General features: G+C 44.2%; 5 protein-coding genes across 5 annotated transcripts; 3 read left to right on the plus strand and 2 right to left on the minus strand.

The window, feature by feature from the left end:
- Nucleotides 1-3,564: 3,564 nt before the first annotated feature.
- Nucleotides 3,565-4,557, plus strand: S100A8 (S100 calcium binding protein A8). Its single transcript, XM_056123640.1, has 3 exons — nt 3,565-3,642; nt 4,081-4,242; nt 4,369-4,557. Exons 2-3 carry the CDS (start codon nt 4,102-4,104, stop codon nt 4,495-4,497), a joined length of 270 nt encoding a protein of 89 aa, XP_055979615.1. The 5' UTR covers nt 3,565-3,642; nt 4,081-4,101; the 3' UTR covers nt 4,498-4,557.
- Nucleotides 4,558-24,636: 20,079 nt separating this feature from the next.
- On the plus strand, nt 24,637-25,388 carry S100A12 (S100 calcium binding protein A12). Its single transcript, XM_056122788.1, has 2 exons — nt 24,637-24,774; nt 25,248-25,388. The coding sequence occupies exons 1-2, from the start codon at nt 24,637-24,639 to the stop codon at nt 25,386-25,388; spliced, it is 279 nt and encodes a 92-aa protein (XP_055978763.1).
- A 4,221-nt stretch (nt 25,389-29,609) lies between these two features.
- Nucleotides 29,610-30,310, minus strand: LOC130031856 (osteoclast-stimulating factor 1-like). The gene has a single exon (XM_056123385.1). The coding sequence runs from the start codon at nt 30,218-30,220 to the stop codon at nt 29,705-29,707; it is 516 nt and encodes a 171-aa protein (XP_055979360.1). The 5' UTR covers nt 30,221-30,310; the 3' UTR covers nt 29,610-29,704.
- Nucleotides 30,311-34,835: 4,525 nt separating this feature from the next.
- S100A9 (S100 calcium binding protein A9) lies at nt 34,836-36,571 on the minus strand. The gene is made up of 3 exons (XM_056123638.1): nt 36,515-36,571; nt 35,998-36,164; nt 34,836-35,123 (listed from the first exon to the last, which is right to left on the minus strand). Exons 1-3 carry the CDS (start codon nt 36,564-36,566, stop codon nt 34,902-34,904), a joined length of 441 nt encoding a protein of 146 aa, XP_055979613.1. The 5' UTR covers nt 36,567-36,571; the 3' UTR covers nt 34,836-34,901.
- Nucleotides 36,572-48,916: 12,345 nt separating this feature from the next.
- Nucleotides 48,917-57,989, plus strand: PGLYRP4 (peptidoglycan recognition protein 4). The gene is made up of 8 exons (XM_056123680.1): nt 48,917-48,965; nt 49,879-49,967; nt 50,716-50,930; nt 52,376-52,494; nt 53,746-53,898; nt 54,072-54,270; nt 56,552-56,670; nt 57,811-57,989. Exons 1-8 carry the CDS (start codon nt 48,917-48,919, stop codon nt 57,987-57,989), a joined length of 1,122 nt encoding a protein of 373 aa, XP_055979655.1.
- Nucleotides 57,990-69,225: the final 11,236 nt, after the last annotated feature.

Below are 69,225 nucleotides of genomic sequence, written 5' to 3' on the forward strand. Positions count from 1 at the left end.
CATAGAATGTAAAATTGATCTCTTAAGCTTTTTTAATTAAAGTATATAGTTCATTTGTGTTAAGTGCTTTGCAAAGTTATGTAACCAATCTATAAATTTTTCATCCTGAAATTTGAAATTATACCCACTGAGCAGAATTCCTGATTCCCTCTTTACTTCGTTCCTGGAAACCATTATTCTAAATTCCGTGTCTATGTCTATCAGGACTTATCAAGTACCTGCTCTAAGTAACTCATGCAAATGTAGTTGTGCAGTGTTTGTCTTGTGGTGACAGTGACATAATGTCCTCAAGTTTCATCTACATTGCAGCATGTGTCAGAATTTCCTTCCGTTAAAAGGGCTGAATCATATTCTCCATGGTATGTTTGTATCTCATTTATTTATTCAGTCTTTAGTGGATAGATACTTGGGCTATATCTATATTTTGGCAGTTGTGAATAATAATGCTGTGGATATTGGTGTACTAGCATCTCTCTGATTCCCTGCTTTCTATTTTATAGGATATATGCTGAAAAAAGACTTGTTGGATAATATGGTGATTTTATTTTAATATTTTAAGGAAATACCATTTTGTTTTTAATAGTTGCTGCATTGTTTACATTACCACTAGCAGTGTATAAAGATTTCATTCTTACCCACATTCTTCTCAACATTTTTTATATTCTATTTTTATATTAGCTGTTCCAGTGGGTGTGAGGTGATATCTCCCTAATGATTAGTGATGTGAAACTTCTGTACATTTACTTAGTTGACTATTTGTATATCTTAGGAGATAAGTATGCAATACCTTTGCTCACTTTTCCAATTTTTTTGTTGTTGTTAAGTTGTGGTTCTTTGATACTCTAGATATTAAACCCTTATCAAATAAAATTCGACTTATCAAATAAAATAGTATATATATGTATTTATATATATTTATTAAGTTGTTTTGGGGTAGACTCTAATTTCAATATTCAGATCATAACTGAGGAACAGAGAGGGCTTGAATCCAAGGTCACGTGACCTGAGTGGGATGTGGAGAGATGGCGACTAGCTACTTCCTTCCCATCTACATCCTCTAGGTGGCGATAATGACATATGAATATCTGAATGATGGTGGGAAGCAAGACATCTTCCTGGAAGAGTCATATTCCTGCCAGAACTTGTCTACACTATGCCGTGGAACCTGATGCTCTGGCACAAGGGCTGGACTCTTACACATCCCTCCTGGGAGACTCTAGGTGAACTGTTTCACCTCTGTATCTCTCTTCAAGCTCTATAGACTGGGGAATTTCAGGCTCACCTTCCTGATAGTCACATTCTGAGCGTCTAATAGATTGTAAGGTGAGAAGTGCTCTTTAGCTGGAATGCACACCAAAAAATCATTAGTATTAGAAACTAGTTCATCTGAGTAGCATGGTGGTGGTGAGGACAGGATGGAATTTCTCCTAATCCAAATCAAGACAACAATGAGATACCATCTCATCCTATTGAAAATGGCAAATATATTAAAAATAGTAGGGGCAATCTGTGTTGGCAGGGGTGTGGTGAAAAAGAAAAGTGTTACCCACTGCCAGTGGAATATTGTGTGGTAAAACCCCTATGGAAAACAGTGTGGAGAGTTTTCAGTAAACTTAGAATTGAACTGCTGTATGATACAGCAATTCCTCTTTTGGGAATTAGGACAACAAACTCTCTCTCAGAGGACATATCATACCATTACTCATCCCTGCACTCAGTACAATAGCAAAGCTATGGAATCAAGTTAAGTGTCAACAACAGATGAATGCATTTTGATGATGTGAGATATATATCTCACATATATGATATATATTTCACATATATATCACACATATATATAAAAAGGTAAAGGTAAAGGCCCTCCCGTTGATCGTCGATTTGCTCGAGCGGACCCAGTAACGTCTCCATTGGAGACTTTGTTGTTACTGTGTCTGGCATATCCAGCTGGGGCTGGAGCGATAGCACAGCGGGTAGGGCGTTCGCCTTACAAGCGGCCAACATGGCCGACCCGAATTCGATTCCTCCGCCCCTCTCGGAGAGCCCGGCAAGCTACCGAGAGTATTCGATATGCCAGACACATATATATAATGGTATATATATATATATATATATATATATATATATTTAATGGAATACTATGCAGCTGAAAGGATGAAATCATGCAATTTGCTGTAATATGGTTGAAACTGGAAGGTATCATGTTGAGTAAAGTAAGCTGGAAGAATAAAGGAAACTCAGGATGATCTCACTTATCTGTGGAATGCAGACTATTGGATGAGGAAATATAAGAGGAATGCTTAGATCATCCTTGACCCCAGTGTTTGGAGAAGAGACAGAGAAGGAAAGAAATCAAGGGTGGGGAGAAGAAAACAAGAATTAATGGATTAGCAGGCATCAGAACTGCAGTTATATCAGTGATATAAGTGAGGGACATAGCCATATACCCAAAACACAGATTCAACAGAACTAAAAAAACATGAGATCTAAGCATCAACCACTGAAATTTTGTAATGTTCCTGTCAAGTTGACACAAGGGGGGTGGAGTGGGGTTTGGGATGGGGAGGGAACATGGGAATACGGGTGGAGGAAAATTGACACAGATGGAGGGACTAGTGTTGGATTATTGTATGCCTAAAACCTAACTACCAGTAACTGTAAATCATGGCTCTTTAATTTGAAAGTATGTTTTTTTAAAGAAGGCAGGAATTTTTTCTGAAAATTCAGGGAAATTGGATAGCTTCCCTTATCCTCTGGGTCCTGACATACTTCTGGATTCTTCAGAAAATAGCTTCCTCCACATCCTTCCTACACCTCCAGAGATCTGGGTCTTCCTCTTGAACCCAAACTTTGGGAGTCTAACAATATAATCATCCTTGAGAGAGTTGAGGAACTCCTCTTGTGTTTAGACAAGCTCAGGGCCTCATTAACGCACAGTGAACCTCAGTCAGCCCCATCATCTCCTGGGGTATATAACAGACTCACCTCCACAGAGCAGAAGAGTTGTACAAGGGTTCAAACATTGGGAGAGATTCATTGATTAGCCCCATAGTTTCTGCAGAAGAGTCCAACTACCACACAAAGTATCAACAGTAATAGGACCCTCCACTTTCAGTAGAATCCTGTAACCCAGACAAATATCTTAAACTTTTAGGAGCCTTTGAGAGTCTGAGAATAATGCGGGAAAAGGATTAATAATTCCATGTCCATTTCATGTCAGAGATGCACAGACAGATCATAGCACATAGAAGTAGCAATAGCAATGGTGAGGAGGCCTCAGGAGGACTCAGGAATGAGTTTCCTGGTCAGGTAAACCTAAACAAGTGGTTGCCAGGAGTCCCCCCCAGAGGGGCCCTCACCACACCTCTCTTCTTGGTTTTTCCCTCTGGTCTCTATTGCCTGGAAAATATCTTCCTCATTTTTACATTTCCTTCCTCACTGCCACCCTATCAGAAATTTTCATTCTGTGCAGAGATTGCTCCATGCTCCTGGTTGGGAAACTAGAGGCTGTAGCAACCCTGAAAGAGAGTGGCTGTCTCTAGATGGCCAGAGGCACCAAGTAACTAGCCAAGCCCAGTTCCTATAAAAGAGAGCTGCCTCTCAGCCTGGCATCCGTTGTCAACTCCTCTGCTTCAAGGAGAACTGGTAAGTGGCATTTGCCTGGGTCTGATGTTCCCCTTGGGTTTCCTCTGCGGAGGGCTGGTGAGTAGAGTAGCCTTGTCCAGGAAAGAAATTGTTGAGGGAAATCTAGACAAAGGTCCAGAAGCCCCACAAAATGAAAGCAAGAATAGGATAAGAAAGGATCTCTAGTAAGATTGGGAGTGATGGAACATTTATTTCCCAATCTAGACCTTTCTTGGGAAGAAGGTGGGGGAACAAGCAATGACTGCAGATGCTATGAGCCACCCATTTAGCCATATACTGATTCTTTCCAATCACAGACAGCAAGTTACTGGGTTTAGTTATTTGCACAGTAGAAGTTAGAATTTAGAGTACGAACCTTATAATGCCCCACCAATCCTTATTGTGTTGTGGGCTGAGGTCCTCTCTCCAACTCCAAGTCCCACTTGCTTTTTCTTCCAGGTGGAGAAACCACTGAGAACCATGTTGACAGATCTGGAGAACTCCTTGAACACCTTGATTGATGTCTTCCACAAGTATTCCCTGCAAAAAGGGAATAACCATGCTGTTGACAAGAATGACTTCAAGAAGTTGATAGATACTGAGTGTCCTAAGTATACCAAGGTGAGGAGGGCTGGATGTGGCTGGGATTCTCTGCCTGCCTATTATGGTGACCTAGACCACTAATGAGTGCTCTCCTGTTTAAACAGTCATGACTTAGTCTGACTTATTTCTCCTTCATCTTGACAGAGCAAGGACTCCAATACCTGGTTTAAAGAATTGGATATCAATAGTGATGGCGCAGTTAACTTTGAGGAGTACCTCATACTGCTCATAAAGATCGGCGTGATTGCCCACGAACAATCCCACAGCGAGTAGCAGAGCAACTGTGCCTTAGGGATGGACTCCCAGACATGCCTCTGTGAAATAAAAAAGTAATTGATACCTCAAGTCTCTCTTGATCTCCTTTTTTCTTGTGAAATGAGGTTCCTGGGAAGTAGAGGGTGAGGAAACCAATGGGAAGAAAAAGAAATCTCTATTGTTCTTTATCCCCCTTTCTTGGGAACCAGCAATGCTTACTGCTTGTTTTTCTTTCCAAGTTCTCCAACTACTCCTGAATCTTTTTTGGTTCCAAAATTACGACATTAAGAATACTAAAATGTCCACGACACCACAGCTGATCATTTTCCTGCTTCTTGAATGGATGATATGGGGAATAGTGATGTGAGGAACAATATATTCTAAGCTAAATTTTAATTTTCAGCTAATTGGGTTAGGTATGATTTGGGGGATTAGGGTTCATGTGGGAGAGAGAGAAAAGAGAGTATGAGTGGGTCACAATTCTGACAGACAACCTTCGCTGGTTCCACACTTACTTTGTCTTAGAGATTTTGGGAGTTTTTCCTTTCCCCACTCCTAAGCTTGCAAATCAATTAAAATAGAGGCATGGGAAGATATTTCAATATGTAAATAAAACTCAATGCAAAGTAAGGAACATGGAATATGCCCTGTCGGGAATACTCAGCAAATAGGGATCAGCAAATTTTTCAAAAATAGCCTCAATATCATTACTCTGTAGGTTTGCCAAGTGTCTTGTAAAATGGGAATTCCAAAAGACAAAGGAGAACTTCTCACCAGAACCCACCCCCAAACAAAGATTTCTTTCTGTACCCCAGGAGATCTTCCATTTCCCCTAGTTGAGTGACAAGGCATGAAGAAGTAGGCAAGAAGCTGGCACTTAAATCTTTCAGTCATAGCCCTAACTTGGTTGATTATGTGTCTTCAAACTGTAATTAGTATAGAATACATTGCTTTAAATGTAGAGAAAAGCATACTCCTCCTGAATTTTCACCAGACCAACAAAAGTCATCAAGATTTAAATACCCCTATAAGCTTAAGAATACTTGTCCTTAGTTGTAGAATTTTATAATGAAAGGTGAAAGTGTTCTGTTATTGCCACCACTCTCTGTAGTGGTTGGACTCTGTAGAGATTGTATTCTAAGAGACAAATACCTCTCTGTTCTGTGGTTCATATCCCTACATAACTCTTTCACGTTGTGAGTCTTGGGGTACGTTGTTTCCTAGGGGATGGAGGTATGTATTGGGTTCTTTTTATATGCATGAAATCCTGAGACTTTGCATAGCACAGCAGGAATTCTTCACCTTCTCTAGGATGATTATACACCCTCACCCCAGGGCTTGGACTAAAGAGGAACTCAGCCCTATTAGGGAAGTGTTGCGGAGGAGGAAGTTATCTGAAGAAGACAGACATGCTTCATACCTAAGAAGAGAAGGAGCATTGCCCTAGGGAATAAGAAAGAAAATATCCTCCTTGTTCCCACCAACATATCACTCAGATTAATAAACTTCCTGTGATAATAATTGTTCACTTGATATCACTGGGAATTAGATCTATTATATTTGATTTTTTAAATCATATTTGAAAAGCAAACAGGAAAGGATAAGAGCAGGGTGTGTGCCCTGGGAAAAGATCAAGACTGGCAAAGTCTGTGATGAGCTCCTTCACGAACTCTTACAGGGCATGTACATTAAAGTTCAGACAGCCTCACTAAAACAGGTGTCAAGGAGCACCTAAGTCCCTCTTCATCTTCACCACACTGAGACTGGTTCTTACCACCTGAGTTTTTAGGGAGCCATGTTTTTCAGGTTAAGGTGAGGTTATGCTCTTTGCAGGGGAAAAGGTCAGCCTCATTCTCCATCTGGGCTCCAGATTTTTTTGTGTTTTATCATTCACAGGGAAAACAGTTAAACGATTTTATTTAGAAAGCATGGAAGAAAGAGAAGAACCTCATAGAGGAAAGAAAATAAGCACCCCCCCAGAAGTTAGGTTTTGTGGGTGACTCCAGATGGAGAGTTCAAGGATGTGCTTTTACAAAAGTGAGTGTGTAGGATTTATTTTTTCAAGTTTAGACTGAAGGTAGCTTTCTAGGGAGTTGCCATGAAGAAGACTTTTGATCTTGAGATTTCTTTGCTCATTTCAGTCTTTCCAGGGCACCATTCCTACCCAAGGGTCTGGTTTTACAGCCTGAGCTGACTGGTAGCAGGAAGCTACTTGCTTCAGTATCTATCCGGTCTCTAATTACTTCTTGATTTGTTTTGGGCTTTTTTTTTTATCACTTAAAACATTCCATTTTTATTTGCTTTTTGTTTCTAATGACTCTCTTACCTTCATTAGCATGGGGTCCCTTGACTGACTGCCTAGCACATGTCTAGAATCCTTATTCATCAATTGACAGTTTAATAACCAGTCAATATAATTATCATGTTAGTAAAAATGACTGATAGCCAGTAACTAGAACTGAAAGTAGAGAAGGGATGAAGGAGAATTGTCGTCAAATATCAAGATAGGGTTCCTCAGAGTAAGTGGGAAGGAACTTGGGGACAAAGTTATTGTCGTCTCAGTCCTCCTGAAGGATAACTTTAAGCAATCTTTCAAAATAAGTGCTTTGACATAAGTCAGGAATGTGGGATGCACTCTGTATTGAAGAAATAAGGCTTGTATAATTCTGAGAGACACAGGTGGTTTATGCTATATTTTAAAGGTGAACTTCTGTCCAAATATGGCCCAGGTCAAAAATTAAAGACTTGAGGGTTCATTGAGCTGCCTCCAAGCCTCATTCACCATTTATGAATATAATAAAAGGAACAAAAAAGCAGAGACCAGGAGCTGGAAAGATAGCTCAGCGGGAAGGGGGTTTGCCTTGCACGTGGCTGACCTGGGTTCAATTTCCAGCATCCCATGTGGTCCCCTGAGCACCGCCAGGAGTAATTCCTGAGTGCAGAGCCAGGAGTAACTCCTGTGCATTGCCAGGTGTGATCCAAAATGGAAAAAAAAGCAGAGAGCAGCCAGAATCTCCTTCCAATTAGCTGCATTGATGGCAGTACAGTGTTCATGTATGTATGTGTGTGTGTGGGTGAGGGTGGGGAGATCCATACACTTCAATGCCTTCATTTCTTGGAAATGTTCTCTTGGACTTATTGTTAAAGAATCCTTACTGTTTTCTTTAGTTGACCATCCAGTAAGTCTACTTTCTCTGAGCTTGCAAGAAGGGAAGGACCATAGGGAAGGTGGCAAGATAGCCCAGTGGAATTAATCCTAAGAGAGTGAGGTTTACAACCCTATTGGTTGTGAAGTTGCATTGACTGACCCTAAAAATTGACATATGATTACCGAGCTCATGGTTGGGCTGATAAGGTGGCCCAGAAATATAGAGACTCAGTTCTTTAGAACTCCATGCACAATGCAAGCCATAAGTTATAATTTACCAAGATTGCACCATTTACAGAAACCACAAGACTGAGTCAGAGGGGTTATAGCCCAGAGCAAGGTGATTTGGTTTTTGCTTCCTCAGTTGAGTAGGAAATTGAGAAATAAGTAGTTTAGCAGGAAACCTCATGCAACACTTGAACCCACAAAGGAGACCTGGTTTACAAATTGAGCCAGATCCGACAACTGAGATTTCCGGGACTCAAAAGGATGAGCTGTCTAAAGTCCTGTTTCTATACTCAGGTCCTCCACCAATATTCCCAACATTAGTGGAATTCATCTCAGTGGTACAAAAGTTCTAACATTCATGGAGAAGATCTTGGATTGGGAAGTTAGTGTCTAACAAGTGAATAAAAGACTTACTCCAACAGAAGAATTTCCCTCAGATCTCTTCTTGGGATCCTGAACCATTGCAGTTGGGTTCAGATGAACAGTTTGTCTCCTGGCCTCCTGACTGGGAGGACTCAGTAAAATTTAAATCGACTGCAGAGGGGAGAGAAAGATACCAACACTTTTGGTTCTTTTCTGGGTGTTAGTGTAAAAGAGGAAAATGAAAAACTATGGTTGCTTAAATCTTTGTTCTTATGCTAAACTTTGTTGGAATTGAAGCACATCCTTGCTGTTTGGTCATCTGACACCTTTGAGAAATGTAACATGGTTGACAGTTTATTTGACTAACAAGTCACAATAAATAATGAAAGAGAAAATAAGTATCTGCTTAGTAGGGTAATAATTATTTTATAGCCTGATAGAAATGTTAAACTCTTAACTATTCATCCTGTTAACCATTCAAAGAGTGATAGCTTAAGATTTGTACTTATGTATTTCTTTTCTGATTGTCTTTATATGCATTTGAATATTCTTCGAACTAACTTTTTAAAAACCTGACTGGTTTCTTAATTTGCTGAAAATTTTATTTTTAAGCATGAGATATTGAGGCCAGTTATCTCATTTACTTCTTGTAACAACATAGTAAAAGAGATGTTTGCTATTTATATTTTGCTTGTGAGGAGACTCAGAAACCTGACAAAGTTTACTAATCTGGCAAGAGGTAGAGCTAGTATTGGATTCCTACATGTCCCCAGACATAAAAGTTGGTCAAATCATAAAGACATCCTCTTCTAAGTGACTTTCATGCATTGGTTGTTGAGAATAAGCCTTGCCTTTCTGTGCTTCTTGTCTTTACCCAGAGAGTGTCTCTGTCACCCAGGTATAGGGAACAAGATAGTAGATTCCAGAAGAATTTCCCTCCTGTCCTTTTCCATTGTCCAGGATTTTAACAGATCTGCCCTAGCCTTGAGTTCCTGTATGTTTTTTCCCTAGGGTGAGCAATCCTTTAGACAATGATAATAGACATAGAATTTGCATTTTGATTTCTTTAAGCTCTTTAAAGTTGTTCCAGCAACAACTCTTCCTTCTTCCTGGGTTGGGGATCATTCCTTCCAGTATGAGGCACTAAGAAATTTCCCAAGTGAGTAATTCTCTGGTTTGTAAAATCACTGTCTGAATAGATTATTAAAGTCAGAGCATAGATTATATATATATATATGTATGTATATAATCACCATGAGATACAGTTACAAAGCTTTCATGTTTGAGTTTCAGTCATACAGTGATCAAACACCCATCCCTCCACCTACATTTTCCACCACCAGTGTCCTCAGTATCCCTACCCCATACCCATCCCACCACTTCCCCTTCTTCTATGACAATTTCCCTCTTATTCTCTCTCAACTTTTGGGATTATAGTTTGCAGTACATACTGAGAGGCCATCATGTTTGGTCTTTTATCTACTTTCATCATACATCTTCCATCCCGAGAGATCCCTTCAACCATCATTGACTTGGTGATCCCTTCTCTATTCCAACTGCCTTCTTCCCCAGTTCATGAAGCAGGCTACCAACCATGAAGAAATCTTCCTTGCCCTTGTCTCTACTGTCCTTGGGTGTTTGCCTCATATTGTGTTATTTTATATTCCATAAATGAGTGCAGTCATTCTATGTCTGTCCCTCTCTTTCTGACTCATTTAACTTAGTGTGATACTCTCCATGACCACCCACTTATAAGCAAATTTCATGACTTCATATTTCCCAAGAGCTGCATAGTATTCCATTGTGTAGATGTACCAAAGTTTCTTTAACCAGTCATCTGTTCTCGGGCACTCGGGTTGTTTCCAGATTCTGGTTACTGTGAACAGTGCTGCAATGAACATACAGGTGTAGATATCATTTCTACTGTGCTTTTTTGCACCCTCAGGATATATTCCCAGAAGTTGTATTGATGGAGTAATATGGAAGCTCAATTTCTAGTTTTTTAAGAGATGCCCATATTGTTTTCCCAAAAGGCTGAACCAGTCAGCATTCCCACCAACAATGAAAGAGAGTCCCTTTCTCCCCACATCTGTGCTATCTCTGGTTGTTTTTGTTCTTTTTGATGTGTGCCAGTCTCTGTGGTGTGATATATCTTATTGTTGTTTTGATTTGCATCTCCCTGATGATTAGTGATGTAGAGAATTTTTTCATGTGCCTTATGGCCATTTGTATTTCCTTTTTTTTTATTTTGAGAAAGTTTCTGTTCATTTATTCTTCCCATTTTTTGATGGGATTGGAGTTTTTTTTCTTGTACAATTCTACTAATGTCTTGTATAAAGGTAAATAGCACAGCGGTAGGGCGTTCGCCTTACAAGCGGCCAACATGGCCGACCCGAGTTCGATTCCTCCGCCCCTCTCGGAGAACCCGGCAAGCTACCGAGAGTATTCGATATGCCAGAGACAGTAACAACAAAGTCTCCAATGGAGACGTTACTGGGCCCGCTCGAGCAAATGTCTTGTATATCCTGGATATTAACCCCTTATCTGATGGGTATTGGGTAAATAATTTTTCCCATTCTGTGGGCTCTCTCTGTATTTTGGTCACTGTTTCTTTTGAGGTGCAGAAGCTTCTTAGTTTAATGTAGTCCCATTTGTTTATATTTCCTCTTGCTTGGGCATAGATCTTCAGCATAGATTTTCAAACAATCTGCAGACACAGACACTCAGCCTTTTCCTTGGGTTAAGAGCATCATCCCTTTTCTCCTGAATGAGACTTATTTCTTACAGAAAATATGGAACTACCCCATAGTCAAAGCTCATGGAAGGGCTGATCATTGACCTGGTCTATGAAGAGATCCATCCAGGTCAGTTTGTTCAGTATCTTGTTTTGTAATGACACATTTGGTACTATGGATCTGCCCCTGTACCTTTTAGATCTAATTATTAAACCTAAACAAGATACACTGAATCTCTTTTCTGCTTTGTACCTCCATGAATAAAAAACAATGAAGATTTCACTATCATACCTAACAGACAAATTTTCACATTCATTTTTAATTATGGAACAAAACAGGAATGTACATTACCATTTCCCTTTACAACCTGTATTAAAGGCCTCCTCCAGTGTAATTAGACTGTAGCACTGCAGCACTGTCTTCCTGTAGTTCATTGATTTGCTAGAGCAAGCACCAGTATGAGATTTGTTGTTACTGTTTTTGGCATATCTAATATGCCATGGGGAGCTTGCCAGGCTCTGCTGTGTGGGCAAGATACTCTCAGTAGCTTGCTGGCCTCTCCAAGAAGGACATAAGAATTGAACCCGGGTTGGCCATGTGCAAGGCAAACACCTTACCCACTGTGCTATCGCTCCAGCCCATGTTTTCACTAAGGGAACAAAATTCACAGATTTCTTCTGCCAGGGCCTTGCCCCAGCGCTCCCCACCAACCTCTCCTCATTCTCCCTCCCCAAATTGCTCTGAAATCACTGGGCAATAATATTCAGATATTCATGATGTTTTGTGTTTACTCGTTCTTTTTTTGGGACCCCACTCCACTCTGTGCTCAGGGATCACTCCACACTGGGCTCAGGGAACCCTCTGAAGTACTATGGATGGAACCTGGGCCAGCAACTTCCCTGCTGAACCATCTCTCTGAGCCCCAATGTGTGTTTATATCTCACTGAGATGTTTGTTTATATCTCACTGAACTTCCAGTTCTTGAGTAGCTTCACCTATTCATATTCACAGTTACAGGAGTGAGGTAGAAACTAAGTGAACCACCGGACCAGAGTGGGGTCAAGAGTGGCCCAGAAGAGGGCTCAGCGATTGTTGATGACTGGGAAAATATGTGTTAGCAAAATTCTTCTCTGTCTGTGTGTATGTGTTCAGATGCATTGGATCTTTCCACTTATTCCTTGAGAGTTGTGCTCAGCAACTCTTAAAACAGTGCTCAAGTTTGGCAGTGCAGTGAATTCAACAGGGTTCTACATGGATCGGACACATGAATGGAAAGTTCCATCACTACTGTGCAGCTGAGTAGTCTTTTAGTAGTTTAATACTAGATGGACTATACACTAAGAATTAAATTCTTCAAACTTTGAATTAGTGGGCAGGAACAACTGTACTGCAGGTGTGCAGGAGAAAGTCTCCTCTTCAGACGTGTTAAATTAGACAATTAGACAATTTGCTCGAAGTGGGAGACTTAGACCATGTGGAGTAGTCAGGTACATTGTAGGACACTTACTGTTTATACATTTCATTGTTTTCTTTGTTTCTTCACCTGAATAGTTGCTTCTCTTGCAACTATTTTGCAATGTGTCTCTACCAGTTCAGATGTAGTTCCTACCCTGCTGTTCCAACTGCCCTTTCTAGAAGACATACTTTTCTGTAGGTATCTCTTAGAATGTTCTTTTCCACAGTCTGAATCTGGAACTCCAGACTTGGAACAAAAAAAAAAGATACTCGAGCATTCGGAAATAGAATATTCTGAGTTCCCTAATTTGAAAAGAGATTCAAAAACTATGAAATTTACTGCCTGAAGTAAGCACTTCAACAATTATTCTGATACACTTCCCCTTTCTGTTACCTGCTCACAGAAATAAAATTTCTGCTTACATAAATGAAATTTTAAAAAATTAGAAAAGTTTTTTTTGCCTTCTTTTTTTCCTCTAGAATAGTGACTTTGCCAATCACCTTGTGATGTTCAGGGGTGCGACAGTATCCTGTTAGGCTTAGCTCATCTCAGAACTGACTTTTAGAACTAATCTCAAACTTCCAACAAAACCACAACTACTGTCTTGAAAGAAGTAGCAACCAGTTGAATTCTAGGGATAACAGTTAATTTGCGAGACAGATAGAAGTCTTCCCAGTAAGCCCAAATGCAATAGGTACCTTTTGGTCAATCAGATATAATTGCATGTTGTTCGATATGCCAAACATAGTAAGAAGTCTCAAAATGGAGACATTACTGATCCCGCTCAAGCAAAATCGATGAACAATGGGAGGACAGTGTTTGACAGTGTTCTCAAATTTAGTTTGTCAACACAGAAAATTTCAGTGTCTGCCTGTCCACACACCACCACTTAATTTTTCAAGTTTGTGCTCATTCTCCCAACACCCCACACTAGGAGTATGTCTGGTATCTCCTTCCTCAGCCAAGGGCTCTTTCAGTTATTGGGGTCAATGTTGTACTCATAAATCATGAGAAAGATAGCAGCAGCCTCCTTTCTGATTACTTCTATTTGCTATAAATACAATTGTTGAAGGAACTGGATACACAATTCTGTGATAATCTTTCTCTGTTAGGCTTCTGGGAAGCCGCTGTAGAGCTCAGACCCAGTGGTTATTCTGTGATAGGAAACAGATTGTGCTCCTTTTAGCTCATATTCTGGTGCTCAAGAATCACTACCCAAAGGACACAGGAAGGCTGGATTTGGAGGAGTTTTCCACCAGCAGCTATTACTGTCTCCATGTCTCTTTAGTCACTGTCATAATATCCTTTTTTTCCTCGTAATAATTTGACTTCATGAGACATTTCCTGCTTATGCCTCCATCTGGGTGAGAAAAATAAGTCTCTCTTACCTAATATCTTCATATTTCCTTCCTCCAAATTGGTCAACATAATTGTTGACAAACTGCACGGGGAGAAGAAGATTCACATTTCGACCTGTTGCCCAGCAGAACAAAACAGAACTGCTTCCGGAGAGCTTGCTGCATTGTCTGCCTGAAAAACTTGCTGCAATTTTTCCATCAAGAAAATCATTCCTGGGTGGTCAAGCACATGTTTATACCTACAATAGAGAGTCTATATTATTCTTGAGCACTTTCCATTTTGAAAAGTGTCTTATGCGGTTCTCCTTTAAATCGGCTCTACAGATTTCTAATTTACACATTACACAATTTACTCATTAGTGTGCTATGAAGACCTTTTAAGAAATTGTTCAACTTGCTCCAAAATCTGTCTGTAAAAACCAATTACTGCACTTCTGCAAAATAGCAGGTCAAGTTTATTAGAACTATGCTTAATTTGATAATTCTAAGTATTTGGTAGAATAGGATATTTGGCAGTGAGCATGGGAAAGAAAATGTTTTTCTCTCATACTTACATTGATTGAGAAGTGAGACTTCCTTTCCAAAGAACTTGTAAACCAGAATCAGAGAACCTGATGTACTGCAGAAATAACGTTGATAATACTTGGACAAAACGTGGCTTGCTTGTCTGAGTAAATGTTGACACTACTACCCAAGAGAACCTGCTATCTGAATATGCTCACTAACACCCAGGAGTCATTTTTTATGGACAGTTCCAGAACTCCCAAAAGGATTTTTTGTTTACTTCCATTTTATTATTTCTTATTTTTGGCTGAAAACAACCAAATTTTGATTGCAGTTATCTTTGAATTTAGGCCATATCCAGGTGAAGTTCACAGTTAAATCACTCTATTTTAGAATCATCCTGCAGTTATGTTACAAATACAGTACACAGATAGATATTTTTATTCCATCTGCTTTCTATATTTGAACATTGCTTTTCATGACTAATTCCAAAGAAAAAGATACAAAACAAAGTTTTTTTTAGAACAAACTTCTGTTCCTATGCCCTCTGTTCTGTTCCCTCTCTAGTTACTACATCTTGGTTCCTTGTACACTATAATCTACTTTAATCTACCTTACCCCCACCCCTTAACTGTATCCTAAAATCACTCCACACCCAGTTAGTTCTTATTGCTTTCTTCTTGATGCTAGGTGTTCTATTCTGAATACAGTTCATTCAACAGATCCCCTGTCACAGATGCACAGGATGTCTGCAATGGTTTTAAAATTAATTGATAAAACCTAGGAATTGGAACTGACTTTACCATGGGTGGGGGTGCAGTGAAAGGGTGATGTTTGATGGTGGGACCCTGAGATGATGGTGGAGGGACGCAGACACTGTTTTGGAGGCTGTGGTGTTGGAACATAAAATGCATGAAGCTTTCATTAACAATACTATCAATCACAGTGTCTGAATTTTAAAAATTGAAATGTTAAAAAACAAAATTACTTTATAAACATATTTATATATAATGAAATGTATTGTTTTTAAGGCTCATGCTTTAGTCTTTCAGTCTTCAGAAGTAATTTATATATCTTAAACTTTCATAGTTTTATTTTTATAGTTAATGTTGCCTTTTGGGGGAGGAGGAACACTCAGGGAACTGGTGATATAGTGTTTTTTTTTTATCATCATCAAATTACTGAGTAGATTTATTCTAATTTATTTGTGTCAATCTGCCAATCTGGAACTATTTGTATAAACTACATATACTCTAATTTAGTTGTAACAGCCGTGTCAAAGGACAAGAGATTGGGTAATTTTCTTCTTGACAAGTCCTTATACTACTTCTTGACCTCCTCGATAGCACAGCGGAAGGGCGTTTGCCTTGCACGCAGCTCGCCTGGCTGAGCTGGGTTTGATTCCTCCGCTCCTCTCGGAGAGCCCGACAAGCTACTGAGAGTTTCTTGCTCGCGCGTCAAAGCCTGGCAAGATACCCGTGATGTATTCAATACGCCAAAACACAGTAACAACAAGTCTCACAATGGAGACGTTACTGGGCCGGCTGGAGCAAATCGATGAACAGTGGGAGGACAGTGCTACAGTGCTACGACCTCCTCATCATTTCCCAACCAAAATCCCTCCCCTCTTGGCATTCTCAGTTCATTAATTCGGGACCAAAGGTTTCTAATTATTTGATACTATCTTTCTTTGTTCTATATATACTACAGGTGAGTGATATCATATAGTATTTATTTCTTTACCCTCTGGTTTATTTTACTTAACATGCTGCCCTCCAGTTCCATTCAAGTTTCAATGACTAAATGATTTCACCTTTCTTTTCTTAATGGCTTCTTAGTACTCCTTTGTAAATACATACCACAATTTTATGCCCATTTATCTGTTGTTGAGCATCTGAGCTGTTTCTATATCCTGGCAATTGTACTAAACATTGCAATAAACATAGCTTTGTGTGCATTTACCTTTTTGATGTTTTTGTGTTTTAGGGAAAGATGCCAAGAAGTGGAATCACTGGGTCATGTGGGAGATCTATTTTCTCTTTTTATTTGTTTGTTTTTTGGGACACACTGGTGGGACTCAGGACTTACTCCTGGCTCTGTACTCAGGGATCACTCCTTATCCACTGCACTACCTCTCCAGTCTTTCTTACTTTCTTTGCACATTTAAAAAAATTGTGTTAAGGTTTTATTTTTGAGATATCTTCATACTTTTTCCCTTGAGACCTGAACCAACCAGCATTCATACCAACAATGAATGAGGGTTCCTTTTTCATCATATCCTTGCAAACACGGATTGCTTCTGTTTTTTTTTTGTTTTGATATATGCCATTCTCACTGGTGTGAGAGGATATCTTATTGATGATTAATTTTCATCTCCCTAATAATGTAGCACTGTCCTCTCGCAGTTCATCAATTTGCTCGAGCAGGCACCAGTAACATCTCCATTGTGAGACTTGTTGTTACTGTTTTTGACACATCGAATATGCCACAGGGAGCTTTCCAGGCTCTGTCATGCGGGCAGGATACTCTCGGTAGCTTGCCAGGCTCTCCAAGAGAGGCAGCAGAATCAAACCCAGGTTGGCTGCGTGCAACACATATGCCTTACCTGCTGTGCTATCGCTCTAGTCCCTCCTATACATGCTTTGCATGTATAAGGACTTGGGTTCAATACCAGGCATCTCCACTCCCTAATAATAAATGATAAAATACTCTTTTTCACCAGACAACTGGAAGTCTATATTTCCTTTTTTGGGAAGTTTCTGTTTGTCTCCTCTCCACACTTATTGACAAGATTATTAGTTGTTTCTGTTGCTGAACTTTTTGATATATATTGATATTAGTCTATGATCTAGTATATTCTATGAGAATATTTTCCCTAATTCCTAGAGTGCCTTTTTATTATAACTTGAATATTTTCCACATATATGATTTTAATTTAGCGTAGTCCCACTTGTTTATTTCTGTTTTTGTTATCTTTGTCAATGGAATAAAATTATTAAAAATTCTTTTGAGATATGTATCCTGTATTTTCCTCAATGTATTTTATAATTTTGGTCTAATCTCAGGGTCTTTAATTTACTTGAATTAAATTTTGTAGTTAACATGAGACATGGATTCAATTTTATTTATATTGGCATGTGGTTGTCCAGTTTCCTCAGCACCACTTTTTAAAAAATTTTTTATTAGTGAAACAACATGAGGTACAGTTGTAGATTTACAAATTTTTGTGCTTGGGTTTTGATTATACAATGATCAAATACCCATCCCTCCACCAGTGCCCATTTTCCACCACCATGAATAATATCCCTCCCACCCCCATCCCCCCCATCCCACCCTGCCTCTGTGGCAGGGCATTCCCTTTTGTTCTCTCTTTCCCTTTGGGTGTTGTGGTCTGCAAAAGAGGCATTGAGTGGCAAACATGTTCAGTCCATAGTCTACTCCCAACATGCATCTCCCCTCCCGGGAGGATCCTCCAAACACCCTTTATTTGGTGCTCCCTTCTTTATCTGAGCTGCCCCTTCCCTTAGAATACCCGGCTGGCCTCTAAGCTATGGAGTAATCCTCCTGGTGCTGATCTCAGCTATTCTTGGGTGTTAATCTTATATTTTGTTACTTTATATTCCCCAGATGAATGCAATATTTCTATGTCTATCCCTCTCTTTCTGACTCATTTTGCTTAGCATGATACTTTCCATGTTGTACCACTTGTATGTAAATTTCATGACTTCATCTTTTCTAACAGCTACATAGTACTCCGTTGTGTAAATGTACCAAAGTTTCTTTAACCAGTCATCTGTTCTAGGGCACTCAGGTTTTTTCCAGTTTCTGGCTATTGTAAAGAGTGCTGCAATGAACAAACAAGTGCAGATGTCACTTTGACTATACATTTTTGCCTCTCTGGGATATATTCCTCAGCACCACTTTTTGAAGAGACTTTCGTTCCTGCACTGTATGCCCATGCTCCTAACTTCTTTGTCTTAGATTAATTGCCCATAAATCTGAAGAAATCTTTACCTCTGGTCTCTATTCTTTCACTGGTCTGAGAGTCTATATTTATTCCAGTAAGACACCATTTTGATTATGATGGTTTTATAGTATAATTTAAAGTCAGGAAATTCACTAACTTCCATATTTTTTTCACAGAATACCTTTGGTAATCCAGCAAGTTTTATGATTTCATAAATTCTACAAATTTTAGTAGTTTGCTCAAAATTTTTTAAAATATCACCAAAATTGTGACAGAATTCCTTGAATCTGTATATTGATTTGAATTGGATGGTCTTTTTGACAATTTTTTTGAAACCAACACCTTCTCCTCCCCAAAATGGAATGATTTTTTATTTCCTGGTATCTTCCATTTCTTTCAGTAGTGACTTACAATTATTAATCTATAAGTTTTTTATGTGTTTTGTTAAGTTAGGTATTTGATATTTTGGGGACAGTTTTATTTATTTTATTTATCTTGTTTTGGCGCCAGATCTCAGGACTTATTCCTGGCTCTATACTCAGGAATTACTCCTGGCAGTGCTCAAGGGACCATACGGGATGCTGGAAATCAAACCCGGGTCAGCCACGTGCAAGGCAAATACCCTACCTACTGTGCTATCTCTCCAGCCCCTCTTTTGACAGTTTTAAATGGAGCCTTCTTTTAGAGTTCTTCCCCTTCTAGAATTAGCATCAGTGATTCCAGAGAAGTTGGAAGCCCTCAATGCCAAGCCTTTTGTGAAAGAAGTGCTACCACTTTCGGCCTAGTCAGCTTGCCTAGAGCACCACTGGCTCTGTTTTGTCTCCAGGAAGTTTCCAGAGCATAGACCTGGCAGTACCAATCATCTCCCTGAGTTTCTAAGAAATCCCACAGGACTCATTGAAGGCTTTGGAGTTCCAGGAATACATTATTTAGCCCCAAAGTCATCACAAATCATGTAGAGATTCTTCCTATACAAAGTCTTGTGCAAATCCTTCATCTCTCTTTTTCCTGTATATCTACCACTGTTAACAATTCGTGGATAAATTCCTAATCCCATCTGGAATGTCTACTTCCTCGAGACCATAACTTCCTCAAGTTGTGTCAAATACATTTTCTCTCCTGACCTCTCCTGTCCTGGTTGTTGAGTCAGCTGCCAAAGACTTATTCCTAGAACTTGACCTTTCCTTCTCCAGGAAGATGTTTAACTTCATAAGAAATTCAGACTCTGAGGTAATCATTCTTGAAGAACTCATATAGCTACTCATATAGATTGACTGGATCTCACAGAAAGTTACTTTAGTTAATAAAACTTTATTTCCTTGTAAAGTCTCTGTAATATTTTTCCAAACAATGTTGTCTTTCCAGACCACTAAAAGCATCCTATGGTTCTTGACTCCTTGTTTTATTTTGTCTTATAATGAATTTTCATGAAACATACTTTATAGTCTTTTGTATATTTCAATGTACTGTAGAAGAAAAACCAAGGGAGGAAAAGAAAATGAATCCCAAGGCAGATATTTAGCCTCCATTATTTAAACACAGGAATCCTCCAAGAGACCAGATCATTCTTACTTGATGCATACAAGGTTATCTATTAAGGATGATCAAGTGCTAGTGAAGTGCTGTCACCATGGAGCCATAGTTAATATGCAGTTGGAGACTTGAATATTTGTTAGGCGAGAGGACCTATGGTGCATGTTCTTACCACATAAATTAAACAAACAAGACAACAGAAAACCATTCAAAGAAACTCAGGAGAATTTGGAAATAATAGGTATGTCTATTGCCTTGAATATGGAGATGGTATCATGGAAATATGTATGCATATGTCCAAACTCACCCAATTGCATGCAATAAATATGTGCAGTTTTAGTGAATCACAGCACAGTGGGAAAGGTGTTTGCCTTGTACACGGCCAACCTGGGTTCAATTCCTCCACCCCTCTCAGAGAGGCCGACAAGCTACCGAGAGTATCCTGCCCACACGGCAGAGCCTGGCAAGCTCTCTGTGGCATACTCGATATGCCAAAAACAGTAACAACAAGTCTCACAATGAAGACGTTACTGGTGCCCGCTCAAGCAAATTGATGAACAGTGGGAGGACAGTGCTACAGTGCTTAGTGAATCAATTGTTCAACAGTAAAACTGTCAAAAGCACAGAAAATTTAACCTGAAAAATTTGAAAGAAGCAGTGATCTTGAACAGTCTCTATCACTCTGAATAGGATCACTGTCTTGTCTCAAAGGCAGTCCTCTGTTGACTGGAGAAAACAAATGCTCACAATGGAATAAAGGGATAAGATTCTAAATGTAACTTTGATGTAACTCATTAATTCAGAACAAAAATAACATGCTACAAAAATATACCACATTGTATCCTACATAGAACTCCCCTGTTGTGGTTCTTTATATCCCTCATAATAGTGAGATATTCTGTGTTTCTGTCCCACTCCTCCTGACTAATTTCACTCAGCATAATACCCTCTAGATCAATCTCCCTAGCAACAAATTAAAAAATGTCATCTTTTCTTAAAGCCAAGTAGTACTCCATCACATAATGTACCACAAGTCTGTTAAAATATAAGTTTCCAAGAGCAGATGACTTACGGAGCTCTTGCAAATTGACTAGAGGGAGCAGGGGGAATCCACAGTCCCGGCCATACCTTGGGAGCACCAAGGCCAACAACAAGACATTCCCCCATTGGATAGGAGGAAATAACTACATGCTTGGCCTTTCCTGGAAATGACTTGTGGCCAGGGGCAAGGTGGATGTTCTCATCCTTGCTTTACACCTGAAGTTCTGGGCTCTGAGGGGAAGAAGGAGGAAACAAAATATATTTGTTATTCTATAGTCTAACAAGTTAGCCATGGAGTCTAGCACTTCCTGTGAGTTAATTCCCAGGAAGGCTGGGGTAGGAGATGGGTGCTATAGATGCTGGGCTTATGCTCAGGGGGACAGGGGAAGCTTCCCAAAGGGAAGTCTGGGTGTAGGAGCCACCCCACATGGCTCCTGCAGGACAGTGGAGGATAACTGTGTCCCTTCAGGAGACCATTAGTGTCCAGACCACCTGAAGGTGGGATCTCAGCTCACATTTTTGCTCGCTGATGAAAATAATCCTCTCCCATACAGGGTGGGGAAGGAAAAGAGAAAAAAAACAAGACTAAAAATTGTTGTGTACTTTTTTCAAAACACTTTCTCACTTATTCTCTCAGTTGAGCTTTATTTCATCTCTGAACTAAAGGAGGTGGCAATTTGATCATACAGGGGAACAAAAATCTCACAGAGTTAGGTAACGGCTTGCCCTGAGCACAGGCCGGTCCTAGGCACAATCCCTCAGTACTCAACACAGCAAAACAATTATCCAGTGTGACATCTCCCCTATGTGCTCACATCCTCAAATTCCTATCCCACAGGTGATTGACTGATATTTTGGTTTTGTTTGTTTGTTTGTTTTATGAAGGTACAGCGATTTACAAACTGTTTGTAGTAGAATTTCAAGCATACACTATTTCGTGGTCCCTGATTTCCTTCTACACTCTAGTCTGTTTCTTTAACAGGCACATTTTAAAGTTTGTTTATTACAGCATGCGTTTCTTGCTTGCAATATTGTTGGCTCTGTGATTTAAATATACACATGTGCCATACCTCTACTTTGCCTGTGTTCCGGAGGCCCTCTATCTCAGCATCAGAAACATATCTGAGACCATTTGGTTTCTAATTCTGGGAGGGTGACACAATTCATGTTTCTCTGTCCCTTATCCTCACACTAGAGGTGTGGGTTACATCAAGAAAATAATCTTTTTAAGAGACTCATCAATAATTTACTGTATTAGGAATGGAGAGATAGGTGAGTAGTGCATGCTTTGCATGCTGAAGGATCTGGGTTTAAACCCTGGCATTTCATAACCTCAAGCACTGCCAGAAGTCATGCTGGTGGTCTCAAACACTGCCACACCTGAGTATTGGACCCTCTGACCCAGTGGGATGAATATTGCCAGGATATTGCCCCCAGTACTGCATAACAAGACATAACAAATTTGGTAAAGTGCTTTTGGGTTGTTGGGGGAATGTCATGTCCAGCAGTGCCCCAGTGCTCAAGAGTGACCCCTGAATGTGCTCATATGTGGTGCCAGCAATTTGAACCAAGGTCACTGCCACTACAGTTGCACGTGAGACAGGTGACTTCTCTCCAGGGAAGTGTACTCCAGAGAGAGAGTAGACCTCTCTGGCCCTGACAAAGATTTTAAACACATCACAAAGTTGGTTTAGTAGTTAGGAAAAATTCACCCACGTGTTCTGATTCATTTCTGCATCTACCACTTACTCCAGGGACTATATGTAGAGCTAAGTGAGGGTTTGTATAAAAAGAATGAGTGGCATGTTCTAAGTGTCCAAGAGATGACTTTTTTTTTTTTATGTGCGCAGGGCTTACTCCTGGTTCTGTGCTCAGGGATCCCTCCTAATGGGACTCAGGGGACCAGATAGGGTGATGGGGATCAAACCTGGGTCAGCTGCATCAAATTAAGTGCCCTACTTGTTGTACACTTCAGCCCCAGTTTAGACAATTTCTAGAGCGGTTTAAATCTTATGGAAAAAAATAGTATGGACCATTTCCAAATATCTGCACCCAGTTCCCCTACAATCAACTATTTTTTTGGCATTTTGGGTTACACCTGGTAATTATCAGGGAATACTCCTGGCTCTGCACTCAGGAATTACTCCTGGCAATGCTCAGGGGACTATATGGTATGTCAGGGATCAGACCCCGGTCATCTGTATGCAAGGCAAATGCCCTATCTGCTGCACTATCACTATGGCCCCTAATTTCTTACTTCATACTTCTTAGAAGTATGGCACACTTGTTCATTTTGATTTTTGTGTTTTGCTTTATGAGCCACTGGAGCGATAGCACAGCGGTAGGGTGTTTGCCTTGCACGCGGCCAACATGGCTGACCCGAGTTCGATTCCTCCGCCCCTCTCGGAGAGCCTGGCAAGCTACCGAGAGTATTCGATATGTCAGACACAGTAACAACAAAGAATGGAGGCGTTACTGGGCCCGCTCGAGCAAATCGATGATCAACGGGAGGGCTTTATGAGCCACATTCAGTAGTGCTCAGGGGATATGCCTGACTGTGCTTGAGGGACCATGCCATGAAGGGGTCAAAACAGGGCTTCCCTCATGAAGATTGTGTACTCTGTCCATTGACCTATCTCTCTGGCCCCATATTTGTGAAAAATTAATGAATTTATCTTCATATTTTATTATGAACAAAAGGCTCATACTTTATTCAGATTTCATTTGTTTTGAAACATTATTTCTGTCCCAAGACTACATATTCACTTTGATTTTTAAAAAAAAAACAATCATTATATTTTCAGTTGAAATAGATAGTCAGAAAATAATTCCTCACAATCTTCTTTGTCAGACAGAAGAAACTATCCCCTTGGCTTTTCTTTGAGGAAGCAGGATACAGAGTTAAGCCTGAAACCTGAGCTTCATCTCACCACTGGGCAGGTGAATAAGGGTAAGATTCTGTTATGTCCTGAGCAGTGGTAATATATTTGAATATAGTCTTACCTGCTAAATCACAAAGTCATAGGTTTAAGACTTCTCTTGAGCAAGATAGTACTGTTCAACAGTGACTTCAAGATGAATCAGAGATGACTCTTTACTCATGGTTTAAAATGAAACCAAGGGTGTCTTATAAATACCTTCCCATCTCAATGTCCTGCACAAGCGTTAGCTTCTTACCACTTTCGTGCTCCTGTGTATTGACAGGTATTGTATTCTTTCTTTAGCGGGGCTTTCAGGTGCTCCAGAGGGTCGTGATGGCAGATAACCTCTGTATAGGTTGCTGGGAACCATGCTCTTCTTCCTGGGGCACTTCTGAGCAGAATTTACTTTGAACTTAAGGAGACTAGCTGTCACTATGCTAATAGATTCACTCTTAGGCCAAAGGGAAGACAAAGGGTGTGTGGGGTCAGGTGGGGTGGGATGCAGAAATCTGCAAAGGACCTAAAATATCAGTACTTGGGACAAGGAAACAGCCCAACTAAGGGTTCTTTCTAGGTGAGCCTAAGTGAGTGCTACCCTCTGAATTATAATCCTACAACATAGGGATAGAATATAAAATGCCATGGAAACTTAGGTTGGTGGGTATTTTTATTTTTCAGACTTTAGGTGATATTATGTTTTCTTCTCTCCCATCCTGGGCATGAAATGAAAATTTTACCAGGGATAAAGCATGGGGTAGAGAGAATAAAAAACAGACACAGTGAAGAGCGAGTCATCTCTTGTCTAAATTTTAGATATAGAAAGAGATGATAAGGAAGTAGATGATGGACAAGAGCTTCCCTAGACCTCCCTTGTCTCCTGCAGGTTAAGGTGAAGTTGGGAAGATGACAAAGTTGGAAGACTACCTGGAAGGAATCGTCAACATCTTCCACCAATACTCAGTCCGAGAGGGGCATGCTGACACTCTCACCAAAGGTGATCTGAGTAAGCTGATCAACCGGGAAATGGCGAACATCCTCAGGGTAAGTGATGCCCCTTTCAACTCAGACTTGGTTGCTCCCCTGCATTGTGAGTGATATGGGGCCCGAAAGTGGCAGTTAAACAAGGACTGAGGAAGGGCGGAACCCCATTAGCTCCCAAGGCTGGCCTCCCAACCTTCCCCCATGAAGCAGGGACTCCTATTCTCAGTAATTCACTTTGTCACCTCCTGTTCCACTCAACTCTACTCTGGACTAAGTTACTCATCTGTAAAGAGGACAGAGGATAGAGTGGATCAGTGAGCTGCATCCATGCTTCCAGGCCCAGATACATGTGAGTTCATGTCTAAGACAACTCACAATAGAGGTTGCTTCCATCTTTTGATTTGTCATGTTGACGTCTCCACCAAAACTTTGGTTAATGGGTGAGCCGTCCCTAAGCAGAAGTCTGAGGGATGCAAGTCACGGAGAAGGTAGAGAAGGAGTCTGAGTTTCCCATCTCTGCTCTTTCCTCCTAGCAATCCAAAGATCAAAATTCTATTGACAAAATATTCCAAGATCTGGATGCGGATCAAGATGGGCAGGTCAACTTTGAAGAGTTTGCAAACCTGGTGATCACTGTGCTACTGACAGCCCATGAAAATATACACAAGCCATAGGAAGCTCAGAGAGGCCTTTTCCTGCAATGTCCTCAAGACCTTCCCTTCTTCTCAACCAAACCCAAACTGGCTTTAGGAAAGTGAAAATTAATAAATGCATATTTTTGAAAAGTTCTTAAGTCTCCTTGAACATTTTTTTGTCTATGTCAATGATTCTAAAAGAGTGCCATACATCACCCCTACTCTTCTAACAGGAGCTATTTATATTGAGAGCCTGTTATCTATTGGTTCTTTTGCTGACCAAATATTTATTAAATGTCTAATATTTTTTCATTTTGTATTCATTCAAAAAATATTCACTGAGCGACTTTGAAATCAGAGGCCAAAGTCTCTGTCCTCTTGGGCATCAGAAAATATTAGAAAGAAAACATATAGACAATAACATAAAAATTAACAACATGTCATAAGATTTTGACATGCCATTAAAGATTTTGCTTATAGAAGTGAGCTTATAATTGGGGTACTTGGGACACTGGTGGAGGAAACTGGGTTCTGTAGTGGTTGGAATGATGTATAATTGAAAAGTAAGAGTAACATTATTATAAATCCAAGTACCTAAAGAGGCTAGAACGATAGCACAAGGGTAGGGCATTTGCCTTGCATGCAGCTGACCCAGGTTTGATTCCTTCATCCCCCTCGAAGAGCCTGGAAAGCAACTGAGAGTATCCCGCCCGCTCAGCAGAGCCTGGCAAGCTCCCCATGGCATATTCAATATGCCCAAAACAATAACAACAAGTATCACAATGAAGACGTTACTGGTGCCCGCTCGAGCAAATCAATGAACAACAGGACAGTACTACAGCGTTACCTAAATAAAAATGGTTTTAAAAATAATTACGTTTCACAATGATAGGTAATGATAAATGACATGAAAAAAGCTAACGTAGGGGGAGAAGGGGAAATAAAGGTATACTGGTTTAGGTATATTGATCAAGGGTGACACTTGAACAGAGATGCAACCCAGCTGGTTGGATGAATGGTGGGGTCCAGTCAGGCGAGGGTCCTCTAGGACTATATTCAGCAGTCTTGAGGAGGGTGGGAGAAATGATTTGCTATGGAACACAGAACCAATAAAGCAAGCATCTCAGCTGTTTGAGCTATCCCTTAAGCCCCTTAAGACTCACTTCTTAGCTGGATATGACCTAGAGGCAAACTTTGATCACTGCAATGCCTGTGTCATCCTTGCTGAAACCCAGAGCACAGCATTTCTCAGGGACCCGTTGGTGACTGTCTGGAAACCTAGTCACTATTGTTTTGTTGGAACTAAGTTGCTGTTTTCTCAAAGTCTGATAGAGCAGATGATATAAGCCATACATAAGCCACCGGTGGTGTTGGTGGCTGTGGAAAGTGTGCAGGGTGGGCTCCATTGGGCTCTGTCCAGTGTCACAGGGGTATAGGGGTTCGCTGGGGAGGCAGCATCCTCCCCAAGGTCCTGGCAATACCAGAAGTCAAGACCGGGAATTAATTAGGGTATTAATTCTCAATACCCTCAGCCATTGCACTCTTTCCCTCTGTGATGATCTCCTTCCATGGCTACGAGCCTTGGCAGGTGATAAACTTCTTTTTTTGAGAGGGTCAGATTCCTGCTTACAGTGACCCTTAGTCATTTCTCAAAGGCCAACTCCTCCCTGGAAGCCCCCCAACTACCAGGACTACATCTCACCACAGTGACCGAGAGAGTTTAAGACTACATGTGAGAAAAATACTCAGAGAAAATATAGGAAGGGGAAAGACAAAGGGCATGAAAAGGAGGGCAGGCTGGGTAAGGAAGGGAAGGAGGATCAAAATGAATTGAAGCCACAGCTGCCCATACCCTCCATGCCTACCTGGGGGTATGGCAACAAATCCTCCCTCACCGCACAACCCACTGGCGACAATTCTAGATTTCTGAGCAAAAAATTGGGATGAATGCCCAGAGAAAATGGAAAGCCTGGACCTCTCTCATGAAGGAGCTCCCACCCTTTCACCCCTGCCTGTCAGGTGGGAGAGGGCTTTGAAGACTCCAAGCAGAGGACTGTCTAAATTTTTGAGGTAGAGAAATTATTTCAAAGGCAACAGGGTTTGAGCAACCAGATGTTTCTGCCTTTCCGTCCCTTTGGTAACTGGAATGTCCAAACCCTTGACTTGGGTCTTTCCAAATTACAAGTTTTCAGTCACTGATGAGAAGGGGCTGGTCCTGAGGTAAAGTTGACTTCAAGCTGGGCTTGTGACAGGGTTGTGTCATATTGCCTCACCGGGCTGGTGAAAGCTGAGGCTTTTCTCCCCTGCAAGATCTTGGGAAACAGCACATAAATATCATCTTTATCCTCAGGGGTATGGGTCACACATTCCTGGCACAGATGGGGGTGGGGAGTTTTAATGATCTTCTCATCAGCACTAGCCTGGTCATCTTGGCAGTTTTCTCATAAGCCTCACATCTGTGGTCTCATTTCTGATAGTTCCCAAACCCATGCCAAATACCACAGATAGGCTTTTTCCAGAATATAGTTGTAGATGGTAGTTGAACCATGTGGAGGTTAGGAATGCCAACTGGCATGCAGTTGAAACGCACGTTTAGATTTTGACTCAACAGAAACTAAGCTACTAATGCTTCCTGTGAACTAGAAACTTCCTGGTGATAAAATAGGTATTGGCACATTTTGTGTGATATAGGCAACATCTACTGTATTCTTATAACAGCAAATTTGAGGAAAGAAAAATTAAGAAAAATAAGGAAGATAAAATACATCTGGAGCTTTTACCGTATTGATTGCTATTGTCTGGGAATATGGTCTTTTGACAAAGTGAATCTTGTCTGCCAGTGCCTATATCAATGTTGTGTTCTAGGATACAAACATTATAAAAATGCAAAGATGATGTGAAAACTCGAGGATATGAAGATTCGTGTGTTGATGGCACTTATTGGAAAGCTTCTGTGTACACGTGTGCCAGACTTCAGCAGCATGCTGTTAGAAGGGGCTGCTGTGAAAATCACATGCAAGATCTTCCTTCCACATAAAGCGTCAGCGATATGGCCCAGATCCAGTCTGCTCTTCCCCACATCTTCCCTTCTCCTTCTCACACATCCTCCATCCTCATTCCTCCTCAAATTTCATTCTGCTCACTTCCTGGCCTTACCTGGCCACAATACTCTCCTCCTTCAGAAGTATCTGCATGAGGTTATGATATTAATACACAAAAATACATTACAATCCTGTGTGCAAATAATAAACTAGATGGAAAAGAAATTTAAAAGACTATTTCTTTCAATATCAGTGTCTCAAACTTTAAGTGCCTAGGAATTAGTTTAACAAGGGAGGTGAAAGACTTAAGCAGTGAAAACTATAAATCACTGCTAAGGGAAATACAGGAGAATACCAGGAAATGAAAAGACATTCCCCTGTAATGTTGTCAAAATAACCATCCTACTCATGTTATACTTGTACAGATACTGTATATACATGGTTATACTTATACAGATTCCATGCAATAACTCTAATGAATTTAAAATTTCAATGACTTTTTTTCAAAGACTTGGAACAAACTCTACTAAAATTTTTATGTGACATAAAACTCTGAATAGCTAGAGCAAAGAAAAAAAAGAAGATGGGAGACATGACATTTCCTAATTTTAAACTATTCTACAAAGCTATAATCAAACACTCCATGGTACTGAAGTAAAGATAAACCCAAACACCAATAGAACAGAATTGAGAGTCCTGAGTTAAACCCCCAGATTTATAGAGAGTTAATCTATGACAAAGGAGCTGTTTTATAAAGTGGAGTAAAGAAAATCTCTTCAATGAATAATGGTGGGAAGCAGGATAGCCACACACTTTTTTTTTACCATCACTGAAAATGTTTATTTTTGTCAAAACAGCTGACAATTTTGTGTTAATTCTTCTGATTCATTATTACAACAAGCATTTGTCCCTTTGGGAAGGGAGAAATAGGTTTACACAAAATAGGTCTTCTTGAGGTAAAGAATTATAACTAAAAATCCACACCCACTTTTAAAAGAAAAACCTTAAATTTCTTTAGCTTGATAAATAGACATAAATCTCTTATAGTCCTATGCTGGAGAACAAGAATGTACTGTGGTTTGCAAAGTAACCATGGCCCAAGGTGACCAGCACTTAAGGTAAATTGAAAGTAGAAACTATGAACAATGAATTTACAGGTTCCATTCAAACACAGGGAAATTCTGTCACACTCATATAGAATACTTTTCTTTTTTTTTTTTTTTTAATTTACCAACACTATTTTCTTCTCGCAAAGGCAAGCTTCGGAAAGGCAAAAGCAACAGAATTTTGAGATCTCCATGCTCTGGCAGGGAATTAATCAGAGTCTTCATCATCAAGATAGTCCTCTGCATTGCTTAATGTTCGAACTGCATCTGCTCCCTGCTTCTTCTTCAGGAGAGATGCACTGACCGCGTTAGTGGCCATGTCCAGAGCCAGCTTCTTCTCGTTGTTTCTTAAGTCTATTCTAGCACCTTTTTCCAGAAGCAACTGGACAATATCCACATAGCCCTTCCAGGCAGGTGCATTCAAAGCTGTTTCTCCCAACTTATTCTGCTGGTTCAATTCAATGTTTGGTTGAGTCAACAGTATTTCGGCTATATCTTTGTGACCCCTGAGGCTAGCCCAGTACAGGGCCGTGCTCCCTGCTTTGTCTAAGCCGTTGACCCCAACTCGGTTGTTCAAACACTCTCTCAACCAGCTCAAATTGCCTCTTTTTGCAGCTTCATGCAGTGGATTGTCAATAGACTCTGCCTGCTCTGCCACATAGTTGCTTGGGATTACTCCAGTCCTGCCTTTGGAAGTACCTTTCCACCAGTTGGTATCACTCATGTCAGTAATGTAGATAATATCACCTTATTCGAAGCATAATTCATCTGAAGTACTGGGTTCAAATGTGTACAGAGCTCTGAACACCTTAACTGGCCCCAACACACGAAAAGCTCACGATGTGAGAGCCGCGATGCTCCCGGTCCTGCGCGTCCCCCTGGCACGCTCGCTCCCCCCCCCTCCCCCGCCACGGGCCGGTGCCCACCTGCCTGTGCTGGCCACGGACACACTGGCCCGCCCTGCTGCCTCCCCGCAGCTGAGCGCCCCGCTGCCCCTAGCTACACACTTTTAATAAAAAAGAATTGCTTTAGCTATTCGTGGGGACTTATTGTTCCATATGAATTTCAGGATTGTTTGCTCCATTTCTTTGAAGAATGTCATGGGTATCCTTATAGGGATTGAATTTGTACAATGCTTTGGGAAGTATTGCCATTTTGACAATGTTAATTCTCCCAACCCATGAGCAGGGGATATCTTTCCATTTTCTCATGTCCTCTTTTATTTCCTGAAGTAGCGTTTTGTAGTTTTCTTTGTACAGGTCCTTTACTTCCTTAGTTAAGCTGATTCCTAGGTACTTGATTTTCTGGGGTACAATTGTGAACGGGATTGTTTTTTTCATGTCACTTTCTTCTCTCTCACTGTTTGTGTATAGGAAGGCCATGGACTTTTGGGTATTGATTTTATAGCCTGCAACTTTAGTTGAAGCGACATCTGCACTTGTTTGTTCATTGCAGCACTCTTTACAATAGCCAGAATCTGGAAAAAACCTGAGTCCCCGAGAACAGATGACTGGTTAAAGAAACTTTGGTACAGCTACACAATGGAGTACTATGTAGCTGTTAGAAAAGATGAAGTCATGAAATTTACATACAAGTGGTACTACATGAAAAGTATAATGCTAAAGTGAAATGAGTCAGAAAGAGAGGGACAGACATAAAAAGATTGCATTCATCTGGTGGACATAAAGTAACAAAATAGGAGATTAATACCCCAGAATAGCCGAGATAAGTACCAGGAAGATTACTCCATGGTTTAGAGGCCAGCTGGGCATGCTAGGGGAAAAGGCAGCTCAGATAGAGAAGGGAGCACTAAATAAAGGGTGTTTGGAGGATCCTCCCAGGATGGGAGATGCATATTGAAAGTAGACTATAGACTGAACATGATTGCCATTTAATGCCTCTCTTGCAAACCACAGAACCCAAAAGGAGAGAGAGAACAAAAGGGAATGCCCTACCACAGAGGCAGAGTGGGATGGGGGAGCTGGGGGTGGGAGGGAAACTGGAATCCATGGTGGTGGAAAATGGGCACTGGTGGAGGGATGGGTATTTGATCATTGTATAATCAAAACCCAAGCACAAAAATTTGTAAGTCTACAACTGTACCTCATGGTGTTTCATTAATAAAATTTTTTTTAAAAAATAAAGAAAAGAAATCAGAAATCAGAACCTTACCTCACAAATGTGAACTTAAACTAGATCCAAAACCTTAAGATTAGACCAGAGTCCTTAAAATATAATGAAGTAAATATTGATAGAACTCTCAAAAAATTGACCATAGCGGTACTTCAATGAGAGGAAACAGAAGCAATGACAAAAACAAAAATAAACTAAGGATAAAGAGAGCTACATCAAATTAAAAAAGCTTCCACACAACAAAAGAAACTCAAGCTATAATTTAAAAAAGACGCCTTACTGAGTGGGAGAAAATATTTGCACATAGTGCATCAGAAAGGGTTGATATTCAAGATCTATAAAACACTTGCAAAGATCAACAACAACAGCAACAACAAAAACCCAGCAGCCCCATCCAAAAATGCAAAGAGGAAATGAACACTTACCCAAGGAAAGCCTACAGATGTCCACTATGCATATAACAAAGTGTTCATCACTCATGATTAGTAAAATGTAAATCAAAAAAGCATTTATATAATACCTCATACCGGTGGGAATACCATATATCAGAAGTCTGAAAATAGCAAGTGTTGGTGGAGTTGTGATGAGAAAGGAACAATCACCCACTGTTGACATCTATGGGAAGTTGAATATCTACTGTTCAACTTCTATGGAAAGCAATGTATAGATCTCTCAAAAAAATAGGAGTTTTTTGAGAGATCTCCCATACAACTCAGTAATAGAAGTTCTTGGCATCTATCCCAAAAGCAAGTCAAAACACCCTACTAAATTAAAAGAATATATGCAAACTTAGTTTTATTGCAGCACTAAGCACAAAAGCCAAGATATGGAAACAACCCAAAGTGATCAATAAGTGAGGCATGTACACAAATGGGATACTAAGTAGCTCTAAAAAAACCAAAATCATGCACTTTGCTGCAACATAGTTGCAACTAGAGGATGTTGTGCTGAGTGAAGTCAGTCATAAGGAAATGGATAAATAAAAATCTCTCTCATATGTGGGCCTGAAAGATACACAGCAAAGTAGTAACAAAGGGCCAAAAACAACACAAGAGACCTGATGCACAGAACTAAGTTGGTGGTGGGGGTGAGTGCTGAAAGGAAGGGGCATTGGGGACCTGGGTGGGAGGGAGTGTACACTAGTGATGGGTTTGGTGTCGGAAAGGTAGGCATGGAAAACTATTGTTAACATTATTGTGAGTTACAGATCCTCAATCAATTTTTTTCAGATCACAGATCACAGATCATCCTGTTATTCGTCGATTGCCTCGAGCAGGCCCCAGTAACGTCTCCTTCATCCTGGCCCTGAGGTTATATTCAAGGCTCTTTAGGAGAATGAGACCCATCATTGTTACTGGTATTTGGCATATTGGGTATGCCACGGGGAGTTTTCCAGACTCTGCTGTGTGGGCAGGCTACATTCGGTAGCCTGCCAGTTTGTCAAAGTAGGAATGAGATGTCATAATAAGATATTGCATGGCCGCAAGTGCGGCCGCGCGGTTCCGGGAGCTGGTTTTTATAGTCTCAGAGTCTTGGCCGCTGCCAAGGCCAATTTTTTTAAATGAGAAAAAAATTAAAATTACCTGCATGTTTGTCAGAATTCAGACCCCCCAATGCCCACCCTGGTTCTTCTTCCTCTGTGCCAAGTTGCATTTAGAGAGCTGACCCCTCCCAAATCTGAGGGTGGAGCATCTTGGACTCTTAGGCCCACAAGGCAGGCAGGGAAGTACTGGAGTGTTTGAACTTTGCACCAGAAGCTTCTCAGCTTGGAGCTGGAAACAACTTCACTCCCTTACCTGAGATTCCCCAAATCCCTGTGCCACTGTAGGCCCTTAGCTCTGGGGTCCGCAAGGTTAGGTACAGTAGGTCTGGAGTCATGGGGAGCACATGCAAACACCTGCTTCCTTCTTCATACTCTGTGCTCGGCAAGGAGCAGACGTCTGTCAATGGCAGGAGGCAGTGCTTCATCCCTAAACAGTCTTTTTTTTTTCTTTTACTGGCTATGACCCACAGTAAGGTGCATTTTTTTTCTTTATAATTTTTGTTTTTTTAAATTTTTATTGAATCACTGTGAGATAGAGCATTACAAAGCTGTTCATTATTAGATTTCAGTCAGACAACGATCCCTGAACAATCTTGATCAACTCTACCACTGCAAGACCTAAAATTAGTCTCTTTTCACTCTGTATCTCATTTTCTTCATTAACAACCAGGGGAAGAGGTTATAGCTCTTTCCCCCGCTCTTCCAAAACCCCACGAAGACAGATCCTTTTGTCTGCTGGAAATACAGGGCACTGGCAATGCATCTACCCTGGGCTGCGGCTTGAAGAAGACCTCAGTCTGGTATAACCTTGGAAAGGGATTTGATGGCAACACTCTCAGACTGGATGGAGGGACAGATGCACAGAAGTCGCTATGGTGTGCCTGTCACAAGCAAGGGGCACTAGACACCCCTCTGAGTGGGGAGCAGACGTTCCTAGGAAGCCGCTGGACAGTGGGTTCTGCAGAGCCTGGCAGCAGTGCCGGGGTCTGGAAGAATCTGAGAACCCCCAGAAAGCTCAGTTTGGCCCCCAAAGCTCAGCTTCAAACTCTTCCTCTTCAGGACCCTCTGCAGTATAGCCTCAGCTTCTGAACTGAAGGGGGGCTGCCCCCTCCTGCAGCAGAGCGACCTGACTCACGCACCCTGCAGTCGGTGGGGCCTGGGCTGCGCTCCCAGCTTTGCCCACATGCACCCCTTCCCCAGGGCCCGTGGGAGTACCCCAGGTCTGTTCAGACTCACCCCTCCTCTCATGGGCCCAGATGAAGTTGGTGAGTACTTAACCCCCAAGTTGTCTTTGTTCCCACTGTCCAAACCCTGTGCCTCCTCCCACATTCCCTGTCTGTTTTCTCTTCTAGATCCTCTAAAGGATTAAGATTAGACTGAGAAAGAGAAGGCTGGGCACACCCAGGAGAAGGAATCCCCCCTGCTTGCATAATATGGTGACAAGGGCTGATATGACAGGTTCAAGGAAGGTGCCGAGCCCTGAGTTAGAGGACAGGTCATGGACAGGGAGGGAGCCATGGATTCTCGCTGTGTGGTTTCTGAATGAAGGGGACAGCCAAGGGACGTCCAGGCCCCAGAGGGGACAGGCTGGGAAGGAGAAGAAGAAGGACACAGGGAACTGACTTGGAGGAGACTTTATTTTGACCCCCATCACTCGACCCCCAGCCCACAACTAAGGCACAGGGCAGGTGGTCCTGGAGCCCCGGTTGAGCAGGACCGTGGTTCCTGATTAGTGGCAATGGCCACGTCCATGGCCTGGACGCCCCTCCCCAAGCCCTGGCCCATGGCTGTGGCCAGGCCCTTTCGGGGTGTGCTTGTGCATCTCCTCATGGGAGGCGACGACCAACTTTGCCACCAGCATGGTGAACTCCTCAAAGCTCAGCTGCTTGTCTGCGTTCGTGTCCAGGTCCTCCATGATGTCTTTGAGGGCGGCCTCATCCCTGTTCTTTTGCTGCAGGCAAGGGACAGAGGAAGTCAGGACGTGCTGCAGCCAAAGCCCAGCCAGCAAAGGCATGAGAACCCTGACCTCTGAGCTTCGGTTCAAAGATAGAAATGACCCCTGACTGCGTGTGCAGTCTGCAGCAGGGACTGAGTGTGTGTCCCTCGTCCCCGTCTCACCTTCTGCTTGATTCTAAGTGAAGCTCAGAGCTCTGGCTCTCTCCACTTTACAGAAAAGAACCGAGGCCAGAGACTTGCACGAGGTCATGCAATTAAGAGCGGGCAGTATTCCTGCCCCCTGAGTGCTCGGCAGGAACAGGGAAGAGCCGTGTCTTCCTGGGTGACGGGAGGCATATGGGAGGGGAAAGCTCTTAGGAAGGGCATCATGTTTTCACAGGTGATGAAGCTTAGGAGCTCAAGAGAGAAAATACTAATTCCCAGCAGAGCCCTTCTCTGCAACCTGTCACTGCCTCTCCCTTGCTCGGAGGTTGCTGAAGAGTGACACTCGGCCTTTGGGGGGGGCCCTTTGGAACACGGGGTGGCAGTGATCCCAAGAGAAGACCAAGTAGTGTGCCTGCACTAGAGACCACAGAATCTTGGAGGAGGGGACCTAGGAAGCCAGGGCAGCCGTGAGGGGCTGGAAGACCCAGGAGGGGTAGAAGGGACCACCCCCCTTCACCCTACTCAAGCTTTAGCTGCCTGGCTCACCACCCATCCCCATCCTTTCCTCTCTCCTGCATTTTCCATGACAGACATGCCAGGTTGGGTGGGACCCTCAGGGCTAGGTTGGAGGGTCTAGAATCTTCTCCTTGACCATTGCATGCTGCAGCCCCTCCTCAAGCAGACCAAACTGCACGTCCAGCTCTGTGTATGGAGCTGTGCCTTACCTTGAGGAAGTTCGGCAGCTCCTTTTTGATCAGGTCCTTGAATTCAGCGTAATTCAGGGTGTCCGGGTGCTTCAGCCTGGTGGAGTACTGATGGAAGGTGTTGATGATGGTCTCTATGCTGGTCTCGATCCGCGACGCCATGCCGACTGCTGTCTCTGTGCACCTGTCTGAGCAGCAGAGAAGCTGGGATCAGTCTCCTGGCACAAGGAAAGACCCTCACACTGCCACGGCCCCTTCTCAGGGATGCCAGCTACCAAGCAGGGGAGGTGGGGAATAAAAAACCAATGCCTGCTGCACCACACCCAAGTCAGAAACAGTTTTTGAAGTATTTGGAGCGTGACAACAGGCAAAAGAATGCTTGAGATGGGAAACTCCAGCAGGAGCTGAGGTGGGAAGTGGAGTGCGTGGGTCAGTCCAGATGAGGCCTGAAAGGAAGTCTTGTTGGGGGAGGAAAGTCAGGGTGAGAAGACAGAGCCACAGACCGGCTCCAGCCTGGGCAAGGTAGCAGCTCACTTACCCAAACCAAGGAGCCACGCAGGGGGATGGCCATGGTGCTGCGAGCCCAGCATTTATAGACAGCCCATCTGAATATTGCCTCACAGAAAGCAGTGTGGCAACGGGAGCTGGGCTGGCGCTGCCAGGAAGCAGGCGGGAGTGGGACAGGAAGTGTTCACAGAGCACTTCTGTCTCTTTTATGAAATTCCCAGCTCAGGCCCTGCAGCTAGTTCTTGAGGAAGCTGGTAGGTTAGTTCCCTTTCCTTCTCCCTCTACCTGCCCTCCTAGACAGGTCCACTTCCTGCTCCCCACCCGGAGCCTCTGACCCTGCCTTTGAGGGTGGGGGAAGAGGGTGGGGACACCCCTGGAGCGGGACCTGAGGACCCTGATGCCCAGATGATGTGTCAGGTCTGTTGGTGGCAGCGATGGCCAGAGCCTCCTGGGCTTAGGGTGTGAGTCCAGGTGAGAGGGACCCTCCCAGGAGATCACCCCTGTGGTGCCTGTGAGCAGTGAGGCTCAGGGAGTGACTATGTGCCTGACTCTGAGAGGCGTGAGGTCCTCGGAAGCACATGTCTGCAGGGACCCGGCTTCTCCCACTCCCCGCCACCTCCTGAGCCACAGCTCTTGCAGGCTAGAGGAAACTCTTTCCTGAAGCTCTCTGTGGAGAGACCTGTGCTGCCTCACTCCCTCACCCCCCAGGAAGACCCCTGAACACAGCACATAGAATCCTGGGAGTGGCTCCCCAAAGCTAGACCCAATCCGTGTATCCCCCAAATTGTGTTTTTGGTGCACTTACCCCAGGAGTACCCTAGCAACCTCCTGCCTCTGTCAGATACCAGCGTCTCCAGGAAGCCTACTCTGCTTTCTCATTTGGAATTCCTCTCTTCCTTCCCACATTTGCTCCAGCCCTTCCTCCTCTGCTTTCAGCTTATTTGCATGCTTTACTTTCAAGGATACTTGATGTCAGGCAGCCCTGACTCTTGCTCACATGTCCTCTAGCACAGAGCCCAGGACCAGCCCAGGAGACACCCTCACCTTCGAGAACAAGCCGTGTGATGTCCCTGCGGGCTCCTGCTCCTTGGCCCAGAAGCCCCAAATGAAGTCCTATGGTGGTCACCTTACCGTGACCTCTCCTCTCCTTCAAGGAGGATGTTTCTCTTCCACCCCCACAGTCCTGTGGCCCAGTCTCTCCCTGAGCTTCCCTTAGTGCCCAGTCTCTCCTGATTCATGACAGTCCCTCTCAGATCCCCTCCAGCTCCCAAGTGACCCACAGCTTGGAACTGAAAATATCAATTGTGAAACTGGTTAAAACTTCAGACCTGGGTTAATAATCCGGGGTACATTGACGGGGGGCAGGTTATCCCAGTGCACACCATAATGCAAACCATAATGCACAAAAGGCGAGAGAAAGAGAAAAAGTGCCTGCCACAGAGGCAGACTGCAGGGGGAGAGGAGGGAGGAGAAAATGGTAGAGAGGTGGCCTAGCATTTGGTAGGGAAACTGGAACATTGGTAGTGGTAAATGTACACTGCTGGAGGGATGGGTGTTGGAACATTGTATGACTGAATACCAAACAGGAACAGTTTTGTAATGGTCTATCTCACAGTGATTCAATTTAAAAAGAAGAAAGGTTCAAGCCTGGGTCCAGGGAGATAGTATAGCAGATAAGGAGCTTGTCTTGGACATGGTTAACCTGGGTTTGATCCATGTCACCCTTTGTAGTCCCCTGCACCGCCAGGAGTGACTCCCTCTCGCCACCCCATATAATTCCCTGAGCACCGCCAGGAGTAAGCCCTGAGCACCACCAGGTGTGACTCCAAAACAAACAAACAAAACAACCTTAGGACAGAAGTCCAGGGATGTAGCTCAGTGGTACAGCACTTTCCGCACATGCCAGAATTATAAGGTTTGATCCCCAGCACCAAAAAAATAAAAATAGCTTAGACCATCTGGGGACCTTATGCAATTTATTTAACCTCCCTGCACCTTACTTTCTGTATTAGTGAAAAAGGTTGATAACAAAACCAGGTTTGCAGGTAGAGAGACTGCACATCAAGCTGGAAGAGTAAAGAAGGCATGTGATCATTCTCTATCATCTCACTCACACACAGTGTCAGCTCAGCACCTACTGTGTTTAGGTGGTAATGCTCCATGGCAGAGTGACTTGGTGCATGCGTCATCATTAATGGGGTCATGTCACCCCCAACTCATTTCCCTAATCACATTTTAGACATCCGGTGTTAAGGAAGGCGCTCAGTACCATACCAGGGACAAAGGCATGTGAAGGCAGAACACATGCTCAAATCAATGAGCAAACTCTTTCCCAGTGAGTGACGGTGCGTGCCAGACATAGCCCAGGAGGACATGGCCAGAAACTTCCCTCACCAGGTGTTCCCTCCGCTGCTTGGAATCACCAGCTGCCAGATGCAGATAAGGGCAAGCAGAGGATGCCCTGCACCTGTGCTCTGCAGGCCCTCAGCCTCAGTTTTAGGCAATGGAAGTGCCAGCTCCGTTTGTGTACCCACAGCGCCCTCTGCTGCCTTGCCCCCAGCACACTGCACACGAAGATTTGAGATCAGCCCTGTGATAATTTACTCCCCCTTTCTGGGAGTCATTGCATTAATTAATCACTTTAGTAAAGTAGGTTAAATTAATTAAAGTAGGTTAGCAGACTTGCACGCTGAGACAGTTACAAGTAAATTGAAGAGTTTGGTAAATAGGGGTTCCAAATCTTCTGCACCCTGGAACTCGGGCATGTGGGTTAAAAAGTGGCATCCCCACCTGCAGGGGAGCCTGTGTCCGCTGAAGTGGTTTCATCAGGGTTAGGGACACGGGAGACAGGTGGAGACTATGGCAAATGAGAACATATAAAGAAGCCTGGTCAGGGACAAAGCTGTAGGCTCTGGCTGCCAGGTAGGAGAAGGGAAGAGTGGGCTGAATTAGCTGACAATCCAGGTAATCAGAGTTTTTGTGTGACAATTCCCTATCATTTAGTTGTTCGGGTCATTTCAAGTAAATCTAAGAGGATGAGCAGCGAGGCTTGGTGTGTGTTTGACAGTGCCCAGGTGTGGACAGCCAGGGTGTAACCTCGATTCTGCCTCCAGGATCTTGACTGTCATCCTGCTGGGCATCCCCCCACCTGTAGGAACACTGCACAGGATGGAGCAAGAAGCTGGCTCAGGGCTCTGATGAATGCTGGCTGAGTGACTGCTGCCACTGTTACACTGTAGCACTGTCCTCCAAGTTGTTCATTGATTTGCTCCAGCGGGTACTAGTAACTTCTCCATTGTGAGACTTGTTGTTACTGTTTTTGGCTAATCAAATACATCAAGAGTAGCTTGCCAGGCTTTGCCATGGGGTTGGATACTCTATGTAGCTTGCTGGGCTCTCGGAGAGGGGCTGTGCTATCGCTCCAGCCCACACAGGGAGGAAATGAGCAATGAGACACAAGTGCTGCTCTGTGACGGTGACTCTGTGAATCACGGGCTATGCCCATATGATGTCAGATCAGACAGGAGCCTGCAACGGGGCAGCCCCCATGAATTTCCCGGCATCCATCTCCATATCCACCAGCTGCCAGTTTCCTCTGCCCCCGAGGGAGCCCAGGAAGTACCCAGATTTGCGTTCCAATCACGACCTTTGTATCTGTCTCTCTCGGATGAGTAATTCCTTGAGAGAGAGCTTTTTTTTTTTTGAAGTAAAAACAGATTTTATTTGGAGGTTTTTTTTTTCCAGATTTTTGTTAGTGAAACGCCATGAGGTACAGTTGTAGATTTACAAATTTTTGTGCTTGGGTTTCAGTTATACAATGATCGAATACTCATCCCTCCACCAGTGCCCATTCTCCACTACCACTGATGCCAGTATCCCTCTCACCCCCCGCCCCCCCCCCCATCCCACCCTGCCTCTGTGGCAGGGCATTCCCCTTGAGAGAGGGCTTTTTTTTTTTTATTAGTGAAACACCATGAGGTACAGTTGTAGATTTACAAATTTTTGTGCTTGGGTTTCGTTTATACAATGATCAAATACCCATCCCTCCACCAGTGCCCATTTTCCACCACCATGGATAATATCCCTCCCCCCCAGACCCTCCGCGCCCCCCCGACCACTGTGGCAGGGCATTCCCCCCTGTTCTCTCTCTCCTTTTGGGTGTTGTGGTCAGCAAAAGAGGCATTGAGTGGCAAACATGTTCAGTCCATAGTCTACTTTCAACCTGCATCTCCCCTCCTGGGAGGATCCTCCAAACATCCTTTATTTGGTGCTCCCTTCTCTATCTGAACTGTGCTTTCCCCTAGAATACCCGGCTGGCCTCTAAGCTATGGAGTAATCCTCCTGGTGTTGTTCTCAGCTATACTTGGGTATTAATCTCATATTTTGTTATTTTATATCCCCCAGATGAATGTAATCTTTCTATGTCTATCCGAGAGAGGGCTTTTTGGATACTCTTCTCCAGGTGGGAACTTTTGATAGGAGAACTGTCTGATAAATGTTTGCAACAAAAATATTAGCCTGTCTTGATTTTGATGGAACTTATGCTTAGAATATTTTTATTTCCTGTAATTAAGATGTTTGTAGCACAGGAGAATGAGCACAAAAGTGACAAAAGGAAATGTGGACGTTAGAAATGGGCAGACAAGGTGTGGAGGTTTCCTGCTAGGGAGTTCTGGGATGTTTTTAAGGGAGCGCCTCTGCCCCCTTGTGGACAACCTTCCTCTTAGTCAAGGAGCCGAGAAGCGCCGAATCTGGGATTTTTAAGGGAGCGTCTCTGCCCCCTTGTGGACAACCTTACTCAGCACAGCCTGTGGCATGTCTTTTTTTTTTTTTAAACAATGGAGATGTTACTGGCGCCTGCTTGAGCAAATCAATGAACAATGGGAGGACAGTGCTACAGATCACATTTTATTTTTTCCAAATTCTTTTTTTTTAAATTTTATTGAATCACCATGAGGTAGTTACAAGCTTTCATGTTTGGGTTACAATCGCACAGTGATCAAACACCTGTCCCTCCACCAGTGCAGTCTGGAAACAAACTCAGAAGAGCAGACAGAGAGACAGTTTCTTTTTGTTTCTGTTTTTGTTTTTGTTTTGCTTGGAACCTGAAAGATTATTTTTCTTATATTTTGGAGGGCATGTCACAAGTGGAGCTCAGAGGCAACTCCTGATGATTCTTGGTGCTCTGGAACTGTGGACAAAGTGGACGATTCTCCAGAGGCCACAAGGTTCCTGGGTCAGATGCACACTAAGCAAGATACCTAACCACTATGTGATCTTCCAGGCCCCGTAAATGTCCAGTTCTATTATGCAAATTAATTCCTTTAGCTGTCTGTGATGATTCCCTAAAATAAGGCTGATAGAACGGGCACCTTTGACCTCTGCCCAGCAAGGTGGGTTACAAAGAACGAGAGACAATCCAGATGACAAGGTAGCATTGACAACCCCATTCATTGAACATAATTTCTGCTCCCTGGAATCCAGACACGTGAGCCACTGTCCTATCATCGGGTCATTAAGAATTCGGACTGGAGGCTGGAGCACTAGTACATTGGCCATGTACACCTACTAGTACACCAAGTAGGGTGCTGGTTCCATCCCACAGACAGCTGGGTTTCATCCCCAGCACCCCATATGGTCCTCCAAGCCCGACTAGGAATGATCCCTGAGCACTGGTCCAAATCAACAACAAGAGTTCAGACTGGCCAGGACATAGCTAAGAAGTGGTGTAGTATCAGTGAGATCCCAGTGCAGTTCTTGGAACCTCAAAAAAATAATAAATAAATACCATGGAGTTTAGACTGACTGTGTGATCTTGCATGATTTATTTGATGGAACTGTGCCTCGCTTTCGATATAGGTAAAATAAGTTAAATACAAAACTTAAGTCACAGACAGAGACCATACACATCAGTTGGGGGGGAGGGGAAATCAGTAATGGGGGACCAAGTGCTCTGCACCCAGAATCTCAGTCCCAAGCTTGCAGGCACACAGAAATTGTGACACCAATGCTCTGAGAACTGTTGTGTGCAGGAGGGCACTGAAGGAAAAAATGCACAGTGCGACATGAGCACTTGGCTACTGGCTGTTACCTTATGGTATCAGGGCAGAGAGAAGCCAGCACTGGGGCAGCCCCATATGTACAATTTCTTCCTTTGACTCAGAAGGCCATGCGGGGGTCCTTGAGTCCCAGCTAAGCCAGAGCTAGTAAGGCCAGGGCTGGACTGTGAGGTCTGAGCCGGACAGGCTATTCTGCACCCCAACAATAAGCACCCAAATCCCACCAGACTCCAGACTATTTGCCTAGACCAGAGGTGGGAATGGGGGAGGCAGAGGGGACTTCTTGGGGAGATCCAGAGCTCTGGGTCAAAATCAGGGACAATTTTCCTGGTTCTGGATAGTGGTCCTGGATTTTTCCTCTGCCGTGTTATAAAGTCACAAACAAACCCACAAGAAGATGGAGGCACCTGCAACAGGACCCCCTGGTTTCCTCCTTCCCCAAGGCCAGGCCCCAGGAATGGCTGTGTCTGTACCTTCCTGGCCCTCCTACATTGAGCTATTTCTTTGCTGCCAGGTCTGAGCTCAGATGCAGTAACAGACTCTCAGTGGTCCTCCCACTCTGCATCATCCTAAGCGACCCTGAGGGTTTGCTGCAGGGCCTGACACCCAGGCCTTAGTGTGAGGTTTGCAAACTTCAGGGTGGCTCTGGGGAATCATTTACGTGCCAGATTTTCCCTCTTTGAGTGAGAAAGTTGGATCAGACAGCACTGAAGTCATGGCTCCCATTGGGCTCTTTCTGGTTCCACAGTGACCAAGGCCATGGTGATGCCTTTCCCTTCTGCCCCACCCCCACCCCCATTGATGCAGTGAGGCATCTGCCTGCAGGGAGGCGGAGGCCCCTGTGCCCAGCCTGCTGTCTCTCCTTCCCTGCAACCCTTTCTCCTGGACACAGCCCTTGCCTATGTCATCATATCGCTGGGTGCTCTTCCATGGAGGTTTCTGAAATCAGTCTCTTGCCACGGAGCACTTGACATGTCCTGTCCCACCTATGTCACTTCCCCCACCTCCCCTGCCTCACCCCCAGGCTCACCCTGTGTGTCTGAGAAGCAGAATGACCCGGTCAAGACAGGCAACAGGCACAGGTAACTTTAGACCATTGTTCCACCCGCTGGGCACAGCCCACAGCTGCCTTACTACACTCTTGCCTTCTGTGGCCACCCAGAGGCCTCAGGGAGGTGCATCCTGTGATAGCAGCCCACTCCTGCACCCGCTGCATTGTTCAGACTCCGCTGTTCAGGGCTGGTCCCTGGGCCCATGGCAGGTCCCTCAGCCCACAGCAGGTCTAAGATCACCTCTCCTGTCACTTCCTTACCCTCTGCCTTTCTGGGAAAAACCTACAGCTCAGTGTGGCATTCCCTGACATCTGGGTTCCAGGCCTTCTCCTCGCCTGTATATTTCAACCGGCTAAGTCAGAGCCAGTCAGGCCAGGACTGGACTTCTCTCCTTTTCTATCTTCATTATGTCCCTAAGATTCCAGATCCTTCCAGAACATTCTGGCATATGTCTCCTTATCCCCCAGCTACCAACTCCCTCTACGCCAGAGAGAGCCCAGGAAGCACCCAGGGCTTCCCAGCCAGGGCCAGGTTTGCATTCCAATCACAACCTTTGTGTCTGACTCTCTCTGGATGAGTAACTCCTTGAGAGAAGGCTTCTTGCTCACTCCTCCCCAGATGAGAACTTTAGATAAGAGAGCTATCTGATAAACATTTGAAACAATAATATATGCCTGACTTGATTTTGATGGAACCTATGCTTAGAATATTTTCATTTCCTTTAATTAAGATGTTTCCAGCACAAGAGAATGTGCATAGCGAGACCAAGGGGAGTGGGAGGGTGTCATGGGTGGAGACGGAGGTAGCTTCCTGTCCAGGAGACAGCTCTGGGATTTTTAAGGGAACACTGCTGCCCCATTGTGGACACCTTTCCTCAGCACAGCCAGTGGCATTTCTTTGCTCTGGGTCTCAACATTTTTGCTCTCAATGCCCTTTTAAGCTGTAAAATAGACTGTTTGCGTCTGTGAGTTAGAACTTAAAATGTTTCCCATGTTAGAAATTTAAAGGTAAAGGTAAAGGCCCTCCCGTTGATCGTCGATTTGCTCGAGCGGGCCTAGTAACGTCTCCATTGGAGACTTTGTTGTTACTGTGTCTGGCATATCGAATACTCTCGGTAGCTTGCCGAGAGCCCAGCAAGCTACCGAGAGTATTCGATATGCCAGACACAGTTAGAAATTTAAAGCATTTAAAATAACTATAAATTCATTTAAAATAACATCAAAATCCCATTATTTATGAACACATTTTAAAAGAAAAGTAATTTTTATTTTTCAAAAAAATCTATGGGTTTGGCAGAGAGACAGGAGGTGGGGTAGGTGACAAGAGGGAACTGAGGATATTGATGGTGAGAAATGTAGACTGGTGAAAAGATGGTTGTTGGAATATTATATGACTAAAACCCAATCATGAACAACTTTGTAACTGTGTATCTCACTGTGATTTAATTTTTTAAATGATTTTATTATTTTATAAAGTAGTTCACAATATTTCTTTACATTTAATACTGAAACATCAATCCCACCACGATTATACCTTCTCATCACTGTATTTCGGGTGTTTCCATCCCGAATCCCAGTCCCTGCCCTAAAGCAGAACTGAAATAATATGTTTTTTATTGTTTGTTATGAAAAACTACTGAAAATGCTACGAAAATGTATTCTTAGAGGAAAGAGGGTGAAGATTGTTGTATTACACTAAGCCCTTTTATAAGAGATCACTAACGTTGTTAGAAGTTGAGCCTTGTGTGCTTTTATATATTTATCTGTAAAAAAATATTTTCCTCTATGATTGGTTGCCTCCTACTTTGAATTCCATCAAATGTGGTGCAGTACTCTTGGAGTATGGGTAGGGTGTATGATATGAAGTGACACGCGGCCACAAATGCAGCCGCATGGTCCAGTAATGGGTTCAGTCGTCAGTGAGGCTCCGCCCAAGCATGTGGAAAGTGGTCGTGAGTTGGCGGCAGTTGAGTTCTGGAGGTTTTCATCTGTCAGAGCTGGATCTCTCGGGGCGGAGAGGGGTCTCACCCACCCCCCTCCAGGATGCCTTGAGTGAAACAGCCTGGCATAGGGACTGGCAGCATGGTTATGGCGAGCGTCATGTTATGCTCCTTTCCAGGAGATAAGGACTGTGATTTAATTTTTTTTTAAGTTTATGGGCCGGAGCAATGGTACAGAGGGTAGTGCATTTGCCCTGTCCACAGCCAACCCTTGGCAATCCCCTGGTTCCCAGAATCCCTCATAAGTTCTAACTGTGTACCTCACTGTGATTCAATTTTTTTTTATCTATAGGCTGGAGCATAGGACACTTGCACAGAGCCAATCCTTGGTTCCCAGGACCACTTGCAAGAAGCACTGCTTACGCTGAAACACCATGGAAGCAAACCATGTTCCTGCTGCTTTTCTCCATACTCCCATCTCTCTGCACTTTTTCTTTTTCTTTTCTTTTGTTTGTTTTTTTAAATTTTTTAAAATTTAAAAATAATTTTTTTATTAGTGAAACACCACGAGGTACAGTTATAGATTTACAAATTTTTGTGCTTGGGTTTCAGTTATACAATGATCAAGTACCCATCCCTCCACCAGTGCCCATCCTCCACCACCACAGGTCCCAGCATCCCTCCGACCCCCCATTCCCCCCATCACACCCTGCCTCTGTGGCACGTCATTCCCTTTTGTTCTCTCTCTCTCCTTTTGGGTTCTGTGGTTTGCAAGAGAAGCATTGAGTGGCAATCATGTTTGGTCTACAGTCTACTTTCAGCATGCTTCTCTTATCCTGGGAGGATCCTCCAAACACTCTTTATTTGGTGCTCCCTTCTCTATCTGAGCTTCCTTTTCCCCTAGCATGTGTGGCTGGACTCCAAGTCATGGAGCAAAATTCCTGGTGCTAATCTCGGTCACTCCTCAGTGTTAGTCTCCCATTATGTTACTTTATGTTCCCCAGATGAATGCAATCTTTCTGTGTCCATCCCGCTCTTTCTGACTCATTTCACTTAACATGACACTTTCCATGTAGTACCATTTGTATGTAAATTTCATGACTTCATCTTTTCTAACAGCTACATAGTACTCCATTGTGTAAATGTACCAAAGTTTCTTTAACCAGTCATCTGTTCTCGGGCACTCAGGTTTTTTCCAGATTCTGGCTATTGTAAAGAGTGCTGCAATGAACAAACAGGTGCAGATGTCACTTCGACTATACTTTTTTGCCTCTCTGGGATATATTCCCAGGAGTGGTATTGCTGGGTCAAATGGGAGCTCAAAATCTAATTTTTTGAGAATCGTACATACTGTTTTCCAAAAGGGCTGAACCAGTCAGGCATTCCCACCAGCAGTGAAGGAGGGTTCCCTTTCTCGCCACATCCTCTCCAGCACTGGTTGCTTTTGTTCTTTTGGATGTGGGCCAGTCTCTGTGGTTCTGCACTTTTTCTAAGCTTGCCCTTCTATGTCCAAGCACTGACAAAGAGACAGAACCAGAAGTTGTGCTCCTGAGATGGGGAAGTCCTCAGGACAACCCAGGATGGTTCTTGGAGGGGACGAGGGGTTTTGAGTCTCCATTCTAATCTTGGAGAGTCTTTGAAGAAGTCAGGCTGAGAAAAAGTCTCAAAGACAAGCTCAGGGGAGAACTGTCAGGCTGAGGGATGGAAGGTTGGGGAGTGACTGGTGATGAGGAATTCAGCAGGTTCTGTTCAGACCTGGAACCAGAGAGCAGTGCCTTTCACAACCTTCTCTTTCTCCCTCTTGCTGCTCTTGGACAACACAGACATTCACCTCAGCATGTAACTGTGAGGACAAGTAAGTTTCCCCTATGTGAGTAGGCAGGTCCAAGCAATGAAAGCATATGGGATATGTAAAGAGGATTGTAGACACAGGGACTCTTGGTATGAATGTTGGTCTGGGAGAAGATTCATACCCATCTTGCAGTAGTTTCAGACACCCCTTGAGAGAATGTCTACATTGTGTGTCTAAGTATCAGTAGTTTGTGCTAAATGCTGCAGCTAAGGCCCCAGAAACATGCCCTGTGCTTCTTTATCCCATAAATAAGTGGGATAAGTAAATGGGAAGGATTGTGGCTGTGTGTGTGGTAGGTACTGGCTGCCACGAGGCCTTGTACAGGGGTGACCCGGCTGGCTTCCTGCTGCTGTGGCTATATGCACTTAATAGACAGGGGAGGCATGGGAGCAGGGGAGAAGATGGGCAAGTTGGCTACAAGGTCAGACCTAGGAATTCGGCATAGCCAGCTGCCTTCTGGAAGATTCCTTGATACTTTTTTGCCTACATCTGTGCTCTTGGTGACCATGTAAAAGTGGACCAGGAAGGTAGGGTGTTGGTGAATGACTGATCCACGTAGCCTATACACTCCTGCAGCATATGACCTGCATTCCCACCAGAACCCTTGGGATGAGGGGGCTCTGGAAGCTTGGGGACAAGGAAGGACCTGAGGGAACATTGAGCAATTGTGCACTTTCCTGGGGCGGAGGCTTCTAGATTATTCACTGGGCGGATCTCTGCTCTCAGCCAGATTCTGGTTTCACCCAGATCCTCTGGTAGCTACAGAACTGCTGGTGCCTGATGTCTCGAATCTCTGCCCATTTCCTCCTCTCTGTTACTGAACCTGCACTTTCTTTCCTTCTCTGTGAGTCAGGGATCAGGTTCCCTGTTTCTGGGGAGGGAGAGTCCTGGAGTTTCAACAAGAGCAGAACCACAGCTGGAAGAGGAGGTGGGGCCAGAGGCCACATCTGCAGAGTACAACCAGTGAATTGTGGGCTGGGACAGCACAGGACCCGCAGGAAACTCTGCGCATGCGTGTGAGTTTTTCTTCTCTCCCTCCCAGGTGACTGCTCTCCACCACCTGAGTGTTATGATCAGGAGATTTTCTCTGCCCAGGTACTGGGGCTCTCCTCCCTCCCTTACTCTCCTAACCCAACCCAGGACCCAACTGGGAAAGCATCCTCTGCCTGAGGGCCCTTTGTGTGTTTGGATTTCTTGATCCTGCTGTGGCTGAATCTTTAAACCATCTTGAATGGAAGAAGGGACAATTGTGTCAGCTACCCTGTACTGCAGGGATAATAACCATCTTATTGGGGCCAAGATGGTTCTGAGTCTGTAGTCAATGAAACTGAGTTGTTCATGGTAGCAGAATAAGGCATTTACCCATTCATTGTGCTCTTGCTGTAGTGGTGTAGGTGGAGACTCCCAGTTTGCCTGGCAAGTACGCAGGGGGCAGGCTGCAGTGTGAGTGCCCTTCAGAAAGGGCTAGCTGGGCTCAATGTCTGGTTTCTCTCCTAGGGCCGTGCTGCCAGCTTCCCTGGTCCTCGGGAGGATGCTGCTGTGGTTTCTGGTCTTCCTTGTGCCAGCTCTCTCAGCCTGGGGTGAGTTTTCGTTCGGTAGGTCAGAGAGTAACTGAGAAAGTTCATCCTAAAGTCTCATTCTAGGAATTCTTTGGGCATTTGCTCTCCCTTAGGGGGAATAAAATCTTCATGTTTAAGAGCTCAAAACTGGCCTTTAAATCCTTGTACTTCTAGATGTGACTTTAAGAAGGTTATGTAGCTGTTTGACCTTAATTTTCCTCATCTGAAAATTGAGGTAAGGTGATAACTTCCTAAACTGATGGTGAGAAGTCCATGAGTTTTGATGTCAATCATAGCTTCACCTATGACTTGCAGAGAAATTTCCTTTTTTCTTTTTCTTTTTGGGTCACACCTGATGATGCACAGGGGTTACTCCTGACTCATGCACTCAGGAATTACTCCTGGCGGTGCTCGGGGGAACCATATGAAATACTGGGAATCGAACCCGGGTCGGCTGCGTGCAAGGCAAACGCCCTACCCACTGTGCCATCACTCTAGCCCCAGGAACTTCCTTTTCTAATTAGAAAAGGGGAAGGAAGTTACTTGACACACAGGGCCCCCTCCCTGACTCCCTCACTGGTCATAGCCAACCACTTCCAAAGGAACGGATAAGATCTGCACAGATGTTCCAGCTTCCCACACAGGCATTGTGGTTGTAAGTGCCACTATATGTTTCCATGTTGTTTTCTTGGTTGGTTGTATGTTCAGAGGAAATGAAACCACCTCCCTCTTCCTGCCTTCTGGCCCATTCACAGAGCTGGTGTTGGAGAAACCACACATGCTGCTCTCGAAGGCAGTGCCAGTTGCCTCAGAAATGTTCTTGTGTGTGCACAAGCATTGAGAAGTGGGAGGAGGGTGCTTTCCGGCCTGAATCTGTGCCCCTGTGCTGGCTGGCACTAGGGCTCCATACACCCACGGTAATGTTTCCTTGCAGGTGATTCCTCCTGGGCTGAATCAGAAGCTAAACACAGGTCAGAGGAGATTCAGGACCTGTTCGACAACCTCTCTGAGCTCAGGGAAAAACTCAAAGAGCTTCTCAATGGTGAGGAGCTAATGGACTGCCAGAGATTCTGCAGAATTGTGTCCAAAATGTTCTGAGCCAGATGGGTGGGACTGAGATGAAGAGAATACTGCCAGTATATCAACACAGATTGTTTCAGACTTTGTGTTAGTAGGCAAGGGGGGAGGGGGTAGGAGAAGCTGGGGGACTGCAGCAGGGAATAGACACAGGCAGGGGAGAGGCAGCCTTGGCTCTATGGGACCCTCTAGCCAGAGGCTAGATCCCAGCCCTTGTCTTCAGACTGTAAGGGAAGTTGCAGAGCCCACATAGAGGGGGGGTCCCAAACGGAGGTGACCTGGGTGGAAACAGGGAGAAAGTGAGAGGAAGCAGCTGGTGAGCACAGGAGAACAGAGCTGGGTGGGGGCCCAATTCCACTTCAGAGTGCAGAGGTGAGGGGGTGGCTTGGCGCTTCCCTAGATCGGCAGTTATAGGCAAGAAAGACGTTTCGCATGGCAGCAGAGTGAGGAAGAAGCTTCAAGGAGGGAACTCCACGACCACGGTGATGTTTGCATGAGCAACCAGGCGTCAAGGCTTCTCTGGAGAAGGACCTCGGTAGAGGTGGAAAGGTGCTCCCTACCCACTGGGGCTTTCTCCCAGGACTCCTCCATGCCACCAGGTGGGGCAGACACAGCCCAAAAGAAAGGAGCAGTGGCAGGTCAGGGTCCTGTGGCAGTGATGTGACAGGAATGATCCTGACCCACCGCCATGGCCCACTGCCCCACAGACATCTCCAACATGGTATCTCTCGAGAACTGGGCTGAGGAGGCCCTGAACTGCAGCTCCCCGCTGGCCAGACCTGTGCATTTCCTTGTCACGCACCACATCCCCGGGCTGGAGTGCGACAACCAGGCCTCGTGCAGTCAGAGGTTGCGAGAGCTGCAGGTTTACCATGTGCACAACAACAGCTGGTGTGGCGTGGCCTACAAGTGAGCAAGGGCAGGACAAGGAAGGAGGGAGGATGGGGGGAGACCAAAGGGTTCCAGGGCATGATTCCCACCTCTTCTCACTCTATCCTCCTGAATTGTAGGTGTATCATGTTCAGCACGAATAAACTCTGTAAAAGACCCTGTGAGCCATATAGATGGGACAGTGGGTAGAATGTTTTTGCCTTGCACACAGCTGACCCAGGTTCAATCTCTGGCACCACATATGGTCCCCCAAGCCCTGTCAGGAGTGATTCCTGAAGGAAGAGCCAAGAATAAGCCTTGAACACCAAATGACCTGATGAATCCCCAAATCTTCAGGAGTTTTCTGTGAGGCCTTTGAGCCTGAGGTCTCCTGAAAGGAAGTAGGAAGGTGGGGTCATGACTAGATCCCCTCTCCCACCCCCAAGGACAGGTGACCAAGACTCGCACAGCCCCAGTGCATCTGCTCCCTGCAGCAGGGGTGGTTGGTGGCAAGTGTGACCTGCCATCTGGTAGGCGGCTCCATTCACTCAAAGCCACATAGTCTGAGACAGCTCACACTCTCTGGCCCTTGTATATACCACCAAGCTGTGGGGGAGAGGCTTTTGCCTTGGTGAGGCAACGACATGCCCTATCCTAGCGTTCACTCTCCTGACTTTCCTGTACCCAACTTTCCTGTGCCAGGTCGTCATGCTCTCGGCCCACCTCTGATTTTGAACCACTTAGACAGTTCCAGGGCGTGGTGACATTTATAATGATGTTGCTACTTCCTGCTTTTGTCCTTCAGGTTTTTATCCATGTCTCTGGTGACCAAGGGGGTGACGGGAGAGTTATGGTCCCTCAGGGCAGGAGTTTTTGTGTAGTTTCCTCTGCACCCAGTCCTTCCCAGGGGCAATTCTTTGGTCCAAGTGCACAGTTCTGCTGGAGTGAGGGGACTGAGTCCCAACTCAATCCCACATAATTTGTTTGGTTTATTCTTTCTGCCTCACTCCTTCCTCTGGCTTCTGGAATCCCTTCATAAACCACCATGCCTACATACATGGCTGTGTCTGAGCTGCCCCTTCCTGGGAAGTCTCTGTAAGACAGTTTTCCTGGCAGAGAGAACCCGCAGGCTCAGCTCATGTGGAGCTGACACACGCAACCTGCATTTGGGAGGAAAGAGAAGAGCCATGTCTACGGAGAAGGCTGTTGAGTATCTGAGTCTGTGTCAAGGTCGTTTCTCCTTCTGAATTTACAGGATTATTTTTATGTCAAGCTAAGTATCTGAACAGGGATGGAGAGAATGGGCCCATACCAAGGATGAGTATAAATGACCCAGTGTCTGTATCCAGTATCTGAGATGAGTCTGAGAAAATTTCAGTTAGTGGACAAGTCTCAGCCTATGTCCTGTTGGAAACCGATGAGGGGTCTTCATGCAGGGCTGAGCTGCAGTGCTGCCCCTGAGGCCCAATTTCCCTGTTCCACAGCTTCCTGGTTGGAAATGACGGCAGGGTGTATGAAGGTGTCGGCTGGAACGTCCAAGGCGCACACACCCAGGGCTACAATAACATCTCCCTGGGCTTTGCTTTCTTTGGCACCAAGGAAGGTAATTACAGCCACACCACCTGCTGCTCAGCAAGAGTTCTCTGGGTTTCGTCCCTAACATCCTGCTGTCCTCTCACTGTTCTCGTTCTTCCCTGTTGCTCTACCATCTCCTAGATTCCTCCTTTCCCTTGGCTCCCTAACATCGTTCAGATACCCTTACTGCAGCACCCTTGCTTTCTTCTTCAGCCTTCCTAGCAAGCACCTCTTGTTTCCTCATCACAGTGACCGGAAGTGGCCATCCAGTCTTGTACCTGTAGGTTTGTTATCCACTTCTCATTTTGGAAGAAACTGGGCATCACTTTTTCTGTGTCAATGACTCTACATAGACCTACCTCTGAGCTCTGACCTTTGGGTTCCCATTTCCTGCCAGGCACCTCCTTCTTCCATCTCTCTTACTCAGAGATTTTGTAGACAGGTTTTTGAAGCCACTCTGAGACTTCTAACCCCCCAAGTTCCTTCCACTCTACTCTACAACATTGAATTATGCCCCATTACTCTTTATCACTGTTCACTCCAATAACCATTGCAACAGTTCTGCTATTCTAGACAGGTGCAGCCTGAGTTTTAGAGAGGTAAGTGACGTGTGTGACAGAGGTCTCTGGAGCAGAGTCACACTACCAACTCACGCTCTCCATTTCCAGCCCCAGAGGATTTCCTGCCCATGGGAGGAATTCCTGTTCAGATTGGCAGCTTGTTTTCTTCCATGACCATAAATGGGGTCACTTGTGGGCTCTGGGACTCTGTGCACCATATCTATTAACCTTTCAAATTCCTCTGAAAAATAATCTCTTTGTGACTGTGTTAGTCAGTCTGAACATCTCCCTCAGAGGTTGGTGGTGAATATTAAGGAACCAATCAGGTGACTTTTAGGCAGGCCTTCAGGGAAAGTATCGTGGTCTAGTAAAAACTCTTCAGATAGATCTTTTACTTTCAGGCCTTCTGATGTGGGAGATCAGCCTATTTCCTACCTCATATCCCCACCCCAGCAACTGTACAGGGACTGACAGACACTCCCTCTTTCCTGCAGAATAGCTAGAAACAGCACACAATTGCTTGGGCAGAATGAAACAGGTGACAAGGCCAAGGCAAGCCAGGACCAGGAAGGCCCAGGATTGACAGACCCACATGGAGAAAGGGGAACACCACCCTTCTCTGTCCATGCTCTCACCCATGTCCCCTGCAGTATGCACTCTGCTAGTGTAGACACCAGATAACAACCAGATGGAATCTCAAACAGACTTCCCTCTTTCAGGCCACAGTCCCAGCCCGGCAGCTCTGTCGGCCATGGAGGGCCTGATCTCCCGCTCTATTCTGAAAGGTCACCTGTCACCCTTATTCCATCAGCCACTTCTTGTGAAAGGCGAGAACTGCCTGGCTCCAAAGCAGGAGATGAGTCCCAAGAAAGGTAAGACTATCAATCCAATGGGGTCTTCTTCCAGGATCACTCTTCATCTGTAATTTCCAAGTACCACAGAGAGTGTGGCTTTTCCGGTCAAGGCATCACTGGATTCCTCTCAGAGGGAACCAGAAGGGAAAAAAATGAATTCTCAGGTCCTTGTTTTTCTGCCCTCATCATAGTGTGCCCCAACATCATTCCGCGATCTGCTTGGGGGGCCAGAGAGACCGATTGCCCCAAGTTGATGCTCCCGGCCAAGTATGCCATCATCATCCAAACTGCCGGGAGAACCTGCAACATGTCCGATGAGTGCCGCCTGCTGGCTCAGGATATCCAGTCCCTCTTAATGGACAAATACGGCACCTGTGACACCAGCTACAAGTAAGTGGACCTGCGATAGACAGGCTGCTTAACCCCTAGGAGCAGATGCTAAAGCTTTGAAAGGGAGGGCAAAGGGACTGACACTACTTAACGCCCACCCTATGGGTGACATCTTTGTGAGATCACACTGACTGCTCACACATTCCCAAATGTATCTCAGCTAGAATGCTGTACTGGGCTGTCATTACTCTGGAGAATGTTCTCAAAACGCATATGCTTCTGAAAGGTCATCTCTTCTCTGTGATGTAGGCCAAGAGTTAGAAGAAGATATTAGAGGAAGAGGGTGCAGGTAAATTAGTGAAATGGGTAACAGACATCATCTAAAGGTTTTGCTTTCCTCATGTCATAGCCTTCCCCATCCAGAACTCAGGCTGTACCTCTCAGTTCAACCAATACATGATGTTTATTCTCCCCTATGCTACCCTGCTCCTCTACATCTTCAAACTGTCAGTCTTCTTGAAGAGACTATCTTTCCTGTATGAAGGCAGGGAAAGACCAGATAGTTCCCTGGGCCATCTCTAATGCCAAGAATTCTGAAATTATTTAATGATAAATATTTTGACCTAATGGAGGAGGAGAAGTTTTTTGGAGCTGCTTTCAGAGTCTCAAGAATATGTTTGGGGTTAGACACTGCTTAACATCCCATCAGAATCAGAATAAGAATCTTGTAGTCTGATCTGGAAATCAGGGATTTGATGCCAAGGGGTGAAAAGCAGAATTTGATATAAAATTAATATTAGAGACCTTTCTCTGCCTTTGCTTCTGAAATGGACTGGAGAAAGGACAAACTGAAGGCAGTGAGGTCAATCTGAGATCTGTGCAAAAGTCAAGAGAAGGTGGATGGTGAATGGCTGCATCCCAGAGGAAAATGGAAGAACTCCAGAGGCCACGGGGGTAATTGGGTTCATGAGGACATTTCAGGGAGAGCAATTGGAAGACACATCTGTCAAGGTTGATGCATGAGTTAGAGGGCCACCTAGGGACAGGCTGATAGTGTGGCTTGGAGCCCCTGGTCTGTGCATCACTTTTCACCAGAGTTTATTTGGACCCGGGGCCTTATTTTGAACCTCTAGGAAGAAAAAATCACTTTTCTCGGACTGTTTCAGGCTGATCCTAAAATAAAAACTGTGTTAGGATCTTAGGAACAGGGTGGCCCTGGGACCTATGGAGATGGGATTGGAGCATGGGTCAGGAAACATGTGACTGAAGGAGTGATTCTCAGTCTGTGCCCTGTTGAGCTTGTCAAGATACTAAGTTCTTGTCAAGATACTTGTCAAGATACTAAGTTCAGGAAGAGGACAGGCAGGGAGACAAGGTGAGCCATGGGGTAAATTTGTGGGAAGGAAGGGAGAGAAGGTGAGGCACGGGGTAGATTTGTGAGCATTCTGTATGGCAACTGAATTATTAGTCCTGGGATGAGTTAGAAGACAACTTGGCGCTGCATTCTAAGGAACCTCATATGTTCAGAAAGAGGAGGTACATGGGAATGTGAGGGAAAATACACAGAGAAAACAATTGGGAGAAAGCAGTGAAAAGGAAGCTGAAGGGAGAAAATGTTCTATTAAGCAGGAGGGTTTGGCAAAGTGAAGGTACAGAGAACTCAAGTTAAGCAAGGTCAGGGAACTGAAAGAGGAAGTTGGTTACCAGTCACCTGGGTGAAGCAATTTCATTGGTGAGATATGGGGGAGTCCTGTAGCAAGGATTGAAGCTAATACAATTTTTTTCTCTATAGACTTGAGCTACTCTAGGGCAGGAGAAGTGCGTTAGAATCAGATGGGCTCCAGAGGAAAAAACGCTCTAGACCTAGGGATTTCAAAAGTCTGTTGTTAAATGTTGATACATTGAAATTGACTTTGAAGGTAATTTTGCACCACAGAGATTAGTATAAATCATGACATAAATCAGGGCATCCTGGGACTAGAGAGATAGTACAGTAGTTAAGGCACTGGCCTTGCAGGTGGCCAACATAGGTTTGATCTCCAACATTCCATGTAGTCCTCTGAGCCCACCAGGAGTGATCTATTAGCACAGAACCAGGAGTAAGATCTGAGCACTGCCAGGTGTTTCCCAACACTCTCCTTCTGTAGGTTTCCGCCCCTCCTTTACCCCTGTAATAGCTGATTTACCTGCACAGCACTGGAAAGAACTGTCAACTTTATACCTCGGTGCTTATCAAGCTAATTAGTATTTGACGGGTAAAGACATGCATAAACAAATGGATGAAGCAACACTTCAGTGGTTTCCTTTAGCCTGCTCTCTGCTTCTTCTTATGGTCTTTTAGCTTCCTTGTGGGCCAGGATGGTGCCGTTTATGAAGGAGTGGGCTGGAACATCCAAGGCTTTCACACAGATGGCTACAATGACATTTCCCTGGGCATTGCCTTCATGGGCACCTTCTCAGGTAAGTAGATGCTGAAACAATGGTGGTCATCATCTGATACTTTAGAAGGTCTGATTGAGGCATCATTTTGATGCTGCATGTGCTATATTCACACAGTTCAAATATGACATTTGATCAGTGCAATGTGACCAGAAGTGACCAATCAGACAAAATACTTACCCTAAATCTATTTACTTTTCACTCAACTACATGACTTGATTCCCAAAGATCATTTTGGATAAGGGAAAAGGGGGGTTTAGATAGTACAGGGGTCAAGGCATTTACCTTGCACAGGACACACCCTGGTTCGATCCCAGCAATAAATACAATCCTCCAAGTACCACCAGGATAATCCCTGAACACAGAGCCAGGAGTGTAGCCTGCTGAGTATCTCTCGGTTTGTTCCAAAGAAAACAAGCCAATAAACAAGGAAACAAACATCAGGCAAAGTCCTCTGTGACTATTTCTTGCTGAATTTTTGCCAACACAACAATGTAGGAACTCTGACCTTGCTAAAGCCATGGATGCAGCCCCTGGTCTGTGCATCACTCTTCACCAAAGTTTATTTGGACCCGGGGCCTTATTTTGAACCTCTAGGAAGAAGAAATCACTTTTCTCGGACTGTTTCAGGCTGATCCTAAAATGGGATCTTAGGAACAGGGTGACCCTGGGACCTGATGGAGATGGGATTGGAGCATGGGTCAGGAAACATGTGACTGAAGGAGTGAGTCTCAGTCTGTGCCCTGTTGAGCTATGGATCAGATGGTTCCTTTTTGTGGACTGACCTCTGCATTGCAAACGGATCAGCGGTATCCCTGGCTTAAACACACTAGGTGCCTTGGATATCCTCCCCTTTCTGTGATGACTAGAACTAGCTCTAGGTGCTGGTAAGTATACCTGAAAGGGATGGGGAACAAGCTAAACTTTGGAATTGGAGAAAAACTTTGTACATCCCCAAATAACTATATTTATCCCAGGCTCTGCTCTTGATTAAAGGAAAAACTCTGGCACCGAGGAATCTTGAGCTGCTTTCAGTCAGTCTGTAGAGGTTGGCAATAGTGCGGTTGTTTAGCTCAGTGGGGAAGGGTTAGGTGTATCTGCTGGACCTGCCCTAGACAGAGTGCCCCCAAAATGATGACTGATGGCCATTGTGTTTTACAGGTGCTGCTCCCAATGCTGCAGCACTGGAGGCCGCCCAGATCCTGATCCAGTGTGCAGTGCTCAAAGGATATCTGATTCCCAGCTATCTGCTGGTGGGACAGAGTGATTTGATCAACACTTTGTCTCCTGGGCAGGCTCTGTACAACATCATTAAGTCCTGGCCACACTTCAAACACTGAGAAGTTTCTGCTCCCCAGCCTGCAACCCCCCATGGCTGCTGCTGCTCCTCCCCTAAACTCACCCTCCAATCACACCCACATTAGCCTGTCCACACCTTACAGGCCCCATCCTGCCCCACCTCCCTCAGGTTATTCTGAGCCTTTTCTGCCAGAACCCTCCAGCATCCCACAAGCCCCATAGCTGGGCGTTCTCAGCCCTAAGATCTGGTCTGACACAGAGCCTGCCCACCTTCTTGTCCCTGGGCACTCAGCATTGGGCACAATTGGCTCAGGATCGACTTTCTGTTCCCCTAGCACCTGCTCCTCAGCCCGGTGTACCTGCCACCCCCAACCTCACTGTCTCTCTAGTGACCTGGTCAGTAGTCCTGAGACCCCAACTCTTCTCACAGACTGATGCATCCTTCTTTGGATGTGGCCCTTCCCTAGTGCTGTATTATATAGTATATAATGTATTACCCAGATGTGCCTGTTCTTCCCCTGCATAGGTAGATTATCCAGCTTAATTCCATCTGTTCCTGGTTCCTTGGTATCTCTGCAATCCCATAAATGCTACAAGTGTTTGTTGTAGATATGGATGAATAAGCCAATGAGTGTCCATGTCTCTATTCCTCTCTCCGATTTGTCCCATCACGCCCAGAGAGGAGACAACCATGAATAGTCCCCCATCCTACCAACATTCCCTCTGTCCCCTTCTCTCCCAATGTGGGGCTCAGAACTGCGGGGGGCCCCGCCAGACCACTCTCCGGCCCGCGGAGGTGGCCCTAGGATCCGTAGGTGCAGGGAAGGACCAACTGAATGAAAACAAGACACAAGAGACAGAGTATAGTTTAGAAACAGAGAGAAAAAGGGACAGGCTTTATTGAGGGTGATGGGGATATATATAGTGAGGCAGCTACACAAAGGGTCGTGCTCAAAATGTGGTTAGGAAAGTTACAGAGTCTATAAGTTTAACATACCATGCATTACAAGGCTTATACTAAGTTAATCATTGTCAGTTACAGCCATGACCATTGTTTTCTCAGGATAACCATACAAAGCACAGGCTTTACCTGCCGAGGGTCATGTAGGTCAGGATAGCCCTACCTAGCACAGGCTTCACCTGTTGAGGGTCACTAGGTCAGGTCAGCCGCACAGGCACGTAGGCTCTTGGTCAGTTAAAGGGCCAGCTTCCCACACAGAACTTGCCCTGGTCTCTCCTGTTACTGTGTCTGTCAGTTCCTGTGTCCCTACCCTCTCAGAATCCCCGAGGTAGGACCACATCCATCCTCACAAGTCTCTCAGGTCTGTTGCTAATATGAGACACTCAGAAATAGTAACAACAAACTAATATCTTAAATTGAGCTTTAAAATATTTTAGAATGATACTGTGTAAAAAGAACAATTAATTAGAAGTTTAAACATTTCAAAATCAGTAGAATTTAGAGAATAAGCCATGGAAGAAATACCCATTTCAGAAAAGATTGGCTCAAAGAAACAAGCCAAAAGTGAATAATGCCCTTGAAGATAAAGATTAAATGAAGGAAATTTAAAACTTAAACATAAATCAAGATTTAGGTTTAAAGATCAGAGGGAAAGTAACGAAAGTGAAGGATAAGCAAGTAAGTGATAAGGGATAAATGATTCAATTCCCTTAAAAAACTAAAAAAAGGAATTAGAATAATAAAATCTACAATTCTAAATTCTTTCAAACTTTCCTGAAATAAAATAATAATTTAAAATTATTGTTTTAAAGAATTATATTTTAGGCCCATCCATTTATTTTTACTTATTTTTATTTATTTTTCACTTTTTTTATTCAATCACTGTGGATTAGATCCTTACAAAGCTGTTCATGATTAGATTTCAGTCATACAGTGTTCCAACATCCATCCCTCCACCATGCACATTTCCCAGCACTCGTGCCCCAGGTTCCCTCCAATCACCCCCCGCCCGCCTCCCTCTATGGCAGGCACTTTTCTTCTCTCTCTCTCTCTCTCTCTCTCTCTCTCTCTCTCTCTCTCTGTCTCACTTTATCTCTCTCTCCCACTCACTCTCTCTCTCCTTTCAAAGCCCATTTATTTGAAAAATTGACTCAAAATGACAGATGTTAAAATGTTAAAAGTATACTCAAATTATAGGTTTTAAAGGGGAAATGTTTCTTTGGACATTCAGAAAAATCAAAAGATAAAAACAAGTTAGAAGAGAAAGGAAATGTCATCAAACTTTTTGACAATAGGGATCAGTGAGATAATAGAGTGGGTAGGGAATTTGCTTTGCATGAGATCGACTCAAGTTAGATTCCCCAATACTGCATATAGACCCCCCCAAGCCCCACTAGAAGTGATCCCTGAGTACAGAGCCAGGAGTAAGTGCTGAGCACTGCCAAGTGTGGCCCCAAATTAAGCAAAAATAAATTTTGACAACAGTAATTTAGGAATAAAGAAAATGGAATGACATTTGAAATATAAGGGGAAATGTGACAGTTTGGCATGAAGTTTGGCTTATATTCAATAAAACTGATATTCAAGTCAAAATTATAGACAAACTCTCATCAAGAGGACTCTGGGAGGCTATTGGACAGTCAGGTCTGGGCCCGCAGTGACGAGACATTTTGGGCCTCACAGGATGGGGGTGGAGCCGGGCTTGTCCTCTCCATCCCAACGAAACCCCAAGTCATTGCCCACTAATGGCCTCTCTGGCTCCTGATCAAGCTGCTTAACGGCCATGATCCCAGAGACTCAGAAACAAATCTCGAAACCCAGCGGCTTTTGGCAGAAATGCGTCCGGACCCCGCAATAGGTTACTGTAGTAGTAGGCCACCCCAGCGGGGTAAGGGTGTTGTCTCTCCACCTGCTCCCCCTTGGCAGCTCGGTGGCCGTCATCCTCCAGAGGCCATTGGTTGGACAGTCAGGTCTGGGCCCGCAGTAATGAAACTTGTTGGGCCTCACAGGATGGGGGTGGAGCTGGTCCTGGTCTCCCCATCCCAACGAGACCCCAAGTCATCGGCCCCAAACGGCCTCTCTGGCTCCTGATCAAGCTGCTCAACGGCCATGATCCCAGAGACTCAGGAGCAAATCTCAAAACCCAGTGGCTTTTGGCAGAAATCCCTCTAGATTTGTGTTAAAATTTCGGAATTTCAAAATCACATGGCCCTACTGCAGCCTTGTGACATCATATGTTATTCATAACCAGCAACAGAACACAAATTGTCTACTGTTGCCTTTTCAGCAGATCTGAGTGTTGGAGTAAAATCTCAAATAATAATGGTGGGTCTGGTGTCAAAATATTGAATGTGATCAAAGTAGAGAGAGAGTAATGTGGAAATCATCTGCTCCACAGGTAGGGGGAGGGTGTGGGATGGGGGTATACTGAGGTATTTGGTGGTGGAGAATGGGCACTGGTGAAGGTATGGGAGTTTCATTGTATGACCGAAACTTAGACCCAAAAGCTTTGTAACTGCTCTCACGGTGATTCAATAAATAAAATTATAAAAAAAATGGGGAAAAAAAGAGGACTCTGGGAGTATTGGCCCATGAATTTCCCATCGGAATCTTTAACTGAAATAACTGCAGAGAAAACATTGACGTAATTACCAGAGGTGAGAATTTAATATGTATTTTTTGTTGTACAGGACTAAATAGGTTCCTCCTCATTTACTATTGTGGGCATGTTGTCTGGTTTAATCTCTTATGGAACCCAAAATAGAGACTTCTCAAAAAAGTAGTAATAGTTGCCTCAAAAGAGATTTGCTCTACTCCCCAGAACAAAAAATATCATTAAAAAGAATGTATGCACACAATTATTAATTACAACACTTGGTACAATAGCTAAGATGAGAAATCAACCTGGTCTCCAGCAAAAGATAAGTGGATCGTAAAGGTGTGGTATATACAATGGAACACTACATTGCTGTAAGGAAAAGTGAAATCATGCAATTCCCTGCAACATGGATGGAATTGGAAGATATGTTAAATGAAGCAATACAGAAGATGAGGGATCAATAGAGGATGCTCTCCCTTCTATGTGATATATAGAATAACTGGACAAGGGAATGCAATGTTGAAAGAGGAATGCCTAGATCACCCTTGGCCCAGAGTATAAGAAGGAGAAGGGCAGAGAAGAACAGTAATTAATGGGAGAAGAAGAGATAGACAGGAAGCAATGAGGAACAGGGGCCAATGGGGATACTAGTACATTGGTGGTACAAAGGAGTGTTATAACTAAATATCCAAACCACAGACTCAACAACACTGAAAACAAGACATCCAAAATCCAGTAACTTTGTGGTTAAAATTGTTCCTGTTGAGGTTGCAGGTTAGGGAATGGAGGGAGAGAACCTGGGAACCCTTATGGAAGGAAGAAGACACTGGTGGTGGCAATGGTGCTAGAACATGATATGTCTAAAACTCAACATGGGTAACTTTGTAAATCATGGGGCCTTAATAAAATTTAAATCCAAAACAAACCCAAAATTCCAAGATCAGGATAGATCTCTGGGTAAAACAAGTTTAGTTTAGACATGAGGCCTGCAAACTTGTGTCCAGACGAGAGTAAACCAGGAAATTACCATAATTTTAATGCTATATTTTAAAGGTCCTTGCTGACTGTGTATCACCCTATGGCCACAACTATGTAAATATCCCAACCTCTGCTCTTAATATACCTGTTAACTGTTCTTAATACATCTGTTAATGAAAACTGTGGCTAAAGCGAGAGCCAGGGAACCAGGCCTGGATGTAGAAATCATGTTCAGGAAGTGACCAGTTTATCTCCTTGTTCAGGGCTGTCAAGGCTAGCTTGCAACCTGGACATACCACAGCAACCATCAGTCTCATTCTTTGTGACCAACCCTACTGGACAGAGTCCCAGGTGCCAATCCAGTTGGCTTTATGGTGATAAAGCTCCACATATAACAGCCTCTGCAGGGCCGAGGGGTTCAAATTTGTCACTCCTAAACTAGCAAACAGAAGCACATTCTCGAACTAGCCTCACTGTCACCAAGGCTGGTGGTTCAGTATGAAGGGACAAAAAAGAGTTGTTCTATTCACCAGTCTCTGCTGGTAGGGTTATGCTCGAGTGAGTCATAACTCAGTGAGATAGCAGATACACAGAAGAGGAATTAGCAAATAAGTTTATTTTATCACCATAAGCCCAAGAAACCCAATGGGTTTCTAACCCATTCAACCCTGATTCAAAAATTGATGTTGTTTTATTCTCTAAAACTGCATTCAAAAGCAATAGATAGTAATAGAGATTAAGAGCTGCATTGTCTATAGTTTAAACAAAACATTTTGCCACACATCCTGGTGAAATACAAGAAAACAGAACATGGTTACAGCCATACACCAACTGGGCAATAGTGTCTTTATGTAGTTCAGGGTTAGGATCTACATACCCTGTTGTTCAGCATAGATAACCCATACATTAGAGTAGACAATGGCTAGTGTATAACATCTCCTGTTGTTTATCATAGATAAGCCACACAAACCACAGGAACTTGATGCTTGCAAACCTTTAGCCTTGAACTGACCCAGTGGCATATATATATGTATATATATATATGTTCTTTTCACTAAATAAACAAATAGGCATATAACAATATGCAAATGGATGCATATTGGGCCTGTGACTCTGGAGCTTCACAGTCACCACTGTGAGTGGAGGTGGTGGCAACAATGACTGTGTCTTAAGGAGGGTGAGTAACACACACCCAAGTGAAGCAAAACAGGTTTAGAAGTTCACATTCAAATCAACAGTCCTTTGTGCTTATCAGCCCAGTGAGTGTCTGTTTCCACACTTCCTGGAAGACCTTTAGAGTTTTTCTTCTTCTGGATCATAACTATTGACCTCAGGGACTTGATTTCCCCACTTCTAGCTTCTGGGATGTGGTAGGAGCTTGTTTTAAGGTCCACAGTGTGAATATACAACATCCCTTCCTCTGACTCTGTAGAATCAGGCTGAAAGTTTTGAATTCCCCAATAGGAGGTGAGGAGGAGAGCTGGATTCTCAATTTGGCTTCTTTTCACTTTCTCTGCAGCATTGAGAATATCTTTCCATCTCTAGACTTTAATATTCTTTTCTTGTAATGAGTTCTGAATGAGTTCTTGGGCTGACCAGTGATCAGATTCTGTGTTATGATCTAAAGTCTTCAGAAGCCTCTTCTGAATCCAGGTTTACCCATTGCTCACCAGTAGACCTATCTGTGTACACTAATATCCCATTCATTAAGGATTCCAGGTCCAGAGCAGTCAAGACTCTCAGAGGTAGGCAATGAATCTAGTGCCTTCAAGAATAGACCTTGATGTGCGGGGGGGTGGGGGGTGGGGGTGGGATGGAGAAATAGCACAGTGGGTCGGTCACTTGCCTTGCACACAACAGACCCAGTTCAATCCGCAGCACCCCATATGGTCACTCAAGCTCAACAGACTAATTCCTGAGCAGAGAGCCAAAACTAACCCCTGAGCATCACCGGGTGTGACCCAAAAGTCTTAAAAATAATAATAATAAAAAAAAGAAAGACTGATCCGCTAGTATCTTTGCCTGTCATCTTCTCCCTTTATCTGATTTCCTCACTTAAGGTGCTTTCTGAAACCACAAAACTATTTGGATACTGTTTCTGACACTTTCTTGCACATTCACTGTCTACCCCTTCTGCCTATGTCTCTGGTCCACTGGGATGTCTCAGTCTAACTCTGTAGTGTTCAAACTGGACTCCTGGGATCAGTCCATATCAAGATACATCATCCCTCTGGAATCTTCCTGTTTCTGTAGCCACACTGAGAACATTTTCGTTATCTTCATCCTTTAGTCTTCTCAATTCTAAATGCTTCCTGCTGACTTTAGCTTGGTAGTCCCATATTACAGAGGTTTTCATTTCTGGAAACATCATAATTACAAAACTTGAAGACCCTAGAGATGAATCTTATTTCAGGCCCCTGTACTTACCCTGCGACACATCATAAGGCACTTAATACCCATCATCCAGGATTGCTGCACCATATTTGATAGGATTCAAATATGGTTTGAACCATGGGAACACCTACAAGGGCGATTAGAGGCTGCCCCAAAAGCCTCTATCTCTCTTGGAGAGCCTGGCAAGCTACTGAGAGTATCCCGCCGGCACAGCAGAGCCTGGCAAGCTATCCATGGCATATTCAATATGCCAAAACCAATAATTACAATGGGTCTCATTCCCCTTACCCTGAAGGAGTCACCAATACCGCAGTGTTGAGAAAGATGTGGAAGGAGAGGCTGATAAAATCTCAAGGCTGAACTAGGTTGACAAAATGAAGAAAGACAAAAATAATTGTCTGTACTTTCTTTTTTTTTTCTTCTTTTTTTGTAGGAGTACTGCTATTTATTCAACCACTGATTAGCTGATTGAATTGTGCATGAACTCCACCTTACTTTTTTTTCTTTTTCCATTTTTTATAATTTTATTTATTGAATCACCGTGAGAGCAGTTACAAAGGTTTTGGGTCTAAGTCTCAGTGATACAATGAAACACCCATACCTTCACCAGTGCCCATTCTCCACCACCAAAAATCCCAGTATACCCCCATCCCACACCCTCCCCCTGCCTGTGGGGCAGATGATTTCTACATTACTCTCTCTCTACTTTGATCACATTCACTATTTCGACACCAGACCCACCATTATTTAAGATTTTACCCCAACACTCAGATCTGCTGAAAAGGCAACAATAGACAATTTGTGTTCTATTGCTGGTTATGAATAGCATATGATGTCATGTGGCTGCAGTAGGGCCATGTGGTTTTGAAGTTCTGAAATTTTAACACTTAAATCTGGAGGGATTTCTGCCAAAAGCCACTGGGTTTAGAGATCTGCTCCTGAGTCTCTGGGATCATGGCCCTTGAGCAGCTTGATGAGGAGCCAAAGAGGCCATTCGTGGGCGATGACTTGGGGTCTCATTGGGGTGGGGAAGACAGGCCCGGCTCCACCCCCCCCCCCCCATCCCGTAAGACACAACAAGTTTCGTCACTGCGAGCCCAAGCCTGACTGTCCAATGGCCTCTGGAGGATGACAGCCACCAAGTCGCCAAGAGGGAGCAGGCAGAGGGACAGCACCCATTCCCCCCTGGGGTGGCCTGGTGACAGTAACCTACTGTGGGGTCCGGACACATTTCTGACAAAAGCCGCTGGGTTTCGAGATCTGTTTCTGAGTCTCTGGGATCAAGGCCGTTGAGCAGCTTGATGAGGAGCCAGAGAGGCTGTTTGTGGGCGATGACTTGGGGTTTCGTTAGGGTGGGGAGGACAGGCCCGGTTCCACCTCCCCCCCCATCCCGTGAGACCCAACAAGTTTCGCCACTGCGGGCCCAAGCCTGACTGTCCAATGGCCTCTGGAGGATGACAGCCACCAAGTCGCCAAGAGGGAGCAGGCGGAGGGACAACACCCTTTCCTCCCTGGGGTGGCCAGGCAACAGTAACGTACTGTGGAGTCCGGATGCATTTCTGCCAAACGCCACTGGGTTTTGAGATTTGTTCCTAAGTCTCTGGGATCATGGCCGTTAAGCAGCTTGAGCAGGAGCCAGAGAGGCCATTCATGGGCGATTACTTGGGGTCTCGTTGGAGTGGGGAGGACAAGCCCGTCTCCACCCTCATCCCATGAGGCCCTTTGTGTCTCGTCACTGGGGGCCCAAATGTAACTATCTAGTGGCCTCAGACGGATGGCGGCCACTGGGCCGCCAGGGGGAGTAGGCCAAGGCACGAAACCTGTTCCCACCTGGGTTGGCCCAGCACCGGTAGCCTACTGCAGAGACCAGACGCATTTCTACCTAAAGCCACTGGGTCTGAGATTCGTTTCTGAGTCTCTGGGATCATGTCCATTAAGCAGTTCAATCAGGAACCAAAGAGGCCTTGCCTCCAATTATATAGCTGAGCCGGAGGTGGTTTGTGGGTGTGTTTCCCACATACCTAAACTTTTGGCCGTTTACTTTCTTGGTAAACTTTGCCCCAAGTTTTTGGGGTCTGGCCAAAGGCACAGCAGCAATTTGGGGGTATCTGGAAGTCTGAAGGCGCCATGAGGCTGCTGATGCACTCGCCTCACAGATACAGATTGACCTGCTGGCGGCACCATACCCCCTTGTCTGTACTTTCAATGCATGCATGCTGCCATTAGATGCATCCATTGAGGACCTGATGGTATAAGCACGAAAGATCAAGTACGACATCATTGGTCTGACCTAGACAAGAAGGCATCAATCACATCACACCGTTTTTGACACTGGAGAAGAAATGTTCCTTGGATCATGCGACAAAAGAGGCATCAGAGGTGTTGTTGTTCTTGTCAACATGAACTTGGTCATGAGCATTGATTCATTCGAATGCCTAACCACACTAATTGGACGATTACACTTGAATAGATGTGGCTCACTGCCGGCAGTTTCTATCTTCATTGTCTACGCACTAACATTCAATTATGATGAAGGAGAAATTGAGAAGTTCTATATGGAGCTGGAGAAGTTCTATAAAGAATACCACACCTTCTACAAGATCATTGTCGGCGATTTTAATGCCAAGACAGGACCGAAAAGATCAGCTGAAGAACCCCACATCGGGACCCATGGACTAGAATGGAATGAACAGGGTGAGAGACTGTCTGAGTTCATCATGTCGACCAAGACCATTCATGGTAACTCACAGTCTCACAGTTCCAGAAGGCCGAATGTAAACCTTGGACATGGGAGTCTCCCAGTGGACGATTCCACAACGAAACTGACCACATCATATTCAATCGATTCTTTTGCCTGACCCATGTCGCTGTTGTCCCAAAATTCCGAACAGGATCTGACCACCATCTCCATGCAAAATTCTACTTCACAGAGCGGGGAGAAAGGGCTGAAAAATTTAAGAAGAGAACTCCCAAAACGACCACCTGGGAGCTCTTTGGCACTATTGCTGCAACATGGGAAGATGCCGTCATTGACAACATTGACGAGGAATATGATTGACTGGTTCAGCACCTCCATGATTGTGCGAGGAACTCCAAGAGAAAGATAGCCAAAAAAAAAAAAAAATACAAACCTGTCTTTGAAAACTCTTGAGCTTATTCGCCAACATGACTTGGCACATGCCTCAGGCAACCACAAGCAAACGTCCGAGCTCACAAAGCAATGCAGAGATGTGATAAATGTAGACCTCAAAGAGAGAAGAGCAGCAGTGCTGGTAGATGTGGCAGAAGCCGGGAAAAGCATTTGTAATGCCTGCCTGTCCTTTGCCAACTACAAGACCAAGATGACTTCCCTCTGACATCCTGATGGATCTATCACATCTTCCAGAAGGGCAATGAAGAAGATTGTCTATGATTTCTACTCAGATCTCTTTGATAGCCACGTCCACCTGCCCACATACCACATTCTGCAGGATGGATATGTTGTTCCCAACGTTCTCCCTTCAGAAATCTGACACGCCATTTCATCGGTAAAGAAACGAACAGCACCTGGCCCAGACAAGGTCAGACCTGAACACCTGGAGAACCTGCCATCAGTACTCATCAATACACTGACTCGGCTCTTCACATGCTACCTGTCTGAATGCAAGGTTCTGTTCAAATGGAAAACCAGCAGGACTGTACTACTGTACAAGAAAGGAGACATCCATGACATTGGCAACTATTGCCCAATCTGCCTATTGTCTGTCATCTACAAGCTGTTTACTCGAGTCATCCTAAATAGGATTGGCAGAACACTAGATGAAGTACAACCATGTGAGCAAGCCAGGTTCCGGGTTTCTCAAAGGATTCAGCACCATCAACCATATCCACATGATAACCAAGCTCATTGAGGTTTCTCAGGAGTTCAAGATGCCGCTCTGTCTAACGTTCATTGATTTAAAGAAGGCCTTTGATTCTGTTGAGATGGAAGCAGTCATCAAAGCCCTAGCCAATCAGGGCATTCAAACGCAATACATTAGGATCCTCTGTGAGCTGTATTACGGATTCACTACCAGGATCTCACCATTCTACAAAGAAGTGATCATCGATGTCAAGGGAGGGGTTTGGTAGGGTGATACATTTCACCAAAACTCTTCAGTGCCACCCTCAAGAATGTCATGTGATGACTGGAATGGGAAGGAATGGGAGTGAAGATAGGCGGTTGGCAACTACACTACCTCTGTTTTGCTGATGACATTGTTCTAATAACACCAAACATTAGCCAAGCGGCACAAATGCTGGCCAACTTCGACCATGAGTGTGGAAAGGGCGGACTACAGCTGAATCTCACGAAGACAATGTTTAT

This window comes from Sorex fumeus, unplaced genomic scaffold, assembly GCF_029834395.1.
Source record: "Sorex fumeus unplaced genomic scaffold, SorFum_2.1 ptg000047l, whole genome shotgun sequence".
Lineage (NCBI taxonomy): Eukaryota > Metazoa > Chordata > Mammalia > Eulipotyphla > Soricidae > Sorex > Sorex fumeus.

What these genes read in the sequence shown, in the direction of transcription:
- S100A8 (XM_056123640.1), top strand. Translation starts at nt 4,102, where the DNA reads ATGTTGACAGATCTGGAGAACTCCTTGAACACCTTGATTGATGTCTTC. An exon ending in AGTGTCCTAAGTATACCAAG is followed by an intron (nt 4,243 to 4,368) that starts GTGAGGAGGGCT and finishes TCATCTTGACAG; the next exon opens with AGCAAGGACTCCAATACCTG.
- S100A12 (XM_056122788.1), top strand. Translation starts at nt 24,637, where the DNA reads ATGACAAAGTTGGAAGACTACCTGGAAGGAATCGTCAACATCTTCCAC. An exon ending in AAATGGCGAACATCCTCAGG is followed by an intron (nt 24,775 to 25,247) that starts GTAAGTGATGCC and finishes CTTTCCTCCTAG; the next exon opens with CAATCCAAAGATCAAAATTC.
- LOC130031856 (XM_056123385.1), bottom strand. Translation starts at nt 30,220, where the DNA reads ATGAGTGATACCAACTGGTGGAAAGGTACTTCCAAAGGCAGGACTGGA.
- S100A9 (XM_056123638.1), bottom strand. Translation starts at nt 36,566, where the DNA reads ATGCTGGGCTCGCAGCACCATGGCCATCCCCCTGCGTGGCTCCTTGGT. An exon ending in TGCGTGGCTCCTTGGTTTGG is followed by an intron (nt 36,165 to 36,514) that starts GTAAGTGAGCTG and finishes TCTGCTGCTCAG; the next exon opens with ACAGGTGCACAGAGACAGCA. An exon ending in AGCTGCCGAACTTCCTCAAG is followed by an intron (nt 35,124 to 35,997) that starts GTAAGGCACAGC and finishes CCTTGCCTGCAG; the next exon opens with CAAAAGAACAGGGATGAGGC.
- PGLYRP4 (XM_056123680.1), top strand. Translation starts at nt 48,917, where the DNA reads ATGCTGCTGTGGTTTCTGGTCTTCCTTGTGCCAGCTCTCTCAGCCTGG. An exon ending in TCTCTGAGCTCAGGGAAAAA is followed by an intron (nt 49,968 to 50,715) that starts CTCAAAGAGCTT and finishes ACCGCCATGGCC; the next exon opens with CACTGCCCCACAGACATCTC. An exon ending in GGAGATGAGTCCCAAGAAAG is followed by an intron (nt 53,899 to 54,071) that starts GTAAGACTATCA and finishes CCCTCATCATAG; the next exon opens with TGTGCCCCAACATCATTCCG.